The sequence below is a fragment of the Scomber japonicus genome, chromosome 12 (genome assembly GCF_027409825.1).
Source record: "Scomber japonicus isolate fScoJap1 chromosome 12, fScoJap1.pri, whole genome shotgun sequence".
Lineage (NCBI taxonomy): Eukaryota > Metazoa > Chordata > Actinopteri > Scombriformes > Scombridae > Scomber > Scomber japonicus.
This window is the reverse complement of record NC_070589.1, coordinates 34,101,556-34,173,644: the sequence shown is the minus strand read 5'-3', so window position 1 is coordinate 34,173,644 and position 72,089 is coordinate 34,101,556. Positions and strand designations below refer to the sequence as shown.

At 37.4% G+C, this 72,089-nt stretch overlaps 3 protein-coding genes across 3 annotated transcripts; all 3 read right to left on the bottom strand.

Moving 5' to 3' along the window:
- Positions 1 to 13,611: 13,611 nt before the first annotated feature.
- LOC128369822 (verrucotoxin subunit beta-like) lies at positions 13,612 to 20,846 on the bottom strand. The gene is made up of 3 exons (XM_053330899.1): positions 20,747 to 20,846; positions 17,901 to 19,586; positions 13,612 to 14,270 (listed from the first exon to the last, which is right to left on the bottom strand). The coding sequence occupies exons 1-3, from the start codon at positions 20,844 to 20,846 to the stop codon at positions 13,612 to 13,614; spliced, it is 2,445 nt and encodes an 814-aa protein (XP_053186874.1).
- Positions 20,847 to 32,449: 11,603 nt separating this feature from the next.
- LOC128369821 (GTPase IMAP family member 9-like) lies at positions 32,450 to 33,106 on the bottom strand. Its single transcript, XM_053330898.1, has one exon. It carries the CDS (start codon positions 33,104 to 33,106, stop codon positions 32,450 to 32,452), a length of 657 nt encoding a protein of 218 aa, XP_053186873.1.
- A 3,227-nt stretch (positions 33,107 to 36,333) lies between these two features.
- On the bottom strand, positions 36,334 to 39,545 carry LOC128369820 (verrucotoxin subunit beta-like). Its single transcript, XM_053330897.1, has 3 exons — positions 39,446 to 39,545; positions 36,456 to 38,297; positions 36,334 to 36,368 (listed from the first exon to the last, which is right to left on the bottom strand). Exons 1-3 carry the CDS (start codon positions 39,543 to 39,545, stop codon positions 36,334 to 36,336), a joined length of 1,977 nt encoding a protein of 658 aa, XP_053186872.1.
- Positions 39,546 to 72,089: the final 32,544 nt, after the last annotated feature.

Sequence of the window (72,089 nt, the reverse complement as noted above, 5' to 3'; positions counted from 1 at the left end):
TGCATCTGAACATATACTCTGTGTTAGGAGTCAGACCGCTCACTGTGACTTCTTCAGCTTTTGCTGCTGGTGTTTGTTTCCATCCATCCTCTCCACTGACACAGTACTCTACACAGTAGGAGGTGATGTTCTCTGCTCCAAATCTTGGTGGAGAGATCTTCAGTGTCACACTGTTGTGGGTTACATCACCTGCTGTCACTGTTTCAGGCTTTGAAGGAGGCTCAAAGTTCTTCCTGACAGTAAAACCGTCTTTATAAACGTAGATGCTTGAACCTTTCTGTGTCTCACTTGTTAAACCCACTGTCAGGAACTTTATGTTCTCATTCTCTTTGTTGGCTTCTGCAAAATCACTGAACAGCTTTGCTTTGGTCCTCATTGCATGTGATACTTCTTTAGAGGCGTACCATTGTTCCTTCTCTATGTCATGACAACGTGGATTTTGAGGGTCGTCTGCTTTGGGTTTTTCTTCTAAGTAGTTTGATAAAGCTGAGAGGTACGGTTCAGCACTTCCCAGTGAGGTGAAAACAAAACACACAGCATGTTCTGCACTCAGAGTTTCCCTGTACAGTTGACTCTGAGATGGGACAATCTGAGTGTTTTTCATCTTGTTGGTGAAAGACTGTAAAGTGAAGATTTCTCTCTCTTTACAGTCCATCCACTTGTTCAGGCTTGTGTTGTTGAAAGGAGAAGAACGTCTCTTCTTCAGGATCTCTGCCAGCACAGCCTCCTCTTTCCCTCCTCCCCGGATTGATGGAAGTATCTTTGCCAGGTTTTGTTGTAATTCCAGTTTGAACTCAGAGAAATATTCTTTAAAAGTTTTAAGTTTGTCACCAATCTGTGGGAACTGCTGTGCAGTGGCGGTTCTTATTGCATCATTACATCTCATTTCCAGCTCAGTGAAGTCCTCCAGGACACTCTGGCATTCCTGCACTAATCCTAAACTTATCTGACGGACGAGTTTAGCAGCTGATGAATCTAAAAACTCAAGTGGCAGCAGCCAGACTTTCATTGGTACAGCATTTTCTCCATTGGTTCCCAGCAGTTGTGGCAGGCTTTGGTAGACTTGTACAGCATCCTGAAAGGTTGTTGGAGATTTCTTCAGTAAAAAGTCTCCATGGAATTTGCAGGAGAACTTCTTCACCTTTTCAATGTCCTTTTTATCCATTTTGAAGGAACCTTCCCCCTCTACTGCGAGGTTGGGGACGTTCTTGATCATCACCTTCATGTTTCCCTGAATATCTTGATGACTTTCTTCATGAGACACCTCACGGTCAAAGACAAAGAAGGCTTGTGCCCCATAAAGGATTCCTGTGACTACATGTGTTGCTATTCCTTTTTTAAAAACATTTTGATGCTTGACTTTTCCAAGATGATTCATTGACAGTTGCTGCATCTTTGTGGTTGCTTGGTACTTCAGTGTTACTCTGGCCTGATTTTTGGATGTTATACTATCATTCAGGTATTTGGCAGATCCTCCAACCTCTATTAGACCACCTACGAAACTTGCCTTCAGGGACCCTTCAATATTTAATGCTTTAGTTTTATCTGCAATTGATTCAGATGCAACTATGTCAAAATTGTTGTAGTGTTGAAGTTTTTCTCGTATATCGTTTTTCAGATCATTAATATCCCATAATGTGATGCCTGCAAAAGAGGAAACAAAAATCAAGATCAGTTTCCTTCATGAATGAATCAGTGTTCTGCCACTTCTTGTCTGATCCCTTATGTGAATATAAAACACTTTTAACAGATAACTGATCACTGCTGATCACAAATCAGTCCAGGTGATCAACTAACAAAAAATAGTAATTGGTGGAGCAGAAAGTACTCTGGGCAAGCAATCTATCTTTTAAATTAAATTGTACAGTTAATACAGTAATTACCATAGCCCAGTCAAATGTGAACGAGCACCTTTGGGCTACCATAATTACTGTAGTAGCAGCACAACTTAAAAGTCTGATCCTGTTAACTTGTTCAAATTTAGTTGATTTGGTAATTTTTCCAGATTTTTGTGATCTGCTGCTGGGATGCTGCTGAAACGTGCCGTGCTGCTGGTTGGATCACATCATTTATTAGAGACGCAGCGTTCACCTCCGGAGGACACGGTGCAGCTGTACCGCATCCTTACTAATATAACTCTTTACTCCTCTTCTCCTGTGCATTCACTTTTTTTCATCGCAACATCCATCACAGAAAATGTGAGTCTCTCTTATATCCAACAACTTACTTTTATCCTTTGTAACACTGAACAAAAGACAAAATATCTTAATTTTATATTTCCCACAGATCACACACTGAACAAAATCTACCTTTTTCTTCCAAAGCAGTGTACCAACAAATGGCACATTTCTACATGTGAATGTTTACCAGTGATGAGTGAGTCTTTACGGCAGTCATACAGCATCCCAAGGTCAAAAGGTCGGCCGACCGCTGCCACCTCCATCGTCTCCATGGTGTCCGCATCCATTGCTCAGTGTGAACTGGAAAAAATGGATAACAGCGTATGAGTTGGGCAGTCGGTTTCGGCTGATCATCAAGTAATACATTCTGGATTTCTTCAGTAAATATCACCAACACATCATTTATTTTTTTTTATTATATTAATCTTTCTCACTTACTGTCACAGATTACTGTTATAATGGAGCAGTGTAAAGTGTCAACAGTGTTCAGCATGTGTTCATATGGTAGAGTGTTCCTGCTGCTGTCATATTCCTGCTCTGTCTGCACATTTAGATATGAGCAGTCACCCAGGGGGACATCTTACTTCTTATGATATTTAAAGGAGGTCTGGACTAAAACAACATGAGGAATCACAAAGGGGTTTTCACTTTTAGTAACACAAATATCCGTCCAGTAGCGTGGGAAGATATGGGGGTCGTTTCCACTGAACAAAATAGTGCAATGGTGCCGACTGGTGGTCAACCCTCCCAAGCATCTTTTTGAGCTGCTGTAGTGGTGAATTTTCCCCACTATGGGATCAATAAAAGTTTATCCTAACTTACCTTATCTTATATAACAGCTGTAAAACTGCATTACAGCCTACAAAAGGAAATTTAAATCATTTGAAGATTATCAACTCTCCAGTGAAGCAGTTTCTGTTTCTGTTGACACATCTCAGTAAAACACTGCATGTGTTCTACTGAACATGCTGAACTCATTTCCTACCTTTTAAAAATCATATGAACATTTTGCATGACACTGTTTGGCTCTGAAGTGCCAATAATAGCCACAAATGTCAGTTACTCATTAAAACTGGAATTTTGCTATTTGAGTTCTTGAATTTCAATTAGTTGTTAGCAGTAGCTTTACTAAGTGTCACTTAATTTGGTAGCAGTTACATTAGGCTGGGTGATTGACTGAAAGTTAAAGAAGGTTTAAAGTTTTGATTATAGGTATGATATAGTTTAGCAAATATCCAGGAAATTATTCACTGCTCTTTCAATCCTATGAATAGAGATATCTTTTCACTGCTCCATCTATTAATACTCACAATCACACCAATATTTCTATCAAACCAAGGAATATCAGTCAAACATCAAACTGTAGTGCTGTATGTTTTGATTCTACTTAGTTGTCGATTAAACTGTGTATTTTAACAAATACAATATGTTATTTGTTGTTTGGTCCCCACATGTGAGTATCAAAAAGTAGGTCCCCAGCCAACATGGAAACCAGGGTGTGTGTGTGTGTGTGTGTGTGTGTGTGTGCGTGCGCGCGTGCGCGCGTGTGTGTGGGTGGGGGGCGGGGGTTGACCATATACTGTATGGTAAAAGACAATAGAGACTCTCATTCAGTTTAGATGCTGTGAAAAACATTTAGTTGCTGCTCCTGAATCTTATAATCGTACGGAAATTATAACTGCAGCTGTACAGCTACGTCCAACAAAGGAGATTCACATCATCAGTTTGGTTATAACAGCAGCAAGGAACTCTCTTTATCTCTCTGAAAAAATCTGCAGCCACACTGCTCTCACACAGTCATGAATATCTTGATCAGAACTCATCAATAACACGAGTGCTGATCATGTTTAAGCTCTCTCCTCATTTTTCTTTCACTTCACTAAGATCATGTTGACCTGAATGAGTTTAGAGACCCTGCAGCTCTAATCTGGAAAAACAACAATAAAACAGAATCAGTGTACTTACAGCAAAAAGGTTTGTGATGCTCTGAGAGCGCTCTGTGCTTTCTATCTTTATATTCTCTCTGAGGGACAAACTCCACCTTTTAAAAAGAAGAAGTAGCTACTGAAGAGAATTAGTTTGGTGGGGTTTGTACAGCGGGTGTGTGTATGTATATTGTTCGTGTCCGATGGGTTTCTGACAGATTGTGAAAACAAATTTCCCCATGGGACAATAAAGGCTATCTATCTCTTGATTTCCCAGAAATGGTGTGACCATAAACTGTGTATATTGATCACATTTGAAATGTGCAGAAGGGGAAACAGCATTCAGCTTGTGGTCTACTTCTTCAGACAGAGGTCAGAGGTGAGAAAAGAGTTTCAACTGGTTTGTATAGAAATTTCTGAATCCTCCGACTTTACCTTGAGCACAGAGTTTTCAGTTATTCTATGAAATATTTCAACAATACTTTGCTGGGTTGTCAAGAAATTACTTTGACACATTCATGTTTCTCTAAGGATGAATTATAATAACTTTGATCCTCTACCTTTTTATCTCATACCATCATCTGGTCAAAACTTTAATATGCCAGTACTTTGGTTTATGACCTGCAAAACTAGGACAAGATGACATCATCAAAGGTCTTGTTTTGTCCAACAAACTCAAAGATATCCAGCATTAATGCACCAATATAATCCACCTGGTGAGAAGTGTTATTTCTTCTAAAATAAACCTTTTGTACAACAATCAAATAACTTACAACACTCACAAACATGTAAATCATTATCATGGGAAGAAAAGTTTGTATACTGCAGAAACATTTCATAGCGCTCTGTGGTTTCTATCTTTATATTCTCAGTGACAAACATCATGTTCTCTTTGTTCTTTATGAGGAGGAAGTAGCTGCTGAAGAGAATCAGCCTGATTTCTCAGAAATGGTGGAACCATAGAGTGTGTACAATGATCATGTATGAAATGTGCAGAAGGGGAAACATCACTCAGCTTGTCGCTCTGACCACAATCTGTGTGCTGAGACAACTTTTTCTGTCTGAAGGGAAAACAGCATTCTTTCACTTCCTCATTGACTCAATAAATGTACGTGTGGCCCCTGATAAAATGCACAGGAAACCCCAAACAGCCAGCGAGGGGCGTCCTCTTTCAACATGTGCCCAAGAATCTTCTAATATATATTTAGAGTTCACAAAGTCAGAACCAACTTCTACCCTTCCTGTATTCATCAAAATGGTTGTTAAATGAAGTGTTGAACAGGTAAACTACATAAATGTTAAACAGGGCTGTCAAAGTAAAGCTAGTAACAGCACTGTTGTTTTAGCTAAACTATGGATTTATATATGTGCCTTTTTTCTGAGTGTGTGATTTTAAGCACTTTATTATTTTTTGCAAGTAAAGAAATCATACCAAACAAGCTAGTTAGATCACACAAAGTCATACCCTATCTTCTTCTTTCTTTCTTATAGACATAAAAGCCATTTAGTTCATTTGTGTGTGTCAGTGCCTATGTTTCACTGATTTGTGAAATTTTAAGCATGTTATCAATACTTAGTGGGATAACAGATGTTACAATTATAAACTGCTCCATGACGGTCTACAGCAGTTCTGACCTTTGTAGTCTGCTTCTGCCCCTTCATGTACGAGTAAGGATAGTCTGATTTTTCCCAATACTTTGATCACAATCTCTCAACCATCAACAAAATCGATATAGTGTCAGTTGTAGAAACTGCATCAGTCATTGTCAAATCCAACAAAGGAGATTCAGTCATGAATATCTTGATCAGAACTCATCAATAACACGAGTGCTGATCATGTTTAAGCTCTCTCCTCATTTTTCTTTCACTTCACTAAGATCATGTTGACCTGAATGAGTTTAGAGACCCTGCAGCTCTAATCTGGAAAAACAACAATAAAACAGAATCAGTGTACTTACAGCAGAAAGGTTTGTGATGCTCTGAGAGTGCTCTGTGCTTTCTATCTTTATATTCTCTCTGAGGGACAAACTCCACCTTTCAGATGAGGATGTAACTGCTGAACTGAACTGGGGTGGTTTACCATAAATGGTGTGACCATAAACCATAAACGTTTGAAATGTGCAGAAGGGGAAACAGCATTCAGTTTGTGGTTTACTTCTTCAGACAGAGATCAGAGGTGAGAAAAGAGTTTCAACTGGTTTGAACACTTTGCTGGGTTGTCAAGAAATTACTTTGACACATTCATGTTTCTCTCAGGATGAATTATAATAACTTTGATCCTCTGCCTTTTTATGTCATACCATCATCTGGTCAAAACTTTAATATGCCAGTACTTTGGTTTATGACCTGCAAAACTAGGACAAGATGACATCATCAAAGGTCTTGTTTTGTCCTACAAACTCAAAGATATCCAGCATTAATGCACCAATATAATCCACCTGGTGAGAACTGTTATTTCTTCTAAATAAACCTTTTGTACAACAATCAAATAACTTACAACACTCACAAACATGTAAATCATTATCATGGGAGGAAAATGCTGCAGCAGCTTCCTGTTTGTATCCTGCAGAAATGTTTCACAGCGCTCTGTGGTTTTTATCTTTATGTTCTCAGTGACAAACATCCCGTTCTCTTTATTCTACTATAAAACTATACTATAAAAACATTTGATTTCTAACACATAAGAAAAAGCTCTTCTGATCAACCGTAAGTCAAAGATTTTGTAAAATAAACAGTGAAATTCTACTTTTCTCTTTATATAATTATTTATATTATATATTATTATATACTTATCTCTTTCATTTCTTTCCCACTTGCTGATTGGAGAGAGAGAGAGAGAGAGAGAGAGAGAGAGAGAGGGAGAGAGAGAGAGAGAGAGAGAGAGAGAGAGAGAGAGAGAGAGAGAGAAAACCTGTGTGGAAGTCGTACAAAAATAAGAGTGATTCCAGACAGACAAACGGAGCTGATGTTTTTTTTCTTCTGTGGAAACTCTGGTGATTAAATAGTTAATGATGCTAATGATGCTAATAATGTAGCTATCCACTAGCTTCATACAGTCAGATTCACATCATGTATGATTTAGAAACCAGTTGGAGTATTTTAACAGTTTGTGTTTAAAATATCTGTTTATATAACAAGTTTAAATGTGTTTATATGTTATTTCTTTATCACTTAAAAGCATTGTTAAAAATCTTTAAGTGTTCATTTATTATTCAATTGTATACAATTATTTTAATTTCATAATACAGTAGAGATGTGGAAAAAGCTAAAATGGAATAAATCATCTTTACTTAAGACACTGTAAACAAACGCAGAGATCATTTCTATTTATATAAAGGTTAAAATATTGAGAGATTTCATTTATATAGAAAGAACTTTAATGAACTGGTTGTTCTGTACTATATGTGAAGATCCAAGCCTGAAGTCTTCTAACTTGATGGCGAGCCAGACCCAGTGAGAGCTGTCTGAGGGTGTCATGAAGAGGTTTGACTGGCTGCTTCCAACTCTCTCTCAGTGGATTCATCTTTGGGTTCCCAGATAAGGAGTTACACAATCACTTAGCCTATATGCAGGTAGTGAAAGTTAAACAAACAAGAGCACAAGTGACACAAAGAACACTAAAAGAATACAAGAAGAACATTAAAGCTGCAAGCAGCAATGATCAGGCCCTCGCTTCCTTGCTCCGCCCTGAAGCAGCGAGATTTGCCGCAATGCATCTTCAAGATCCTAATGTAGCATTACTCATTCCTGCAGCAGTCTATCGTTATCACAGTCACCAAAGTGGTAGCTCGTACTTGCTAATGGCTAATATACACGGGAGAGAAAGGACAGGCCGCCATCGTCTGTTTGGTCTGGGAACTCACACACTGACCGTTTATTCTGCGCATGCTCACAATAACATCCTTGTGTACGTAGGCACATGACATCACTGCTTAGACTATTCAACATGGCGTTGCTACTCATATAATAAAATATGATTAACACTTAAGATAACACAGAGTGACTATAAAGTTGGTCAGATTAAATCTGTAGGAAACAGCGACAAAATCGCAGATTTGATTAAAAATGGCCGACTCCCTGTTGGAGTGAGGGTATGGGTCCAAGACACTTTTTTGTGTGTCTTTAGATGATACATATGTGTACTGTAATTTGGTTAATCTATGTCAATCTGGAGAGAGGGGCTCAATTTTCTTAATCTTCTACGGGGTGCAGTGGCACCATTTGGCCAGCAGTTACTGTTTAATGGACAAACATAAAATTGTCCACATCGCCACGAAGCAACTAAACCAGTAATCAAAAAGATTTTAATAACTTTTCACCTTTAATATCTGAAGATGTTTCTGAATGAATTTGAAGTCGGTCTCAAGCACGTTTAGGCTGTCAAAATGCATTTGTTTTATATAATAGTGCACTGTAGTGCTCGGGCCCTGAAAAGGAAACTGACATTAAAGACTTTTTTTCCATAAAAGAAGAGCTCCATTTTTTTATTTTGGGGTTTATGTACAGTATGTCATATGTGTTGTTTTTTGATGTTAGACTGTAATAAATCTCTCAACTGTTCACAGCACTCAATCTAGTAATAAATTAGTAATCTGGTCGTAACCACCGCATCAGTGCTACACAGAGAATTTGGTTTTTGCACCAATTATGACAGAGAAGGTTTTACAAATTATGATAATCATAACTCCTCTCTAAAAAGTAAAAGTAAATGTTTTGGTTTTCCATTGAGAATAAATCTGAAGTTATTTAGATTAAATACTGTTCCATCATCCTCTTATAACTGCAGTCCTTATTTACATACAGCAAATCAAAACTGTCATAAAGTGATAACGTGTCGTTCTATCATTGGCTGAGCAGACGGTCACACTGAGCCTGATCGCATCCTGACTAACAACACAAGTGTCACAACCCAGTCTGTTATTTAGTCGCTTTTTGTTTCTCCTAGTGTTTCTTCTCTAATGTTTCCTGTTTTATTTTGATAGTCACTTCTTGTCTCATTTCAGGTCCTTCACTTCCTGCTTCTTTTTCCTGCCTGTGTGATTACCTGCCTCACCCTAACGTGTTGCACCTGTGTCTCAGTATATCATCTTTTAGTTTTTTCCCCTCAGTGTTCCAGCGTTATTTAGTTTATTCCTTGTGAGTCTTTCATGTTTTTTGACCACTTTCTGCCTCGTTAACGCTGTGAACACACCGAAGGGCAGTGAAAAGCAACCTGCGACGAGTTGCCTGCAAACTGTATGTAAACTGGCAGTGGCTGCACTTCACCATCACTGTTGCTGTCTCTGCATTTCTGTGCCAAACAAAAAAGTTGTTGCCAATGTTGTAATGTCACCACCTGCTGCAGAGCACTCTGGTCAGCAACAGTGCAGTTGCCATACCACACTGTTATGCATGATCTTATAATGCTTTCAACAGTGCAGCAATAAAAGTTAGTGAGGTGTTTTTTGTGATAAGCGGGCCCTTTTCAACCTACTGAAAAAGTAAAGACATGGGATGATAAACCAGTATGATAAAGGCATTCCTTCCTGGATCTTGGTTGTTTCATCCTGGACAGTGGCTCTGATGCTCATCAGTCCTCAGCCTCCCTCATTGGACTTGGTGTATAGTCTCAGGGTGTGGACTTAGTGTGCATTCTCAGGGTGCTGGACTTAGTGCGCAGTCTCAGAGTGCTGGGCTTAGTGGGCAGTCTCAGGGTGCTGGACTTAGTGTGCAGTCTCAGAGTGCTGGGCTTAGTGGGCAGTCTCAGAGTGCTGGGCTTAGTGGGCAGTCTCAGGGTGCTGGACTTAATGTACAGTCTCAGGGTGCTGGACTTAATGTACAGTCTCAGGGTGCTGGACTTAATGTACAGTATCAGGGTGCTGGACATAGTGTGCAGTCTCAGGGTGCTGGACTTAGTGTGCAGTCTCAGGGTGCTGGACTTAGTGTGCAGTCTCAGGGTGCTGGATTTGGGATTGAACCCTCCATGCATTGTGAGGCGCTTCCTGGTCTTATATCAGTGGCCTCTATCTCCTCTTTTGGCCAGTTTATTATACCAGCGTGGTATCTGAGGACTGGCAGGGTGCACGTGTTGATGGCCTGGCCCTTGTTCTCCCCATTCAGCCGACTCTTCAGGAGCAGCAGAAAGGTTTGGCTGGATAGATGCAGTCATGTAAATACATTATTTTACTTTCTGTGCTGACTTTTTAAAACAGGAAACAGAAACAACATGAATTAGAGACATGAAACTGTTATCTGAGATGATTAAACACAAGAGTACTGATCAGAGCTCATTAACCACTTAACACACGCCCCTGTTTTTTATGCTGTTAGCCTAAATGACATGCCCAAGTTGTGAGCAGCACAGATCCCACATAGTTTGAGACTCAGAGATGTGTCTGGTATCATTGGAAAGGAAACACTCTCAGGATTCTTGTAAAAGTGTCTGTGTGATTCTGTGACTTACTGACAAAGAGTAGCAGAGGTTACAATGATGGGGTTGTTTACTCGCCCATAGGTTTGTCTTTACAATGACATGTGTACAGACATTCAGGGACCTCTCAGCGAGATATAGACACAATGAGGCCACAGCCACAGGTCTTGGCTTCATGCAGTCCAAATTTGGAGTCAAAAGACCAAAAGATGAATTTTTCAGAGTTATTTTTCAACAGGTATGTCCATGCGTTTTCCTCAGGTCCTTTTTGGAGACTCCAAATGGACACTTGATTACCAAAGCTGTATAACCACAATCAAACACCTATAACTTCACATCCCCTTTGCCTACAATCAAAATCTTGGTCTCTAATGAAAGCTGACGCCATATTATTATTATTATTATTATTGTTATTATTATTATTATTATTACATATAACCATATTTTTTTGTTTGGCCATATCTATCTATCTATCTATCTATTTGTTTATTTTGGTATAAGTCATATGTCAAGTCGAAGAAGAACCAACCGTGTACTAAAATGCAGTGTGCGTAATGATATATGGTTCAACTCTTTTACGCACAGGGCGCACGCCGGTTACGCTTGGAGTTTGTTTATGGACAGCCAAACTAATAGCTTAGTATCATACACCGTTGGAAACCTCTGACTATTGGCTAAACGGTTATCAACTTCATTTCACCGAATATTTCCATAGGCTAGAACAGCAGTCAATCAAAGCCATGTCGTCATTGTTATCGGTCACATGTCCTCATTGGCTTTGGAGACATGTACTGCCTAATCCTAAACACTGATTGGCTGGTGTGTGGTGTCGTCAGAAGCAGAAGAGGCTCACGGTCGTAAACATCTAGTCACGTGTACTCTGAGATGGACGTGCAGGTCAGGAAATTACGTAAACGGACCGTATGTGGTTTGTTATTTGTGTTATTACGTTACGTGTTGGACTAAATACATGGACATATTGAGGAAAGTATTTCGGTTTTATGGAAACGGATTTCATATTTCATATGTGTAAGTGGTGAAAAAATAAAGAATCAGCTGCTAAATATTATTATTAATGTTTCCATTAACTTCTCTTCTCCTTCTCCTCTGTCTATAATAGTGACACTGACATTAACCTGACTATTAAAGCTTTACTGTATTTGTTCATTTTAAAGAGAAAATAGACCCAAAAAAAACCCAATACATTTTTTCATCTACTATTATGGATCATACTTTGAAACTTAACACAGTTCAGTGTAAAATGTTTATATTTCTAGTAAATGTTCAAATAACTCCAAAAACACTGAATCTTTAAAATGAAGACACAGTTTATGTCAAAGGTCAGCAGGTTCAACAATGGTCCAGTTTTTCTCAGCTCTGCTTACTGAGGGAGTCGATGTTGTACAGACAGTGAAAACATCCAAATATGTTGTTAACATGTTTTATTTCTTTATTTGTTTTAATTCATTCAGTAATAAAAAGGAAAGGTTAATAAAACAGTTTCAGGTTGTATTTGAGGGAATTTTTCATAATCACAAAATACAAAGAAAACAAAGATAATGAAATATACAGTAGAAAACAAATATAGAAAGTCTTCTTTAAATTCATATTTACTCTTCAATCTCCTCATTTATAATAAAAATGCACTTCAATTCACAAAATCCAAGTTACAAAATGTTTCAAATAAACAAAAAAATCGTAAAATAATTAGGTTTTAAAAGAGAACAAATAACAAACAACTTGATGGGGAAAAAATAAATTCAATATAAGAAAAAGGCAAGAGCAAACAACACATATTTAAATGAGATAAAATCATTTTTAAGGGAAATTAAAACTCAAATAAAATCAAGAAAAATCTCATCATTTGTTGTGCTGTTTCCAAACTGTCAGGTTAAACTTCAGGAAATAAGTTTAAAATAATGAAGAAGACATTTAAACGTTCTCTATTTAATATAATGGTGCAGCCATAAAAACACAGAGTCAGTGTGAACATTGACATTTTAACAATGTAAAGTCAATGTAAATGTGCTCAATAGTTAATTTGCACCTGCAGTCCTGACACGACTAAAACGAGACAAACAGATAAAACACTTCATACATAATAGAGCTGCAATCAATATAAGAGGAAAAGAACAACTGGAGAAAATGTATCACAACTCTTTGTCCTTAAACAATCTTCAACAATCAATACAATCAAACAGGAATAAAACTGAGAGTCTATCTATAAAAACATCATTCATGAGTACATATCATATATAGCTGCTTATATAACTTCATGCACAATATATATGTGATACTGTCAGATTAAGAACTAGTTTAAATCATCAACTATTTAATGTAACAGAACATGTCAAAGCAACAAGGTGATTTAATATTTCAGATATGAAGCATGAGAAACCAGCAGGTGTAGTTGTGACTGTTCATCTGGTGTTGTGTGTGTATATATGTGAGATGTATCATTGAATCAGAGTACGTCCACACTGCGTCGCTTCATTTGTAAACACATCTTTTTCTCTGTGTTTCAGCCCTCAGTCCAGACTAAAACTGCATTTTATCACCCAAAACTGAGCTTTTCTGAGACGTTCTCCAGACTGTTTGAATCTAAAACAGCAGCTTGGTGTTTCAGTGTGTACGAGGAAAGTACACATTCTTCTTCTATACTATACAAGAGAGTCAATCTATTCATCAACTCCACTGTGAGGAGATTAAATATTAACATTATTAAATGCACAACAATGATGATTAGGGGATCATTACAAGTTACTTAAATACATACTGTATAATATCAAATTACACCAAAAGTGGTTTGCTGACCTCATCTGTTGCTCATACCTTTCCTCTATTTCCTTCATCATACCAAAACAGTGAAATTATCTGAAATACAAATTGTATCATATTTAATTCAAACATTTTCAACATTATGCTCATCTAGAATATAAGTAATGAAATAAAATAAAAATAGAAAAAAATCATATTGTGGTAACTCAGAGGCAGCCATTTTGAATTTGGTAAATAAGGGACCTGTTTCCTGTTATTTTCTTATTTACTTCCTCAGTTTCTCCAGCTGTTTGCGTATTTGTTCTTTCTCTTTCAGGATTCATTGCTTCTCCTCTTTAGCATCTCTTTCTGCCTTTTGGAACGTTTCATTGGTGTAATGATTTCCTCTGTTCTTCTCTGTTATATTTCTGATCTTCTTCAGCAGCTCACTGACCTGAGAACGATCCTTCAGCTTATTATTGAACATGTGGTACTGGTTGTTACATTTGGCCACAAGTTCCTGCAGATCTTCGCTGCACTCCAAGAACTCCTCAATAGATATTCCGTCCAGCAGGTCACCATGAGTAAAGAGAACCATGCAGTATCTGTTGGCTTCCTCACCAAAGATTTCCTGAATCTTCTCCACTGTCTGTATTTCTTCCTCTGTGAATCTGCCCACCATGATGACAATCAGGAAGATATGAGGTCCAGGAGAAGCATAACTAATGCACTGGCGGATATCTTTATCTGTTTTCCCTTCAGTGTTCCAGGTGTCAAACAGGCCTGGAGTGTCGATAACAGCAACCTTTTGTCCTTCCACCTCACCTTTAGCCTTTTCACACTTAGTAGTCAGAGATCTAGCAGAAAATTTACATTCAAAGCACTGCCTTCCCAGAATGGTGTTTCCTGAGGCACTTTTACCAACTCCAGTCTTCCCCATCATCACAATCCTGATCTGCTCATTATTGTAGTGGACTGGAGGAGACGTAGACCCGGAGACTGAAAAAAAGGAAAGTCAATGCTTTGTATATCATAAAATATGTTTAATTAATCCACATCAGGAATGGATAACTACTGTTTCTTAGTCGTCAAAGCTTTCTTTATTTTTATGTTTCTTTAAGCATGATCACAGTATCTTGTCACAATGGCCCAAAGTTATTGTTTAATGAATTGTTTTAGAACCATACTGGATTATTATGAACCTCTCAGGTGGTCTAGGACAGGTCTACTTTCTGTCCTCAGAGTCTAAACTAGACCTGGAGAAGCAGCGTTCAGTTTTTAGTCTCCACATTAGGCATGGGCCGGTTACCGGTTTCAAGGTTTACCACGGTATGAAAAAGTCATGGTTTGAAAACCACTAAAAATTTCTGTCACACCGTTCCTGTAGTATGAGCGGGTTTTTTTTAATGTGACGTCTGTTCAGAGAGAGAGAGGAGGTCGTTCAGGTCGCGTGCAGCTGCAGCGCACCGTAGTCCTCCTCCGGTGCTCCTCCGGCGCTCCTCCGGTTGCTGTTACAAGCAGGTAGCTCTGCAGGCTGTATGACGGCTGAACGAGGCGAGCCCCCCGAACTTTTCCTCCCATCTAAAAAGGACCACGTCAGCTGTATTTATACTTCGGCTACCGTAAAGAGACAGACGGCCACGGCTTGGAGGAAGTAGCGGCGTGAGGAGGAAGAAGGTAACGGACAGTAGCAGCGTGAGGAGGAAGAAGGTAACGGACAGTAGCAGAGGAGGAAGAAGGTAACGGACAGTAGCAGCGTGAGGAGGAAGAAGGTAACGGACAGTAGCAGCGTGAGGAGGAAATACATCCTATATGATAGTGAGCAAGTCTCCAAAACCTGTTGATTCAGTTTTAAGCTCCTGCTGCATTTATTTATTTATATTTATCTTAGAAGTGCTTTTACTTTTTTCAATTATTTATGTTCTGATCTTGAGCCACAGGTTCAGTGATTTTGTGTTCTTTTCACTAAAAATAATTCATTTATGTTGTGACTTGAGTTGCAGGTTTAGCCTCAGTTAAAGGACTGCATTAAGGACTGCACTTATTATTTTAATATTTATTTAGAAATAATTCAGTTATTTTTTATTATTATTTATTTTAAATACATATTTACTAAAAATAAAAGACCGTTCAATGGGGAAAAAAACTTTTTTTGGTTTTAAATACAGACATTTCAAAATATCACATTTTATAGCCGTAATCATAAAACCGTGAAACCGTGATATTTTTACCTCAGGTTATCATACCGTCAGAATCTCATACCGGCCCATGCCTACTCCACATATCTGAAAGATCTCCCAGAAAACTGCAGGTCTGCTTCATCTCAGTTCTTTTAAATCCAAGTTGAAGATTTCTATGTTAGCAACTAAGTTTTATTAAATCACATTTGAGGCTTTTGATTAATAGCTCACACTGCAGTGTAACTTTCATTCTTGTTTTATTTGTCTTATTCCACTTTAGCTTATTTTATATTTAAATATCTCTTTATTTGGCTAATGTTGTTTAATATTGTCTCAATGTCTTTTATGTCCTATATAAAGCACTTTGCTTTGTGGTTGAAATATGCTGTCAAAGTTCGCGACTTATTATTTTAATTATTTTAATATTTTTGAGTTGATCTTTAATGTTGCCTTAATCATTATTGTTATTTTACTAAAAGACTCATCAACACATAATCAACACGTATTCTGTGTGTACAAAGTGTGAGTTTCAGTGTCTGTGATGTTGGAGATAACTGTACACACTGATGCTCCTTCCTCCAGCTGTAAAACACAGTGATTAACTGGATAATATTGAATATTATGTGTGAACTGTTACAAAGTGAGACTAATTATGGCTGAGTTGTGATTCATAACTACAAACTGTTTATTTTAACATAATGATTGTTGGTTTATTACTGTAAGATTTAAAATGTGATTAAATATACTGGTAAAAACCTGTGTTCACCTTTATGTTAAAATAGTCCTTAAAATGAAACACTGATGAAATCTTTAGAATAATTTTATATCATAACTAGGACTGTCAATTGATTAAAATATGTAATCGCATGATTGTCATGAGTTAACTCGCGATTAATCGCAATTTAATCACACATTTTCTGTGTTTTTCTAAACGTAATTCAAATGTATGTGTATTATTATTGAAACTATTCAGAACTATTAAATACTGCACGCTCCAAAAATCTGCTGTCGGGTATGATACATGTTAGGAACCACACAACCGTATGAAAATGCAGCACAGAGTGAGTTGTTGGTGTTTTTGTAGAGAATGGGTCTCAGAACCTCGTCTGCTTCTGGAGGAAAGACGCTCTGCTTCCACTTAGTGATTTTTATCAACAAGAAAATCATGTGAACATCTGTGGTTAAAACATCTGTATGGATCTGTTTATGAATGTGGATGATTCTGACAGTAGAGGCTAGAGTTATACTGTAGGACTGAGATGTTGATAAGTCTGTAGCTTCTGATGCTGCACAGAGCACAGTGCCATTACACACACCTCTACACACTGGTTATAACTACACACACCTCTACACACTGGTTATAACTACACACACCTCTACACACTGGTTATAACTACACACACCTCTACACACTGGTTATAACTACACACACCTCTACACACTGGTTAGAACTACACACACCTCTATACACTGGTTAGAACTACACACACCGGCTATAACTACACACACCTCTACACACACCGGCTATAACTACACACACCTCTACACACTGGTTATAACTACACACACCTCTACACACACCGGCTATAACTACACACACCTCTACACACTGGTTAGAACTACACACACCTCTACACACTGGTTAGAACTACACACACCTCTACACACTGGTTAGAACTACACACACCTCTACACACTGGTTAGAACTACACACACCTCTACACACTGGCTATAACTACACACACCTCTACACACTGGTTAGAACTACACACACCTCTACACACATCACACTGGTTAGAACTACACACACCTCTACACACATCACACTGGTTATAACTACACACACCTCTACACACTGGTTATAACTACACACACCTCTACACACTGGCTATAACTACACACACCTCTACACACTGGTTAGAACTACACACACCTCTACACACTGGCTATAACTACACACACCTCTACACACTGGTTAGAACTACACACACCTCTACACACTGGTTAGAACTACACACACCTCTACACACTGGTTAGAACTACACACACCTCTACACACTGGTTACTACAAACACCTCTACACACTGGTTAGAACTACACACACCTCTACACGCTGGTTAGAACTACACACACCTCTACACACTGGTTAGAACTACACACACCTCTACACACTGGTTAGAACGACACACACCTCTACACACTGGTTATAACTACACACACCTCTACACACTGGTTAGAACTACACACACCTCTACACACTGGTTAGAACTACACACACCTCTACACACTGGTTTATTAGAAAATGTTCCTATTAGTCATTTTATGTGCAATCGAGCTCTGTGGCCATTTAATTATGAGGATGTGTTGGACAGGACAGCTGTTCTATAACGATAAATGTAGAAATCTTGTCAAGTCTCATCATGTTTCTCTCATCTAACTGATATCTCACCTGGGTTTGCTGGTCCAACACCTACTGAGGTCACTGCTCTGCATCTGAACATATACTCTGTGTTAGGAGTCAGACCGCTCACTGTGACTTCTTCAGCTTTTGCTGCTGTTGTTTGTTTCCATCCATCCTCTCCACTGACACAGTACTCTACCCAGTAGGAGGTGATGTTCTCTGCTCCAAATCTTGGTGGAGATATCTTCAGTGTCACACTGTTGTGGGCTACATCACCTGCTGTCACTGTTTCAGGCTTTGAAGGAGGCTCAAAGTTCTCACTGACAGTAAAGCCGTCTTTATGAAGGTAGATGCTTGAACCTTTCTGTGTCTCACTTGTTAAACCCACTGTCAGGAACTTTATGTTCTTATTCTCTTTGTTGGCTTTTGCAAAATCACTGAACAGCTTTGCTTTGATCCTCATTGCATCTGATACTTCTTTAGAGGCGTACCATTGTTCCTTCTCTATGTCATGACAACGTGGATCTTGAGGGTCGTCTGGTTTGGGTTTTTCTTTTAAGTAGTTTGATAAAGCTGAGAGGTACGGTTCCTCACCCAGTGAGGTGAAAACAAAACACACAGCAGGTTCTGCACTCAGAGTTTCCTTGTACAGATGACTCTGAGATGAGACAATCTGGGTGTTTTTCATCTTGTTGGTGAAAGACTGTAAAGTGAAGATTTCTCTCTCTTTACAGCCCATCCACTCGTTCAGGCCTGTGTTGTTGAAAGGAGAAGAATGTCTCTTCTTCAGGATCTCTGCCAGCTCAGCTTCCTTTTCCCCTCCTCCCCGGATTGATGGAAGTTTCTTTGCCAAGTTTTGTTGGAGTTCCCGTTTTAATTTGGTGCAAGATTGTGTAAAAGTTTTAAGTTTGTCACCAATCTGTGGGAACTGCTGTGCAGTGGTGGTTCTTCTTGCATCATTGCATCTCATTTCCAGCTCAGTGAAGTCCTCCAGGACATTCTGGCATTCCTCCACTAATTCTAAACTTATCTGACGTACGAGTTTAGCAGCTGATGAATCTAAAATCACAAGTGGCAGCAGCCAGACTTTCATTGGTACAGCATTTTCTCCATTGGTTCCCAGCAGTTGTGGCAGGCTTTGGTAGACTTGTACAGCATCCTGAAAGGTTGTTGGAGTTTTCTTCAGCAAAAAGTCTCCATGGAATTTACAGGAGAACTTCTCCACCTTTTCAATGTCCTTATCGTTCATTTTGATGGAAAGTTCCCCCTCTGCTATGAGTTTAGGAATTTTCTTGATCATCCCCTTCATGTTGCCCTGAATGTCTTGATGACTTTCTTCATCAGACACCTCACGGTCAAAGACAAAGAAGGCTTGTGCCCCATAAAGGATAGCTGTGACGACATGTGTTGCTATTCCTTGATCAAAGACATACGGATGCTTCACATTACCTCTTCCAAGATGATTCATTGACAGTTCCTTCATCTTTGTGGTTGCTTGGTACTTCAGTGTTACTCTGGCCTGATTTTTGGATGTTTTACTATCATTCAGGTATTTGGCAGATCCTCCAACCTCTACTAGTCCACTTAAGAAACTTGCCTTCAGTGATCCTTCAATATTTAATGCTGAAGATTTATCTGCAATTGATTCAGATGCAACTATCTCACAATTGTTGTAGGGCTGAGGTCTTTCATGTATATTATTTTTCAGGTCATTAAGGTCCCACAATGTCATGCCTGCAAAAGAAGAAGCGAAAATCAAGATCAACTTCCTTTTTAATGTATGAAGGAACTGATGTTCAGCCATTTTATATCGCATCCTTTGAAGGATTATAAAACACCTTTTAACAGAGAGACAACCTGTCCCTCCAAGAAACTGTGATCTTGTCATCACAAGAATTAATGCATATTCTAGCAAAGTCCACAAACATGCGAGACTTTGTAATTATGCAAATTTCCCCCGATTATGCCGCAATAATGTCCAAATCTAGAGCAGTAATGAAGACACTGAACTTAAAAGTAGGAAGGAATGGATGTTATGCATTGTGGTTAAAAGAGAACTTGAGTATATGACAGCTTTTAGTGCAGATAATGGCTCTCCACTGATATGACTGTGTGTGTGTAACATGTTCAGAGCTGACAGTGTGTCGCTTGTCACCGAACATGTTAAATACTGAATGAGTCAGAGAAAACTTGGATTTCAGACTCTGACTCTGGTTTGTGTCTGGCTTGTATTTCTAAGCAGAGCAATTTCTAGTGTTTCAGGTTTTTCTCCATAGTTTAGCTTACAGATTAGTTAATGATGAGAAATGCAGAGAGCACAAACAGCAGCATTAACACTTGATCTGTCAGGATCTGACTGTCATTAATGTTCAGTGTTTTCCTGCACATCTACACAGGTCAGCTGTTACACTCAGATAAATGTTCATATGGGATGTTTACAATAAAACAGCTCTGATGGATGAATCCTGAGGTGCAGTTTTACCACAAAGATCCCAACTCAGATTACATCACAGTTTTGAGAAGAATCAAGCAGTTTTGATCACAACAATCACAACAACAGCGAACTGGTTACTGCTGATCACAAATCAGTCCAGGTGATCTAATAATAAAAAGCAACAGTAATTGTTCATGCCTTACATCTTAGTAATACTAACTTTTATTCTTGGGTTTTACTGAAGGTTTCTTTTTCAACAGTCATCAATGTGAGTCTCTCATATCCAGCAACTCATTTGAATCCTTTATAACACGAAACAAAAGACATAAAAACTCATCGTTTTTTAATTCTAGTAGATCAGATCAGATTTTCCTTTCAGAGCAGTGTACCAATCTATGGTCATATTAAGAATGTTTTGGTTGTTGTGATGGATTAAAAATTTGTGCATGTGAATGTTTACCAGGGATGGGTGAGTCTTTACGGCAGTCATACAGCATCCCGAGGCTGAAAGGTCGGCCGAGCACTGCCACCTCCATCGTCCCCATGGCGTCAGCATCCATTGCTCAGTGTGAACTGGAAAACATGGACAACAGCTTGTTAGTTCTTCTTGTTGTTTGTCACCTTGTAATGTGGCTGCAACGCAGACGTACTGCAGAATCTATCAACAATAAATCAAATATATAGACATACACTTACTGAGGCACGTATTTCCTTCTTACTGACAATGTTTGTAATGACAGTGATAAAAAAGTGCTAAAACTGTTACACATTTTATATTTCTGTTTTCTACCATCCCACTACATTACAGAGGGAAATATTATACTTAAGACTCTGCTACATTTATTTGGCCACTGGACTAAACTAGCTAACTGTATATAAAGTAGTGTAAACTAGCTAACCGTATATAAAGTAGTGTACACTAGCTAACCGTATATAAAGTAGTATAAACTAGCTAACTGTATATAAAGTAGTGTAAACTAGCTAACTGTATATAAAGTAGTATAAACTAGCTAACTGTATATAAAGTAGTATAAACTAGCTAACTGTATATAAAGTAGTATAAACTAGCTAACTGTATATAAAGTAGTGTAAACTAGCTAACTGTATATAAAGTAGTATAAACTAGCTAACTGTATATAAAGTAGTATAAACTAGCTAACTGTATATAAAGTACTGTAATACTGTAATACTGCATACTACATCACTATAATACTGCAGTACTTTTACTGTAATACTGCATACTACATCACTATAATACTGCAGTACTTTTATTGTAATACTGCATCACTATAATACTGCAGTACTTTTATTGTAATACTGCATACTACATCACTATAATACTGCAGTACTTTTACTGTAATACTGCATACTACATCACTCATAATACTGCAGTACTTTTACTGTAATACTGCATACTACATCACTATAATACTGCAGTACTTTTACTGTAATACTGCATACTACATCACTCATAATACTGCAGTACTTTAATGTTTGGTGTGTTTTATTATTTAAGTTATTTAGACGCAGAGGGTTACGAGCACTGAACTGTCTGCAGGACTCTGACCTTTGACCCAGTGATGTGACCCAGTTTTTATTTCTTCTTGTTAATTTGATGTTTTTTATTGATAGTTTGATCTTCAGTGTGGTTGGTGCTCTCTTGAATCTTAATTACAGTGTTTCAATATTTAAGAGTAGCAGTATAATAATAATAATAAAGTGTATTATTTCCTTATGTTAATATTTGCATTTGGTAGCTGCAGTAGAGCTTCTCTCTGTTGTGTTCTTCATACTGTGTGATTAATGTCTCTTCATTTTTCATTTCAGTGTTTCAGACCACAAACAATCCTGTATAATAGTTATTAATAAAGAGTTATTGTATGAAGCCATTAACCAGCTCATATGTACAGTGACCTCATGTTTATATAATTACACTACATCTTTATGTACAGTTCTGATGTGGGAGAGGTGGACGTCACTTTTTCTGTTTATTAGATTTGGAATTAAACTTCATTGTCCACCAGTTTTTAGCTCTCCAAATCATAAAAGTGAGACAAGAACATGCAACATATACAAGCAGTAACATATTAAACTGATGTGGTAACAAGACACCACTGAGACATTAAAACAACATGAAGCAGGAGCTCTGCTTTAGTTTAAAATGTTGAACACACCTGGAATAAAATACTTGTTAAGATACTTGTGGTACCCTGTAGTGCCTCCCAGAGTCTCACACTGACACTATCCTAATCCATTACATTATTTCTCTTTTTTTAATGTGTATATTTTTGTTCCTGACAGTATCAGACATCCTGGTGTTACATCATTTTATTACTAACCAACACAAAGCAGAAGCCTCACTGGTCACATACCTGCCTGTAACCTTATTGAATGGATCTAATCTGTTATAAATTCTACTTCATCATGTATCACTCTCTCATTTCTTAAATCATTTCATCAACTTAGCCACAAAAAGAACTTTTAACAACGAGCAGCAACAAGTGTTTCTAATGATTTTACTGGAGGTCTTACCTGATTGACGTTTGGTTTGAGTTTCCTGCAGGTTGAAGCTGTTCTTTGTGTTTCTGCATCTGTACAGTGACATCCAACAAAGGAGATTCACATCATCAGTTTGGTTATAACAGCAGCAAGAAACTCTCTTTATCTCTCTGAAACATCTGCAGCCACAGTGCTCTCACACACAGTCATGAATATCTTGCACAGAAAGGTTTGTGATGCTCTGAGAGCGCTCTGTGCTTTCTATCTTTATATTCTCTCTGAGGGACAAACTCCACCTTTTAAAAAGAAGAAGTAGCTACTGAAGAGAATTAGTTTGGTGGTGTTTGTACAGCGGGTGTGTGTATGTATATTTTTCGTGTCCGGTGGGTTTCTGACAGATTGTGAAAACGAATTTCCCCATGGGACAATAAAGGCTATCTATCTATTGATTTCCCAGAAATGGTGTGATCATAAACTGTGTATATTGATCACATTTGAAATGTGTAGAAGGGGAAACAGCATTCAGTTTGTGGTCTACTTCTTCAGACAGAGATCAGAGGTGAGAAAATAGTTTCAACTGGTTTGAACATTTTGTTTAGAAATTCCTGAATCCTCTGACTTTACCTTGAGCACAGAGTTTTCACTTTGATGGGTTAACAAGAAATTACTTTGACACATTCATGTTTCTCTCAGGATGAATTATAATAACTTTGATCTTCTACCTTTTTATCTCATACCATCATCTGGTCAAAACTTTAATATTCCAGTACTTTGGTTTATGACCTGCAAAACTAGGACAAGATGACATCGTCAAAGGTCTTGTTTTGTCCAACAAACTCAAAGATATCCAGCATTAATGCACCAATATAATCCACCTGGTGAGAAGTGTTATTTCTTCTAAATAAACCTTTTGTACAACAATCAAATAACTTACAACACTCACAAACATGTAAATCATTATCATGGGAAGAAAAGTTTGTATACTGCAGAAATGTTTCATAGCGCTCTGTGGTTTCTATCTTTATATTCTCAGTGACAAACATCATGTTCTCTTTGTTCTTTATGAGGAGGAAGTAGCTGCTGAAGAGAATCAGCCTGATTTCTCAGAAATGGTGGAACCATAGAGTGTGTACAATGATTATGTATGAAATGTGCAGAAGGGGAAACATCACTCAGCTTGTCGCTCTGACCACAATCTGTGTGCTGAGACAACTTTTTCTGTCTGAAGGGGAAACAGCATTCTTAAACTTCCTCATTGACTCAATAAATGTACGTGTGGCCCCTGATAAAATGCACAGGAAACCCCAAACAGCCAGCGAGGGGCGTCCTCTTTCTACCGCAACATGTGCCCAAGAATCTTCTAATATATATTTAGAGTTCACAAAGTCAGAACCAACTTCTACCCTTCCTGTATTCATCAAAATGGTTGTTAAATGAAGTGTTGAACAGGTAAACTACATAAATGTTAAACAGGGCTGTCAAAGTAAAGCTTGTAACAGCACTGTTGTTTTTTAGCTAAACTATGGATTTATATATGTGCCTTTTTTCTGAGTGTGTGATTTTAAGCACTTTATTATTTTTTGCAAGTAAAGAAATCATACCAAACAAGCTAGTTAGATCACACAAAGTCATACCCTATCTTCTTCTTTCTTTCTTATAGACATAAAACCCATTTAGTTCATTTTTGTGTGTCAGTGCCTATGTTTCACTGATTTGTGACATTTTAAGCATGTTATCAATACTTAGTGGGATAACGGATGTTACAATTATAAACTGCTCCATGACGGTCTACAGCAGTTCTGACCTTTGTAGTCTGCTTCTGCCCCTTCATGTACGAGTAAGGATAGTCTGATTTTTCCCAATACTTTGATCACCATCTCTCAACCATCAACAAAATCAATACAGTGTCAGTTGTAGAAACTGCATCAGTCATTGTCAAATCCAACAAAGGAGATTCAGTCATGAATATCTTGATCAGAACTCATCAATAACACGAGTGCTGATCATGTTTAAGCTCTCTCCTCATTTTTCTTTCACTTCACTGAGATCATGTTGACCTGAATGAGTTTAGAGACCCTGCAGCTCTAATCTGGAAAAACAACAATGAAACAGAATCAGTGTACTTACAGCAGAAAGGTTTGTGATGCTCTGAGAGCGCTCTGTGCTTTCTATCTTTATATTCTCTCTGAGGGACAAACTCCACCTTTCAGATGAGGATGTAACTGCTGAACTGAACTGGGGTGGTTTCCCATAAATGGTGTGACCATAAACCATAAACGTTTGAAATGTGCAGAAGGGGAAACAGCATTCAGCTTGTGGTCTACTTCTTCAGACAGAGGTCAGAGGTGAGAAAAGAGTTTCAACTGGTTTGAACACTTTGCTGGGTTGTCAAGAAATTACTTTGACACATTCATGTTTCTCTCAGGATGAATTATAATAACTTTGATCCTCTGCCTCTCCTCACAAACATGTAAATCATTAATATGGGAAGAAAATGCTGCAGCAGCTTCCTGTTTGTATGCTGCAGAAATGTTTCACAGCGCTCTGTGGTTTCTATCTTTATGAGAGAGAGAGAGAGAGAGAGAGAGAGAGAGAGAGAGAGAGAGACTGTGTGGAAGCCGTAAAAATAAGAATGATTCCAGACAGACAAACGGAGCTGATGTTTTTTTTCTTCTGTGGAAACTCTGGTGATTAAATAGTTAATGATGCTAATGATGCTAATGTTGTAGCTATCCACTAGCTTCATACAATCTGTCAGATTCACATCATGTATGATTTAGAAACCAGTTGGAGTATTTTAACAGTGTGTGTTTAAAATATCTGTTTATATAACAAGTTTAAATGTGTTTATATGTTATTTCTTTATCACTTAAAAGCATTGTTAAAAATCTTTAAGTGTTCATTTATTATTCAATTTTATACAATTATTTTAATTTCATAATACAGTAGAGATGTGGAAAAAGCTAAAATGGAAAAGATCATCTTTACATAAGACACTGTAAACAAACGCAGAGATCATTTCTATTTATATAAAGGTTAAAATATTGAGAGATTTCATTTATATAGAAAGAACTTTAATGAACTGGTTGTTCTGTACTATATGTGAAGATCCAAGCCTGAAGTCTTCTAACTTGATGTCGAGCCAGACCCAGTGAGAGCTGTCTGAGGGTGTCATGAAGAGGTTTGACTGGCTGCTTCCAACTCTCTCTCAGTGGATTCATCTTTGGGTTTCCAGATAAGGAGTTACACAATCACTTAGCCTATATGCAGTTAGTGAAAGTTAAACAAACAAGAGCACAAGTGACACAAAGAACACTAAAAGAATACAAGAAGAACATTAAAGCTGCAAGCAGCAATGATCAGGCCCTCGCTTCCTTGCCTTCCTCCGCCCTGAAGCAGCGAGATTTGCCGCAATGCATCTTCAAGATCCTAATGTAGCATTACTCATTTCTGCAGCAGTCTATCGTTATCACAGTCACCAAAGTGGTAGCTCGTACTTGCTAATGGCTAATATACACGGGAGAGAAAGGACAGGCCGCCATCGTCTGTTTGGTCTGGGAACTCACACACTGATCGTTTATTCTGCGCATGCTCACAATAACATCCTTGTGTACGTAGGCACATGACATCACTGCTTAGACTATTCAACATGGCGTTGCTACTCATATAATAAAATATGCTTAACACTTAAGATAACACAGAGTGACTATAAAGTTGGTCAGATTAAATCTGTAGGAAACAGCGACAAAATCGCAGATTTGATTAAAAATGGCCGACTCCCTGTTGGAGTGAGGGTATGGGTCCAAGACACTTTTTTGTGTGTCTTTAGATGATACATATGTGTACTGTAATTTGGTTAATCTATGTCAATCTGGAGAGAGGGGCTCAATTTTCTTAATCTTCTACGGGGTGCAGTGGCACCATTTGGCCAGCAGTTCCTGTTTAATGGACAAACATAAAATTGTCACATCGCCACGAAGCAACTAAACCAGTAATCAAAAAGATTTTAATAACTTTTCATCTTTAATATCTGAAGATGTTTCTGAATGAATTTGAAGTCGGTCTCAAGCACGTTTAAAATGCATTTGTTTTATATAATAGTGCACTGTAGTGCTCGGGCCCTGAAAAGGAAACTGACATTAAAGACTTTTTTTTCCACAAAAGAAGAGCTCTATTTTTTTATTTTGGGGTTTATGTATGTCATAAGTGTTGTTTTTTGATGTTAGACTGTAATAAATCTGCCAACTGTTCACAGCAGTTTTACAAATTATGATAATCATAACTCCTCTCTAAAAAGTAAAAGTAAATGTTTTGGTTTTCCATTGAGAATAAAAGTTATTTAGATTAAATACTGTTCCATCATCCTCTTATAATTGCAGTCCTTATTTACATACAGCAAATCAAAACTGTCATAAAGTGATAACGTGTCATTCTATCATTGGCTGAGCAGACGGTCACACTGAGCCTGATAGCATCCTGACTAACAACACAAGTGTCACAACACAGTCTGTTATTTAGTCACTTTTTGTTTCTCTCAGTGTTTCTTCTCTAATGTTTCCTGTTTTATTTTGATACTCACCTCTTGTCTCATTTCAGGTCCTTCACTTCCTGCTTCTTTTTCCTGCCTGTGTGATTACCTGCCTCACCCTAATGTGTTGCACCTGTGTCTCATTGTCTTCACTCCCTGTAGAGTATATCATCTTTTAGTTTTCTCCCCTCAGTGTTCCAGTGTTATTTAGTTTATTCCTTGTGAGTCTTTCATGTTTTTTGACCACTTTCTGCCTCGTTAACGCTGTGAACACACCGAAGGGCAGTGAAAAGCAACCTGCGATGAGTTGCCTGCAATCTGTATGTAAACTGACAGCAGCCGCACTTCACCACCACTGTCGCTGTCTCTGCATTTCTGTGCCAAAATAAAAGTTGAGAATAGTTCAACTTTTTTTGGAAAAAGTGCAGCGAGAGAAAAGCTGCAGTCAGTCAATACACAGAGCCGTCTGACATGTAGAATTATGTTTTAATAAATGAAACACATTTAACAATGGAAGATCAACTTCTCTCGGCTCTCTCTCATCCGTCACTTCTGGATCCAGAAATCTAAGATGGTGACAGTCAAAATGCAAACTCAAGACTTCAAAACAGGAGTCCATAAACCAATGAGTGACATCATGGTGGCTATAGTATGTCCAATACTTTGTTAACAGTCTATGATTGTGACAGGTTTAGGCCTAATGACAGTATCTGTGTTGCCTCTGCTTTCCTCTGTACAGATTCCCTCTGATGGTCCGGCCCTTCCCACCTCATTAAGAGATCAGTGTCACCAACTTGGAGCCTTTATGAGCCTGGTTATTCCAAGATGGCTCTCTCTCTTCCTCCTGGAAGAATGATGCCTTTCAGGTATTCAGTTTGGTTTTATTTGGATTTTGATTGTGTTCAATTTAGCCATGATTTATATTTTTACCTTTACACCTAAAAAAGTAAAAGTAAAAGGTAAAAACATTAAATGCACAACAAAATTGATTAAAGAATTTAGAGGAATATTACCTGAAACACATACTCTATCATATTTGATTTATTTTCACCATAATATTATGACAAAATAAAGTACACCATATTTATGTGCTGCTCCAACCCACCAAATGCTTAGATACTGTTTATTGTCATCATACACAGTAGAGCAATGTACAACGAAATTAGCAATTAGTGTTGTAGAGGCAGTACCGTACAAAGAGTGCAAATAAATTTTTTTAATATTAATTAATATTTAACATTTAATAATAATTTAGTGAGTGCACCCAAACCCATTCCAGTTCATTCCTTCTCAGTCCAGTTTATTATTGGTAAAGTGCAGTTTCTTTTCCAGGTTAATATACTGTCTATGACATACTGGTAAGGTGCCAAAGCATAGTGTAATAATACGGTGCTGGTGAGTGAGGTTTAAAGCATTGATTTTGGTGTCAATGTTGTAATGTCACCACCTACTGCAGAGCATTCTGGTCAGCAACAGTGCAGTTTCCATACCACACTGTTATGCAGGATCTTATAATGCTTTCAACAGTGCAGCAATAAAAGTTAGTGAGGTGTTTTTTGTGATAAGCAGACCCTTTTCAACCTACTGAAAAAGTAAAGACATGGGAAGATAAACCAATATGATAAAGGCATTCCCTATGTCCTCCTGGATCTTGGTTGTTTCATCCTGGACAGTGGCTCTGATGCTCATCAGTCCTCGGCCTCCCTCATTGGACTTGGTGTGCAGTCTCAGGGTGTGGACTTAGTGTGCAGTCTCAGGGTGCTGGACTTAGTGCGCAGTCTAAAGGGTGCTGGACTTAGTGTACATGCTCAGGGTGCTGGGCTTAGTGTGCAGTCTCTTCTTATATCAGTGGCCTCTATCTCCTCTTTTGGCCAGTTTATTATACCTGCGCGGTATCTGAGGACTGGCAGGGTGCACGTGTTGATGGCCGGGACCTTGTTCTCCCCATTCAGCCGACTCTTCAGGAGCAGCAGAAAGGTTTGGCTGGATAGATGCAGTCATGTAAATACATTATTTTACTTTCTGTGCTGACTTTTTAAAACAGGAAACAGAAACAACATGAATTAGAGACATGAAACTGTTATCTGAGATGATTAAACACAAGAGTACTGATCAGAGCTCATTAACATTTAATAACTTACAGATCATCAAGTAGCTACTGAACATTATTCTACCAGACTACAAACTACCAGTTACTCTACATTAAATAGAGGCTACACTACATTGAAGCTACAGCAACATGGCAAAAGTGGTTTCCTTACAACTGAAAAGATGCATCATTTAATCCCATGCTCTACTAGGGAATATATATACATTTCATTTTGGTCCTCTGCTGCCACCGTCAGGAATCGTACAGTAACAGCAGGCAGGCTCATTTAACTCAGGTAACAATCATGAAAGAACTATTAAATTTACCTATTAAATGGCTTTAACTACACCCAACATCATAGTTAAACATTTAAAAATTTAAGTAATAACAGAGTAAATAATAAAAATCTCTAAACTACCCAAACAAACATCAGGAGATCAGTGTTTGATTATTATTTTCTGTCCTTATTCTTTTTTACAGTGGTTTGGTTGTGTGGATTTGTTGAGGGTGATTACATTTTGGAAAACATTTTTACATCTCATAAAACAAAATGACATTAGCAAAACACTTCTACCAGTCCAGAAACAAATTAACAAATGACACAAACCGGAAATGGAAAGTACCAAATACGTGACATGGAAGTGATAAAATGAGCGATGACAGTCTGTACCAGCACACCAGTATGTTTACTCAGCTGTTTAATAAACCATACACACACATAAGCATATTTGTGTATGAACTAAGCTAGCTGCTACTGCTAACTGCTAGCTGCTACTGTCATGCTATGTAACGCTGAACGGAGTTTTCTTCTTCTCTCGACACTTTCACAACTAATCTCTTACTGACTCTACAGCACCATCTGGTGGCGGTATTTATACAACGCTTAACTCATGAATGAACCAACTGCAACGCAAAATAAACCATTAATGAACTAAATTACTCACAAAAAAACCAACAACTTTATCTTAGAGAAGCACAGTTTGTGTTCAACATTAACTGTTGTCAGCAGCCCCAGGAGTTTAGGAGAAATACATTTGTTTTGTTATATAATGAATGTTTTCTCTGAAAGGGTTAAATAAAACTTACTGTGATCTCTGTCTTTACTTGTGTTAACCAAAAACCTCTAAGTTTGTTTTTTTTTTGGGGGGGAAAGTTAGGGAAAACATAACCTTTATTTTATTTGCTGTTAGACATCATAAAAAGCCTTAAAACTGTTTAAACCCACTTTCAGATTTTTGAAAACTAAAAAGGACGATTTTGCCATTTCTTTCCCCATCCAGACCACATTAGATTAACTACTCATAAAATCTGAAAGGAGCTGTTCATATGTGTAAATGGTGCAAAAAACAAAGAATCAGCTGCTAAATATTATTATTAATGTTTCCTTTAACTTCTCTTCTCCTTCTCCTCTGTCTATAATAGTGACACTGACATTAACCTGACTATTAAAGCTTTACTGTATTTGTTCAGTTTAAAGATAAAATAGACCCAAAAAAAAAGCAATACATTTTTTCATCTACTATTATGGATCATACTTTGAAACTTAACACAGTTCAGTGTAAAATATCATTTATAATAAAAATGCACTTCAATTCACAAAATCCAAGTTACAAAATGTTTCAAATAGACAAAAAAAAACCTAACCCGTAAAATAATTAGGTTTTAAAAGAGAACAAATAAAAACTATTTGATTAGTAAAAATAAATTCAATATAAGAAAAAGGCAAGAGCAAACAACACATATTTAAATGAGATAAAATCAATTCAATGAAAATTAAAACTCAAATAAAATCAAGAAAAACTGATAAAAGTTTTAAAAAGATTAAAAGAGATCACTGAGTCAGCCAACCTGATCTCATCATTTGTTGTGCTGTTTCCAAACTTTCAGGTTAAATTTCAGGAAATAAGTTTAAAATAATGAAGAAGACATCTAAACTTTCTCTATTTAATATAATGGTGCAGCCATAAAAACCCAGAGTCAGTGTAAACATTGACATTTTAACAATGTAAAGTCAATGTAAATGTGCTCAATAGTTAATTTGCACCTGCAGTCCTGACACAACTAAAACGAGACAAACAGATAAAACACTTCATACATAATAGAGCTGCAATCAATATAAGAGGAAAAGAACAACTGGAGAAAATGTATCACAACTCTTTGTCCTTAAACAATCTTCAACAATCAATACAATCAAACAGGAATAAAACTGAGAGTCAATCTATAAAAACATCATTCATGAGTACATATCATATATAGCTGCTTATATAACTTCATGCACAATATATATGTGATACTGTCAGATTAAGAACTAGTTTAAATCATCAACTATTTAATGTAACAGAACATGTCAAAGCAACAAGGTGATTTAATATTTCAGATATGAAGCATGAGAAACCAGCAGGTGTAGTTGTGACTGTTCATCTGGTGTTGTGTGTGTGTGTGTGTGTGTATATATGTGAGATGTATCATTGAATCGGAGTACGTCCACACTGCGTCGCTTCATTTGTAAACACATCTTTTTCTCTGTGTTTCAGCCCTCAGTCCAGACTAAAACTGCATTTTCTCACCCAAAACTGAGCTTTTCTGAGACGTTCTCCAGACTGTTTGAATCTAAAACAGCAGCTTGGTGTTTCAGTGTGTACGAGGAAAGTACACGTTCTTCTTCTATACTAAACAAGAGAGTCAATCTATTCATCAATAACATAACTCTACTGTAAGGAGATTAAATATTAACATTATTAAATGCACAACAATGATGATTAGGGGATCATTACAAGTTACTTAAATACATACTGTAAAATATCAAATTACACCAAAAGTGGTTTGCTGATCTCATACCTTTCCTCTATTTCCTTCATCATACCAAAACAGTGAAATTATCTGAAATACAAATTGTATCATATTAAATTTAAACATTTTCAACATTATGCTCATCTAGAATATAAGTAAAAATAAAATAAAAATAGAAGAAATTCATATTGTGGTAACTCAGAGGCAGCCATTTTGAATTTGGTAAATAAGGGAACTGTTTCCTGTTATTTTCTTATTTACTTCCTCAGTTTCTCCAGCTGTTTGCGTATTTGTTCGTCTTTCTCTTCCAGGATTCGTTGTTTCTCCTCTTCAACATCTCTTTCTGCCTTTTGGAACGTTTCATTGGTGTAATGATTTCCTCCGTTCTTCTCTGTTATATTTCTGATCTTCTTCAGCAGCTGACTGACCTGAGAACGATCCTTCAGCTTATTATTGAACATGTGGTACTGGTTGTTACATTTGGCCACAAGTTCCTGCAGGTCTTTGTATTCCTCCAAGAACTCCTCGATAGATACTCCGTCTAGCAGGTCACCATTAGTAAAGAGAACCATGCAGTATCTGTTGGCTTCCTCACCAAAGATTTCCTGAATCTTCTCCACTGTCTGCTTTTCTTCCTCTGCGAACCTGTACAGTCTGATGACAATCAGGAAGATATGAGGTCCAGGTGCAGCATAAGTAATGCACTGGCTGATATCTTTAAATGTTCTCTCTTTAGTGTTCCAGGTGTCAAACAGGCCTGGAGTGTCGATAACAGCAACTTTTTGTCCTTCCACCTCACCAACAACCTTTTCACACTCAGTAGTCAGAGAGCTAGCAGAAAATTTAGATTTAAAGCACGGTCTTCCCAGAATCGTGTTTCCTGAGGCACTTTTACCAACTCCAGCCTTCCCCATCATCAAAATCCTGATCAGATCATTATTGTAGTAGACTGGAGGAGATGAAGAAAAAAGGAAAATCAATGCTTTGTATATCATAAAATATGTTTAATTAATCCACATCAGGGATGGATAACTACTGTTTCTTAGTCATCAAAGCTTTCTTTATTTTTATGTTTCTTTAAGCATGATCACAGTGTCTTGTCACAATGGCCCAAAGTTATTGTTTAATGAATTGTTTTAGAAGCATACTGGATTATTATGAACCTCTCAGGTGGTCTAGGACAGGTCTACTTTCTGTCCTCAGAGTCTAAACTAGACCTGGAGAAGCAGCGTTCAGTTTTTTTTCTCCACATATCTGAAAAAACTCCCAGAAAACTGAAGGTCTGCTTCATCTCAGTTCTTTAAACCCAATCTGAAGATTTCTATGTTAGCAACTAAGTTTTATTAAATCACATTTGAGGCTTTTGATTAATAGCTCACACTGCAGTGTAACTTTCATTCTTGTTTTATTTGTCTTATATCTCTTTATTTGGCTAATGTTGTTTAATATTGTCTCAATGTCTTTTATGTTCTATTATTTTAATATTTTTGATTTGATCTTTAATGTTGCCTGAATCATTATTGTTATTTTACTAAAAGACTCATCAACACGTAAAACGTATTCTGTGTACAAAGTGTGAGTTTCAGTGTCTGTGATGTTGGAGATAACTGTACACACTGATGCTCCTTCCTCCAGCTGTAAAACACAGTGATTAACTGGATAATATTGAATATTATGTGTGAACTGTTACAAAGTGAGACTAATTATGGCAGAGTTGTGATTCATAACTATAAACTGTTTATTTTAACATAATGATTGTTGGTTTATTAGTGTAAGATTTTAAATGTGATTAAATATACTGGTAAAAACCTGTGTTCACCTTTTATGTTGAAATAGTCCTTAAAATGAAACACTGATGAAATCTTTAGAATAATTTTATATCATAACTAGGGCTGTCAATTGATTAAAATATGTAATCACATGATTGTCATGAGTTAACTCGCGATTAATCGCAAATTAATCACAAATTAATCACACATTTTCTATTTTTTTCTAAACGTAATTCAAATGTATGTATATTATTATTGAAACTATTCAGAACTATTAAATACTGCATGCTCCAAAAATCTGCTGTCGGGTATGATACATGTTAGGAACCACACACACAGACACACACACACACACGCAGAGAAGAATGTAATAAGAGCAAAATACACACACAGTCTGTCTCTGGCTCACATGTTACTGTTATTTAAGGAGAGCATCATCAAGAGTCCAATATGCTGCTACTGTATATAGGTGTGTGTGCAGCGTGCAGACACTGTGCTTGTTACCACATGGACGCGCAGCAGCACACAAACATCAAAACATCACTAATAAAAGGAAAAATGTGAATTGAAATGATGTATATCAACATTGACATCAATACATGTCATATTAGTTAGTCATAATATTTATCAGATTTAATTAATTGTAATTTTAATTGTAATTGAAAATGCAGCACAGATTGAGTTGTTGGTGTTTTTGTAGAGGATGGGTCTCAGAACCTCGTCTGCTTCTGGAGGAAAGACGCTCTGCTTCCACTTAGTGAGTTTATCAACAAGAAAATCATCAATGATCTGATCTGTGGTTAAAACATCTGTATGGATCAGTTAATGAATGTGGATGATTCTGACAGTAGAGGCTAGAGTTATACTGTAGGACTGAGATGTTGATGAGTCTGTAGCTTCTGATGCTGCACAGAGTGTGGTGCCATTACACACACCTCTACACACTGGTTATAACTACACACACCTCTACACACTGGTTATAACTACACACACCTCTACACACTGGTTATAACTACACACACCTCTACACACATCACACTGGTTATAACTACACACACCTCTACACACACCTCTACACACTGGTTATAACTACACACACCTCTACACACTGGTTATAACTACACACACCTCTACACACTGGTTATAACACACACACACACCTCTACACACTGGTTATAACTACACACACCTCTACACACTGGTTATAACTACACACACCTCTACACACACCTCTACACACTGGTTATAACTACACACACCTCTACACACTGGTAATAACTACACACACCTCTACACACACCTCTACACACTGGTAATAACTACACACACTTCTACACACTGGTTATAACTACACACACCTCTACACACACCTCTACACACACTGGTTATAACTACACACACCTCTACACACTGGCTATAACTACACACACCTCTACACACTGGTTATAACTACACACACCTCTACACACTGGTTATAACTACACACACCTCTACACACACTGGTTATAACTACACACACCTCTACACACTGGCTATAACTACACACACCTCTACACACTGGTTATAACTACACACACCTCTACACACACCTCTACACACTGGTTATAACTACACACACCTCTACACACTGGTTATAACTACACACACCTCTACACACACCTCTACACACACTGGTTATAACTACACACACCCCTACACACTGGCTTTAACTACACACACCTCTACACACTGGTTATAACTACACACACCTCTACACACTGGTTATAACTACACACACCTCTACACACACTGGTTATAACTACACACACCTCTACACACTGGCTATAACTACACACACCTCTACACACTGGTTATAACTACACACACCTCTACACACACCTCTACACACTGGTTATAACTACACACACCTCTACACACTGGTTATAACTACACACACACACACCTCTACACACACCTCTACACACTGGTTATAACTACACACACACACACCTCTACACACACCTCTACACACTGGTTATAACTACACACACACACACCTCTACACACTGGTTATAACTACACACACACACACACCTCTACACACTGGTTATAACTACACACACCTCTACACACAACTCTACACACTGGTTATAACTACACACACCTCTACACACAACTCTACACACTGGTTATAACTACACACACTTCTACACACTGGTTATAACTACACACACCTCTACACACACCTCTACACACTGGTTGTAACTACACACACCTCTACACACTGGTTATAACTACACACACCTCTACACACACCCCTACACACACCTCTACACACTGGTTATAACTACACACGCTGGTTATCACTACACACACCTCTACACACTGGTTATTTAATTATGAGGATGTGTTGGACAGGACAGCTGTTCTATAACGATAAATGTAGAAATCTTGTCAAGTCTCATCAAGTTTCTCTCATCTAACTGATATCTCACCTGGGTTAGTTTTGACTTACCTGCTTTTCCTCTCATGTCCATCAGGGCCTGAACTCGTTTCTTCCATCCTAGTTTGGCCTCAGATTTCTCTCCCTCAATAAGCAAGTCAATGTACTTTGGAGTGGAGAGAGGATTTGGTTTTCCAGGATGGCTGCAGGGTAAAGTTTTAATGTGACCACTGACTGCACCAGCTTGTCCAACACCTACTGAGGTCACTGCTCTGCATCTGAACATATACTCTGTGTTAGGAGTCAGACCGCTCACTGTGACTTCTTCAGCTTTTGCTGCTGGTGTTTGTTTCCATCCATCCTCTCCACTGACACAGTACTCTACACAGTAGGAGGTGATGTTCTCTGCTCCAAATCTTGGTGGAGAGATCTTCAGTGTCACACTGTTGTGGGTTACATCACCTGCTGTCACTGTTTCAGGCTTTGAAGGAGTCTCAAAGTTCTCACTGACAGTAAAGCCGTCTTTATAAACGTAGATGCTTGAACCTTTCTGTGTCTCATTTGTTAAACCCACTGTCAGGAACTTTATGTTCTTATTCTCTTTGTTGGCTTTTGCAAAATCACTGAACAGCTTTGCTTTGATCCTCATTGCATCTGATACTTCTTTAGAGGCGTACCATTGTTCCTTCTCTATGTCATGACAGCATGGATCTTGAAGGTCGTCTGGTTTGGGTTTTTCTTTTAAGTAGTTTGATAAAGCTGAGAGGTACGGTTCCTCACCCAGTGAGGTGAAAACAAAACACACAGCAGGTTCTGCACTCAGAGTTTCCTTGTACAGATGACTCTGAGATGAGACAATCTGGGTGTTTTTCATCTTGTTGGTGAAAGACTGTAAAGTGAAGATTTCTCTCTCTTTACAGTCCATCCACTCGTTCAGGCTTGTGTTGTTGAAAGGAGAAGAATGTCTCTTCTTCAGGATCTCTGCCAGCTCAGCTTCCTCTTCCCCTCCTCCCCGGATTGATGGAAGTTTCTTTGCCAAGTTTTGTTGGAGTTCCCGTTTTAATTTGGTGCAAGATTGTGTAAAAGTTTTAAGTTTGTCACCAATCTGTGGGAACTGCTGTGCAGTGGTGGTTCTTATTGCATCATTGCATCTCATTTCCAGCTCAGTGAAGTCCTCCAGGACACTCTGGCATTCCTCCACTAATTCTAAACTTATCTGACGTACGAGTTTAGCAGCTGATGAATCTAAAATCACAAGTGGCAGCAGCCAGACTTTCACTGGTACAGCATTTTCTCCATTGGTTCCCAGCAGTTGTGGCAGGCTTTGGTAGACTTCTACAGCACCCTGAAAGGTTGTTGGAGTTTTCTTCAGCAAAAAGTCTCCATGGAATTTACAGGAGAACTTCTCCACCTTTTCTTTGTCCTTGTCGTTCATTTTGATGGAAAGTTCCCCCTCTGCTATGAGTTCAGGAATGTTCTTGATCATCCCCTTCATGTTGCCCTGAATGTCTTTATGACTTTCTTTATCAGACACCTCACAGTCAAAGACAAAGAAGGCTTGTGCCCCATAAAGGATTCCTGTGACTACATGTGTTGCTATTCCTTTATCAAAGACATACGGATGCTTGACTTTTCCAAGTTGATTCATTGACAGTTCCTTCATCTTTGTGGTTGCTTGGTAGTTCAGTGTTACTCTGGCCTGATTTTTGGATGTTTTACTATCATTCAGGTATTTGCCAGATCCTCCAACCTCTACTAGTCCACCTAAGAAACTTGCCTTCAGTGATCCTTCAACATTTAATGCTGAAGATTTATCTGCAATTGATTCAGATGCAACTATCTCACAATTGTTGTAGGGCTGAGGTCTTTCTTGTATATTGTTTTTCAGATCATCATGGTCCCAAAATGTGATGCCTGCAAAAGAAGAAGCGAAAATCAAGATCAACTTCCTTTTTAATGTATGAAGGAACTGATGTTCAGCCATTTTATATCGCATCCTTTGAAGGATTATAAAACACCTTTTAACAGAGAGACAACCTGTCCCTCCAAGAAACTGTGATCTTGTCATCACAAGAATTAATGCATATTCTAGCAAAGTCCACAAACATGCGAGACTTTGTAATTATGCAAATTTCCCCCGATTATGCCACAATAATGTCCAAATCTAGAGCAGTAATGAAGACACTGAACTTAAAAGTAGGAAGGAATGGATGTTATGCATTGTGGTTAAAAGAGAACTTGAGTATATGACAGCTTTTAGTGCAGATAATGGCTCTCCACTGATATGACTGTGTGTATGTAACATGTTCAGAGCTGACAGTGTGTCGCTTGTCACCGAACATGTTAAATACTGAATGAGTCAGAGAAAACTTGGATTTCAGACTCTGACTCTGGTTTGTGTCTGGCTTGTATTTCTAAGCAGAGCAATTTCTAGTGTTTCAGGTTTTTCTCCATAGTTTAGCTTACAGATTAGTTAATGATGAGAAATGCAGAGAGCACAAACAGCAGCAGTAACACTTGATCTGTCAGGATCTGACTGTCATTAATGTTCAGTGTTTTCCTGCACATCTACACAGGTCAGCTGTTACACTCAGATAAATGTTCATATGGGATGTTTACAATAAAACAGCTCTGATGGATGAATCCTGAGGTGCAGTTTTACCACAAAGATCCCAACTCAGATTACATCACAGTTTTGAGAAGAATCAAGCAGTTTTGATCACAACAATCACAACAACAGCGAACTGGTTACTGCTGTCCAGGTGATCTAATAATAAAAAGCAACAGTAATTGTTCATGCCTTACATCTTAGTAATACTAACTTTTATTCTTGGGTTTTACTGAAGGTTTCTTTTTCAACAGTCATCAATGTGAGTCTCTCATATCCAGCAACTCATTTGAATCCTTTATAACACGAAACAAAAGACATAAAAACTCATCGTTTTCTATTTCTAGTAGATCAGATCAGATTTTCCTTTCAGAGCAGTGTACCAATCTATGTTCATATTAAGAATGTTTTGGTTGTTGTGATGGATTAAATATTTGTACATGTGAATGTTTACCAGGAATGAGTGAGTCTTTACGGCAGTCATACAGCATCCCGAGGCTGAAAGGTCGGCCGAGTGCTGCCACCTCCATCGTCTGCTTGTCGTCAGCGTCCATTGCTCAGTGTGAACTGGAAAACATGGACAACAGCTTGTTAGTTCTTCTTGTTGTTTGTCACCTTGTCATGTGGCTGCAACGCAGACGTACTGCAGAATCTATCAACAATAAATCAAATATATAGACATACACTTACTGAGGCACGTATTTCCTTCTTACTGACAATGTTTGTAATGACAGTGATAAAAAAGTGCTAAAACTTTTACACATTTTATATTTCTGTTTTCTACCATCCCACTACATTACAATGGGAAATATTATACTTAAGACTCTGCTACATTTATTTGGCCACTGGACTAAACTAGCTAACTGTATATAAAGTAGTGTAAACTAGCTAACCGTATATAAAGTAGTGTACACTAGCTAACCGTATATAAAGTAGTATAAACTAGCTAACCGTATATAAAGTAGTGTAAACTAGCTAACTGTATATAAAGTAGTGTAAACTAGCTAACTGTGTATAAAGTAGTATAAACTAGCTAACTATATATAAAGTAGTGTAAACTAGCTAACTGTATATAAAGTAGTGTAAACTAGCTAACTGTATATAAAGTAGTATAAACTAGCTAACTATATATAAAAAGTAGTATAAACTAGCTAACTGTATATAAAGTAGTGTAAACTAGCTAACTGTATATAAAGTAGTATAAACTAGCTAACTGTATATAAAGTAGTATAAACTAGCTCCACCTCCAGCTTCACTATTAATAATCTAATGATGTCATATATAATAATATATCACTACTTTTACTGCAATACTGCATACTACATCACTATAATACTGCAGTACTTTTACTGTAATACTGCATACTACATCACTATAATACTGCAGTACTGCATACTGCATCACTATAATACTGCAGTACTTTTACTGTAATACTGCATACTACATCACTATAATACTGCAGTACTTTTACTGTAATACTGCATACTACATCACTATAATACTGCAGTACTGCATACTGCATCACTATAATACTGCAGTACTTTTACTGTAATACTACATACTACATCACTATAATACTGCAGTACTTTTATTGTAATACTGCATACTACATCACTATAATACTGCAGTACTTTTACTGTAATACTGCATACTACATCACTATAATACTGCAGTACTTTAATGTTTGGTGTGTTTTATTATTTAAGTTATTTAGACGCAGAGGGTTACGAGCACTGAGCTGTCTGCAGGACTTTGACCTTTGACCCAGTGATGTGACCCAGTTTTTATTTCTTCTTGTTAATTTGATGTTTTTTATTGATAGTTTGATCTTCAGTGTGGTTGATGCTCTCTTGAATCTTAATTACAGTGTTTCAATATTTAAGAGTAGCAGTATAATAATAATAAAGTGTATTATTTCCTTATGTTAATATTTGCATTTGGTAGCTGCAGTAGAGCTTCTGTCTGTTGTGTTCTTCATACTGTGTGATTAATGTCTCTTCTTTTTTCATTTCAGTGTTTCAGACCACAAACAATCCTGTACAATAGTTATTAATAAAGAGTTATTGTATGAAGCCATTAACCAGCTCATATGTACAGTGACCTCATGTTTATATAATTACATTATTAATTTATTATAATTACATCTTTATGTACAGTTCTGATGTGGGAGAGGTGGATGTCACTTTTTCTGTTTATTAGATTTGGAATTAAACTTCATTGTCCACCAGTTTTTAGCTCTCCAAATCCTAAAAGTGAGATAAGAACATGCAACATATACAAGCAGTAACATATTAAACTGATGTGGTAACAAAACACCACTGAGACAAAGCAGGAGCTCTGCTTTAGTTTATAATGTTGAACACACCTGGAATAAAATACTAGATAAGATACTTGCGGTACCCTGTAGTGCCTCCCAGAGTCTCACACTGACACTATCCTAATCCATCACATTATTTCTCTTTTTTTAATGTGTATATTTTTGTTCCTGACAGTATCAGACATCCTGGTGTTACATCATTTTATTACTAACCAACACAAAGCAGAAGCCTCACTGGTCACATACCTGCCTGTAACCTTATTGAATGGATCTAATCTGTTATAAATTCTACTTCATCATGCATCACTCTCTCATTTCTTAAATCATTTCATAAACTTAGCCACAAAAAGAACTTTTAACAACGAGCAGCAACAAGTGTTTCTAATGGTTTTACTGGAGGTCTTACCTGATTTACGTCTGGTTTGAGTTTCCTGCAGGTTGAAGCTGTTCTTTGTGTTTCTGCAGCTGTACAGTGACATCCAACAAAGGAGATTCACATCATCAGTTTGGTTATAACAGCAGCAAGAAACTCTCTTTATCTCTCTGAAACATCTGCAGCCACAGTGCTCTCACACACAGTCATGAATATCTTGCACAGAAAGGTTTGTGATGCTCTGAGAGCGCTCTGTGCTTTCTATCTTTATATTCTCTCTGAGGGACAAACTCCACCTTTTAAAAAGAAGAAGTAGCTACTGAAGAGAATTATTTTGGTGGTGTTTGTACAGCGGGTGTGTGTATGTATATTGTTCGTGTCCAGTGGGTTTCTGACAGATTGTGAAAACGAATTTCCCCATGGGACAATAAAGGCTATCTATCTATCGATTTCCCAGAAATGGTGTGATCATAAACTGTGTATATTGATCACATTTGAAATGTGCAGAAGATGAAACAGCATTCAGTTCGTGGTCTACTTCTTCAGACAGAGGTCAGAGGTGAGAAAATAGTTTCAACTGGTTTGAACATTTTGTACAGAAATTTCTGAATCCTCTGACTTTACCTTGAGCACAGAGTTTTCACTTATGAAATATTTCAACAATACTTTGCTGGGTTGTCAAGGAATTACTTTCACACATTACTTTCTCTCAGGATGAATTATAATAACTTTGATCCTCTACCTTTTTATCTCATACCATCATCTGGTCAAAACTTTAATATGCCAGTACTTTGGTTTATGACCTGCAAAACTAGGACAAGATGACATCGTCAAAGGTCTTGTTTTGTCCAACAAACTCAAAGATATCCAGCATTAATGCACCAATATAATCCACCTGGTGAGAAGTGTTATTTCTTCTAAATAAACCTTTTGTACAACAATCAAATAACTTACAACACTCACAAACATGTAAATCATTATCATGGGAAGAAAAGTTTGTATACTGCAGAAACGTTTCATAGCGCTCTGTGGTTTCTATCTTTATATTCTCAGTGACAAACATCATGTTCTCTTTGTTCTTTATGAGGAGGAAGTAGCTGCTGAAGAGAATCAGCCTGATTTCTCAGAAATGGTGGAACCATAGAGTGTGTACAATGATCATGTATGAAATGTGCAGAAGGGGAAACAGCACTCAGCTTGTCGCTCTGATCACAAGCTGAGTGCTGAGACAACTTTTTCTGTCTGAAGGGGAAACAGCATTCTTATCTTCCTCATTGACTCAATAAATGTACGTGTGGCCCCTGATAAAATGCACAGGAAACCCCAAACAGCCAGCGAGGGGCGTCCCCTTTCTACAGCAACATGTGCCCAAGAATCTTCTAATATATATTTAGAGTTCACAAAGTCAGAACCGACTTCTACCCTCCCTGTATTCATCAAAATGGTTGTTAAATGAAGTGTTGAACAGGTAAACTACATAAATGTTAAACAGGGCTGTCAAAGTAAAGCTAGTAACAGCACTGTTGTTTTTTTAGCTAAACTATGGATTTATATATGTGCCTTTTTTCTGAGTGTGTGATTTTAAGCACTTTATTATTTTTTGCAAGTAAAGAAATCATACCAAACAAGCTAGTTAGATCACACAAAGTCATACCCTATCTTCTTCTTTCTTACTTATAGACATAAAACCCATTTAGTTCATTTTTGTGTGTCAGTGCCTATGTTTCACTGATTTGTGACATTTTAAGCATGTTATCAATACTTAGTGGGATAACAGATGATAACAATTATAAACTGCTCCATGACGGTCTACAGCAGTTCTGACCTTTGTAGTCTGCTTCTGCCCCTTCATGTACGAGTAAGGATTGTCTGATTTTTCCCAATACTTTGATCACCATCTCTCAACCATCAACAAAATCAATACAGTGTCAGTTGTAGAAACTGCATCAGTCATTGTCAAATCCAACAAAGGAGATTCAGTCATGAATATCTTGATCAGAACTCATCAATAACACGAGTGCTGATCATGTTTAAGCTCTCTCCTCATTTTTCTTTCACTTCACTAAGATCATGTTGACCTGAATGAGTTTAGAGACCCTGCAGCTCTAATCTGGAAAAACAACAATAAAACAGAATCAGTGTACTTACAGCAGAAAGGTTTGTGATGCTCTGAGAGCGCTCTGTGCTTTCTACCTTTATATTCTCTCTGATAAACTCCACCTCCTGTTTATTCATGGAGAGGACGGAGTAGCTGCTGGAGAGAACTGGAGTGATTTCCCAGAAATGGTCTGACCACAGACTGCATAGTGACTTGCAGTAGAGGTGAGCATGACTCAGCTGCCTGTGTGAGGGGAGACTGGGGACAGTTGAAACACTTTTTGCATTTCTCCCACTTACTCAGAGACTATTTGGACTAGACCAACCACGTTTTAATATATTAAACTTACATATGTCTACTAAATACCCATTTCATTTAAAGATGATTACTTGTGACATATCATTCATAATATTTATTTAAAATTAAGAAGTCAGACCTGGAAGGAAGAATGGAATGATTTGTAATGCAGTAAACCTTTATTAAACATGTATGCATTGTACAAAACTGCAAATGATGTAAAACAGATTGTTGTTATAGTCCAGTGAATGTGAACTGCAACACTGGGTTTCCTGAACAGTGCACAGACATCCCAGAATGACTCAGGTAGTGAGCAAAACCCCCTTCATGGAACTGAATTGATGTTCCCCTGTCACATTTAGAAAGCAGAGCAGGTGGACCCAAACATGGCTGAGTGATTAGTCTTTATTTAAGGCTCCAAACAAAAACAGGAAGAAGTCAAACAGATAACCAAGGCTTTAATACACAGGTGATTACAAACAGGTCACAGGTGAGTCAAATAAGACTGAATGCAGGAGAACACAGGAAGTAAAAACAGAAAACACACACAAGGAGAAAAACTTTCAAAATAAAACAGGAACTAAAAAATAACAGCTGCTACAGACAGGATGTGACAACCCAAACTTTTTGGCAAGAAGCAGAGCAGGGGCTGTTTGCTTGTGTTCATCAGCTAGGTAAGCCTACTTGGTTTTGATCATTTTCTTCTGCTGATTTGTGACGGACAAATCTTCTCTGTAGTATTGATGATGAAACAGGAAGGTAGGTCACAGACAGATGGAGATTTAGAGTGGGCAGACAGGTGTGACCTGTTGACTCGTGATCAGGACACTTTGAATGTTTGCTTTGTAAAATTAAGGATTTCTTTTATTGGGTGAAATTCCAGCAGTGCAGTTCACAACATGTACATTGCTTGTTTTGGATTGAGAATGCACCGGTTATTAACAAAAACACAGATGAAGAGTTGGTCTTGAGTTTTAGAGAATGAATTGATAAATATGTAATATGTGAGTTACCATCACAAAATCTGACATTATTGGATTACATTTTCTAAAGCAGGCATCCACTCAGACATTATCACTGTAATAATCACTGGTGAGTTTAAAGTTGAGATTTAAATGAATTAACTGATGTGCACTGTTGAATAGTCTGAGCCTAACTTTTCCCAAATTGAGGGAAAAGTTAAGGTAAAACATAAGTAATAATATTTAGTGGATAATTCTGTTTTGTACCACTTACACATATGAACAGCTGTTCCACATCAAAGCAAAACTCTTAACACTGTTTAAACTCACTTTCAGGTTTATGTGGATTGTTGAGGATGATTATATTGTTTTCACTGCTGGCTCTGACAACAAAGCAGTGAAACCTCCTTTTCTATGTTTATTTTACAAAGTTAAAATGTTTACAAAGTAAATGTTCAAAACACTGAATCTTTAAAATGAAGACACAGTTTATGTCAAAGGTCAGCAGGTTCAACAATGGTCCAGTTTTTCTCAGCTCTGCTTACTGAGGGAGTCGATGTTGTACAGACAGTGAAAACATCCAAATATGTTGTTAACATGTTTTATTTCTTTATTTGTTTTAATTCATTCAGTAATAAAAAGGAAAGGTTAATAACACAGTTTCAGGTTGTATTTGAGGGAATTTTTCATAAACATACAAAGAAATCAAAGATAATGAAATATACAGTAAAAAACAAATATAGAAAGTCTGCTTTAAATTCATATTTACTCTTCAATCTCCTCATTTATAATAAAAATGCATTTCAATTCACAAAATCCAAGTTACAAAATGTTTGAAATAAACAAAAAAATCGTGAAATAATTAGGTTTTAAAAGAGAACAAATAAAAAGAATTTGATAAGTAAAATAAATTCAATATAAGAAAAAGGCAAGAACAAACAACACATATTTAAATGAGATAAAATCAATTCAAGGAAAATCAAGAAAAACTGATAAAAGTTTAATTGGTTTAATTTGATATTATATCAGTGAAATTACCTGAAATACAAACTGTATCATATTTGATTCAAACATTTTCAACATTATAAGCAAAATGAATTACACAATGTCTTTATGCTGCTTTAATCCACCAAAAACTCATCTTAGAATATGAATAAGACTAAAAAAATAGTAAAAAGTGTGTTTGGTAAGTCATGTGACACAACTCAGAGGCAGCCATCTTGAAATTAGAGACCACTGTTTCCTGCATTGCTCTGATGATCCACTTGTTTATGATGTAAAGGTCTCTGAAACTCGTTTATCAATCATGATACAAATGGTGTTTCAGGCTTAATTATCTGAGGAGTTTCTCTCCTCTCTCTACTTTAGCCATGTATTCTGCTTTTCCTCTTATGTCCTTCAGGGCCTGAACTCGAAGCTTCCATCCTGGTCTGCACTCAGATTTCTCTCCCTCAATAAGCATGTCAATGTACTCTGGAGTGGAGAGAGGATTTGGCTTCAGTTCTATCTCTTTGAGTCTGTTTAAACACTTTGCAGACCTCTCCATCAATTTCACCACCTCTGCCTGCACAACATCATATTCAGCCTTCAGTTTTTCAATCAAAGCCTGAACAGGTTTCTTATCCTCTGAGGCTTTTTGGTACTTTTCTTGCAGCTCTTTCACTGTTCGCTTTTCTTTAACCTCCTTATACTCCCATCTGTACTTCTGATTAAAATGTGAAGTCCAATGACATTTGCTGGGGCACTCAGTACAGTTTCCATCTGGTCCCATTACAGTGCATTTATATTTATCTGCATCATTTGCATAGGGACAAGGAAAGTGGCAGGTATAGTGACACTGCTGACAGTTGGTGATGTAGTGTCTAGTACGAGAAATATCTACTTGAATAGGCTTTTTGATTGTGACTTCAAACTCAAAATTCTCATTCCTGCGGATCTCTGCCTCATGCTCTTTCAGTTTATCAGAAATCTCTTTTATCTCCTCAAGCTTGGCTAACCCAACTTTAACCTGCTTCTGCAAATTTTCAACTGAAACCTCGAGCTGCTTTCTTTCTCTGAGGACTTCCTTCGTCATTGTCAAGCTTTTGGTTTCTATCTCATTCAGAGCAACGAAAAACTTCTTCATGCTTTTTGTCCCCATTTTCCAAAACATCTGATCAAAGCCTCCATCTTCATCATCATCATCTGAGCTGTTTGCTGCAGATGATTTGTTGTCTGCAAATAACGCTGAGTTATTGAATTTGAAGTGAACTGGCAGCCCGTCTTCTGTTTTAGGACATGGGACACCTGATGCATTGATTGCCTCTAGAACTGGTGGAGGTTGGCCGTCTGCAAATGTCACCAGAACTCTGATGTTTTCTGCCACATCTTTACCAAAGATTGAAAGCACAGAATCAAACACGTACTTCTGTGATGGTGTGAGTCGTGCTAATGAAGCTTGAGCTACGGAACAGACAGCATTAATTTCACTGACACCAGACTGAGCAGAGAAGAGATTACGTATCTGCTCTGTGATCATTCTGTCTCCTTCTATTCCTCTCGTATCTCCAAAGCCTGGAGTGTCCACAATAGTCAGAGAGTGCTCGATTTTAAAGCCTTCCTGGTGGTTGATTTTGTACACAGTGACTTCTGAAGTCTGACTGTGAGCTTGTGATTTTGACTGATCCCCATCAACTAACTTAAACCGAAATGAATCCTTCCATTCAACACCTAAAATGTAATTGATCATTCCATTGATCAGAGTTGACTTCCCAGCCCCAGTTGCTCCGAGAACCATGATGGTACGATTAGGTTTAGTGGATTCTTCCCCAAAACTGAAACATTTGCACCCAGAAACATTAATTTGTTCCTCTTTGAGGGGAATTTTATAAACAGGGAGAGGCCCTGTCTGTGGTTTCAGCAGTGTGCTATTTTCTTTCACAAAATCAATGAGCCCAGTAATAGAGCTCCGTTTCTGCAATTTAGAGAAGTGTTTCAATCCATGTTTTGTTGTGCAGACATTCACAGTGATGCTTTCTTTGCTTCTACCAACGTCACCACAGTCACACTTGACCCTGACAGCATATTCTGTCTCTGATTGAAGACCTGAAATTATCCCCTTTTCAGCTTTTGACACCATTTGGTTCCACTGGCGATCTTCTTTCACCTCTTTCTCTGTTTGGGCGTACTCCACGATGTAACTCACAATGTGGACATCTTGTCCAATCTCTGCAGGTTTCTCCCAGCTAACTGATATCTCACTGGAGTTTGTTTCAACTTGAGGTTTTCCAGGAGGGCTGCAAGGTAAAGTTTTAAAGTGACCACTGACTTCACCAGCTGGTCCAACACCTACTGAGGTCACTGCTCTGCATCTGAACATATACTCTGTGTTAGGAGTCAGACCGCTCACTGTGACCTCTTCAGCTTTTGCTGCTGGTGTTTGTTTCCATCCATCCTCTCCACTGACACAGTACTCTACACAGTAGGAGGTGATGTTCTTTGCTCCAAATCTTGGTGGAGAGATCTTCAGTGTCACACTGTTGTGGGTTACATCACCTGCTGTCACTGTTTCAGGCTTTGAAGGAAGCTCAAAATTCGTACTGTCAGTAAAACCGTCTTTATAAACGTAGATGCTTAAACCTTTCTGTGTCTCACTTGTTAAACCCACTGTCAGGAACTTTATGTTCTTATTCTCTTTGTTGGCCTCTGCAAAATCACTGAACAGCTTTGCTTTGGTCCTCACTGCATCTGATACTTCTTTAGAGGCGTACCATTGTTCCTTCTCTATGTCATAACAACGTGGATCTTGAGGGTCATCTGGTTTGGGTTTTTCTTTTAAGTAGTTTGATAAAGCTGAGAGGTACGGTTCAGCACTTCCCAGTGAGGTGAAAACAAAACACACAGCATGTTCTACATTCAGAGTTTCCTTGCACAGATGACTCTGAGATGGGACAATCTTTGTGTTTTTCATCTTGTTGGTGAAAGACTGTAAAGTGTAGATTTCTCTCTCTTTACACTCCATCCACTTGTTCAGGCTTGTGTTGTTGAAAGGAGAAGAATGTCTCTTCTTCAGGATCTCTGCCAGCACAGCCTCCTCTTCCCTTCCTCCCCGGATTGATGGAAGTATCTTTGCCAAGTTTTGTTGGAATTCCAGTTTGTACTCAGAGCAAAATTCTGCAAAAGTTTGAAGTTTGTCACCAATCTGTGGGAACTGCTGTGCAGTGGTGGTTCTTATTGCATCATTACATCTCATTTCCAGCTCAGTGAAGTCCTCCAGGAGCCTCTGGCATTTCTGCACTAATCCTAAACTTATCTGACGGACGAGTTTAGCAGCAGATGAATCTAAATTCACAAGTGGCATCAGCCAGACTTTCACTGGTACAGCATTTTCTCCATTGGTTTCCAGCAGTTGTGGCAGGCTTTGGTAGACTTCTACAGCATCCTGAAAGGTTGTTGGAGATTTTTGCAGTAAAAAGTCTCCATGGAATTTACAGGAGAACTTCTCCACCTTTTCAATGTCATTGTCGTTTATTTTCAAGGAACCTTCCCCCTCTATTGAGAGGCTGGGGATTTTCTTGATCATCACCTTCATGTTGCCCTGAATTTCTTGATGGCTTTCTTCATCAGACACCTCACGGTCAAACACAAAGAAGGCTTGTGCCCCATAAAGGATAGCTGTGACTACATGTGTTGCTATTCCTTCACCAAAGACATACGGATGATTCACATTACCTCTTCTAAGATGATTCATTGACAGTTGCTGCATCTTTGTGGTTGCTTGGTACTTCAGTGTTACTCTGGACTGATTTTTGGATGTTTTACTATCATTCAGGTATTTAGCTGATCCTCCAACCTCTACTAGTCCACCTAAGAAACTTGCCTTCAGAGATGCTTCAACATTTAACGCTGAAGATTTATCTGCAATTGATTCAGATGCAACTATTTCAAAATTGTTGTAGCGCTGAGGTCTTTCTTGTATATCATTTTTCAGATCATTGAGGTCCGAAAATTGCATTCCTGCAAAAGAAAAACAAAAATATCAGTACCATGCCCATGCTAATATATGTTTTTACTCCTCGTTTCCTGTGTATTCACTAAATAAGTTGATAATTCAAAGGTGTCTTTTTCAAACATCCAACAACTCACTTTTATCCTTTATAACACTGAACAAAAGATAATTTTCTATTCCTCACAGATCACGCACTGTACAAAATCAACCTTTTTCTAAAGCAATGTACCAACAAAATTCATTGTCCAGAATATTTTGGTTGTTGTGATGCATTAAATATTTGTACATGTGAATGTTTACCAGGGATGAGTGAGTCTTTACGGCAGTCATACAGCATCCCGAGGCTGAAAGGTCGGCCGAGCGCTGCCACCTCCATCGTCCCCATGGCGTCAGCATCCATTGCTCAGTGTGAACTGGAAAACATGGACAACAGCTTGTTAGTTCTTCTTGTTGTTTGTCACCTTGTAATGTGGCTGCAACACAGACGTACTGCAGAATCTATGAACAATAAATAAAATAATAACTATAGACATACACTGACAGGATTATATTCTTTGAGATATCACAGATACACAATACACAGAGTTTTAGGACTGGCTAAGATTTACAAAACTCCACAGAGAGACTGAGGAATGGTAGACTTGGTCAGCAGGAACACAGGGAGAGACAATGTTAGTGTAACCCACATAAAATTATATGGAAACTAAAGTTGAGGCAGAAAATGGAGGGGGGGGGGGCAGCACAAGCATAACCTGTTTGGATAACTTGGAGCTGTCACTACTTGAAAGCCTCGAAATAAGAGTTGCAAAAATAAGCTGCAGAGTCTAAATGTCAACAAGTGTTTTCCACATATGCGCACAGAGGTTTTTTTCTTGTCTGGAAATTCTGGTGAGTTAATTAACAATGCTAACTAAGCTAATGTAGCTATCTGCTAGTTTGATGCAATCTATCAGACTCATGTCATGCATAGTGTGGGGGGAAAAAGCTAAAACAAATAGTTACAATAGTTAATTGCAATTAATCACACTTTTTAATCAATTTTTATTTTATCTATATCAATCCGTGTATCATTCGTTCTTTCTATTTCCGATTGGAAATCAAAAATCAAAAAAGGAAAAAGTGACAAATTATTTTGTTTTTAAATCTAACACAAAAAAAGAAAAAATTTCTGGTTTTTCATATTTCAATTTTAGGCTCAAATAAAAAATACGAAATGGAAAAACGGACGATACATCACTATAATACTGCAGTACTTTTAAAATTATAATCCTGCTAAATAATAATCTTTTTTTTCTAGAACTATAGAGGAATACAGTTACCTTTTTTGTATATTAATTACATAACGGTGGTATATCATATGTATTATTTTATTGATATTGATGATGTTCGAAATGTGGAGAAGGGGAAACAGCATTCTTAGACTTCCTCATTGACTCAATAAATGTACGTGTGGCCCCTGATAAAATGCACATAATACTAGACAACTTGCTAGAAAACTGTCATAATGGTTATGAAATAATTCACTAGGCATTTGGACAAGAGTACTAAATATTCAACACACTATATGAGCCAATTGTCCAATCATGTGGATGAATACAATTTCAACAATTCAGTAAGAAAGTTTCCTTACCTGATTTACGTTTGTAAGTTTCCTGCAAGTTGAAGCTGTTCTTTGTGTTTCTGCAGCTGTACAGTGACGTCCAACAAAGGAGATTCACATCATCAGTTTGGTTATAACAGCAGCAAGAAACTCTCTTTATCTCTCTGAAACATCTGCAGCCACAGTGCTCTCACACACAGTCATGAATATCTTGATCAGAACTCATCAATAACACGATTGCTGATCATGTTTAAGCTCTCTCCTCATTTTTCTTTCACTTCACTAAGATCATGTTGACCTGAATGAGTTTAGAGACCCTGCAGCTCTAATCTGGAAAAACAACAATAAAACAGAATCAGTGTACTTACAGCAGAAAGGTTTGTGATGCTCTGAGAGCGCTCTGTGCTTTCTATCTTTATATTCTATATGAGGGACAAACTCCACCTTTCAGATGAGGATGTAACTGCTGAACTGAACGGGGGTGATTTCTCAGAAATGGTGTGACCATAAACTGTGTATATTGATCACATTTGAAATGTGCATAAGGGGAAACAGCAACAAACTCAAAGATATCCAGCATTAATGCACCAATATAATCCACCTGGTGAGAAGTGTTATTTCTTCTAAATAAACCTTTTGTACAACAATCAAATAACTTACAACACTCACAAACATGTAAATCATTATCGTGGGAAGAAAAGTTTGTATGCCGCAGAAATGTTTCATAGCGCTCTTTGGTTTCTATCTTTATATTCTCCGTGACAAACATCACGTTCTCTTTATTCTCTATGAGGAGGAAGTAGCTGCTGAAGAGAATCAGCCTGATTTCTCAGAAATGGTGTGACCATAGAGTGTGTACAATGATCACGTATGAAATGTGCAGAAGGGGAAACAGAACTCAGCTTGTGGTCAGAGGTGAGACAACTTATTCTGTCTGAAGGGGAAACAGCATTCTTAGACTCCCTCATTGACTCAATAAATGTACGTGTGGCCCCTGATAAAATGCACAGGAAACCCCAAACAGCCAGCGAGGGGCGTCCTCTTTCTACCGCAACATGTGCCCAAGAATCTTCTAATATATATTTAGAGTTCACAAAGTCAGAACCAACTTCTACCCCCCCTGTATTCATCAAAATGGTTGTTAAATGAAGTTAATGTTAAACAGGGCTGTCAAAGTAAAGCTTGTAACAGCACTGTTGTTTTTTTAGCTAAACTATGGATATATATTTGTGCCTGTTTTCTGAGTGTGTGATTTTAAGAACTTTATTATTTTTTGCAAGTAAATAAATCATACCAAACAAGCTAGTTAGATCACACAAAGTCATACCCTATCTTCTTCTTTCTTTCTTATAGACATAAAACCCATTTAGTTCATTTGTGTGTGTCAGTGCCTATGTTTCACTGATTTGTGACATTTTAAGCATGTTATCAATAATTAGTGGGATAACGGATGTTACAATTATAAACTGCTGCATGACGGTCTACAGCAGTTCTGACCTTTGTAGTCTGCTTCTGCCCCTTGATGTACGAGTAAGGATAGTCTGATTTTTCCCAATACTTTGATCACAATCTCTCAACCATCAACAAAATCGATATAGTGTCAGTTGTAGAAACTGCATCAGTCATTGTCAAATCCAACAAAGGAGATTCACAGTCATGAATATCTTGATCAGAACTAATCAATAACACGAGTGCTGATCATATACATGTACATCATACATAAACAACAATTAAACAGTATCAGTGTACTTACAGCAGAAAGGTTTGTGATGCTCTGAGAGCGCTCTGTGCTTTCTATCTTTATATTCTCTATGAGGGACAAACTCCACCTTTCAGATGAGGATGTAACTGCTGAACTGAACGGGGGTGGTTTCCCATAAATGGTGTGACCATAAACTGTGTATATTGATCACATTTGAAATGTGTAGAAGGGGAAACAGCATTCAGTTTGTGGTTTACTTCTTCAGACAGAGGTCAGAGGTGAGAAAAGAGTTTCAACTGGATTGAACATTTTGTACAGAAATTTCTGAATCCTCTGACTTTACCTTGAGCACAGAGTTTTCACTTTGCTGGGTTGTCAAGAAATTACTTTGACACATTCATGTTTCTCTCAGGATGAATTATAATAAATTTGATCTTCTGCCTTTTTATCTCATACCATCATCTGGTCAAAACTTTAATATGCCAGTACTTTGGTTTATGACCTGCAAAACTAAGACAAGATGACATCGTCAAAGGTCTTGTTTTGTCCAACAAACTCAAAGATATCCAGCATTAATGCACCAATATAATCCACCTGGTGAGAAGTGTTATTTCTTCTAAAATAAACCTTTTGTACAACAATCAAATAACTTACAACACTCACAAACATGTAAATCATTATCATGGGAAGAAAAGTTTGTATACTGCAGAAACGTTTCATAGCGCTCTGTGGTTTCTATCTTTATATTCTCAGTGACAAACATCACGTATTCTTTATCAGGAGGAAGTAGCTGCTGAAGAGAATCAGATTTCTCAGAAATGGTGTGACCATAGAGTGTGTACAATGATCACGTACGAAATGTGCAGAAGGGGAAACAGCACTCAGCTTGTGGTCAGAGGTGAGACAACTTTTTCTGTCACTATTGCAGCACAATGCAATAACATGTCCCCTTTCCTTTCACTCTGTGACAGAACAACTATAAAAACATTTGATTTCTAACACATAAGAAAAAGCTCTTCAGATCAACCATAAGTCAAAGATTTTGTAAAATAAACAGTGAAATTCTACTTTTCTCTTTATATTATATACTTATCTCTTTCATTGCTTTTCCACTTGCAGGTGTAACCCACATAAAGTTATAGTCGAGAGAGAGAGAGAGAGAGAGAGAGAGAGAGAGAATTCAACCTGTGTGGAAAACGTGGAAAAATAAGAGTGATTCCAGACAGACAAACGGAGCTGGTGTTTTTTTTCTTCTGTGGAAACTCTGGTGATTAAATAGTTAATGATGCTAAGAGTATTTTAACAGTGTGTGTTTAAAATATGTTTATATAATAATATTAAATTATATAAAATTTCTATTTATATAAAGGTTAAAATATTTAAATTGATCAAAAAAATGTATGGGATTTCATTTATATAGAAAGAACTTTAATGAACTGGTTGTTCTGTACTATATGTTAAGATCCAAGCCTGAAGTCTTCTAACTTGATGTCGAGCCAGACCCAGTGAGAGCTGTCTGAGGGTGTCATGAAGAGGTTTGACTGGTTGCTTCCAACTCTGTCTCAGTGGATTCATCTTTGGATTCCCAGATAAGGAGTTACACAATCACTTAGCCTATATGCAGTTAGTGAAAGTTAAACAAACAAGAGCACAAGTGACACAAAGAACACTAAAAGAATACAAGAAGAACATTAAAGCTGCAAGCAGCAATGATCAGGCCCTCGCTTCCTTGCTCCGCCCTGAAGCAGCGAGATTTGCCGTAATGCATCTTCAAGATCCTAATGTAGCATTACTCATTTCTGCAGCAGTCTATCGTTATCACAGTCACCAAAGTGGTAGCTCGTACTTGCTAATGGCTAATATACACGGGAGAGAAAGGACAGGCCGCCATTGTCTGTTTGGTCTGGGAACTCACACACTGACCGTTTATTCTGCGCATGCTCACAATAACATCCTTGTGTACGTAGGCACATGACATCACTGCTTAGACTATTCAACATGGCGTTGCTACTCATATAATAAAATCTGCTTAACACTTAAGATAACACAGAGTGACTATAAAGTTGGTCAGATTAAATCTATAGGAAACAGCGACAAAATCGCAGATTTGATTAAAAATGGCCGACTCCCTGTTGGAGTGAGGGTATGGGTCCAAGAGACTTTTTTGTGCATCTTTAGATGATACATATGTGTACTGTAATTTGGTTAATCTATGTCAATCTGGAGAGAGGGGCTCAATTTTCTTAATCTTCTACGGGGTGCAGTGGCACCATTTGGCCAGCAGTTCCTGTTTAATGGTGAAACATAAAATTGTCCACATCGTCACGAAGCAACTAAACCAGTAATCAAAAAGATTTTAATAACTTTTCATCTTTAATATCTGAAGATGTTTCTGCATGAATTTGAAGTCGGTCTCAAGCACGTTTAGGCTGTCAAAATGCATTTGTTTTATATAATAGTGCACTGTAGTGCTCGGGCCCTGAAAAGGAAACTGACATTAAAGACTTTTTTTTCCACAAAAGAAGAGCTCTATTTTTTTATTTTGGGGTTTATGTACAGTATGTCATAAGTGTTGTTTTTTGATGTTAGACTGTAATAAATCTGCCAACTGTTCACAGCAGTTTTACAAATTATGATAATCATAACCCCTCTCTAAAAAGTAAAAGTAAATGTTTTGGTTTTCCATTGAGAATAAAAGTTATTTTGATGAAACACTGTTCCATCATCCTCTTATAACTGCAGTCCTTATTTACATACAGCAAATCAAAGCTGTCATAAAGTGATAACGTGTCGTTCTATCATTGGCTGAGCAGACGGTCACACTGAGCCTGATAGCATCCTGACTAACAACACAAGTGTCACAACCCAGTCTGTTAATTAGTCACTTTTTGTTTCTCTTAGTGTTTCTTCTCTAATGTTTCCTGTTTTATTTTGATACTCACCTCTTGTCTCATTTCAGGTCCTTCACTTCCTGCCCGCTTCTTTTTCCTGCCTGTGTGATTACCTGCCTCACCCTAACGTGTTGCACCTGTGTCTCATTGTCTTCTCTCCCTGTAGAGTATATCATCTTTTAGTTTTCTCCCCTCAGTGTTCCAGCGTTATTTAGTATATTCCTTGTGAGTCTTTCGTGTTTTTTGACCACTTTCTGCCGTTAACGCTGTGAACACACCAAAGGGCAGTGAAAAGCAACCTGCGACGAGTTGCCTGCAAACTGTATGTAAACTGGCAGTGCCCGCACTTCACCACCACTGTCGCTGTCTCTGCATTTCTGTGCCAAAAAAAGTTGAGAATAGTTAAAATTTTTGTGGCATAGTGGGGTGAGAGAAAAGCTGCAGCCAACACAGAGCCGTCTGACATGTAGAAGTATGTTTTAATAAATGAAACACATTTAACAATGGAAGATCAACTTCTCTCGGCTTTACTCTCTCATCCAAATACGATCACTTCTGGATCCAGAAATCTAAGATGGTGACAGTCAAAATGCAAACTCAAGACTTCAAAACAGGAGTCCACAAACCAATGAGTGACATCATGGTGGCAATAGTATGTCCAATACTTTGTTAACAGTCTATGATTGTGACAGGTTTAGGCCTAATGACAGTATCTGTGTTGCCTCTGCTTTCCTCTGTACAGATTCCCTCTGATGGTCCGGCCCTTCCCACCTCATTAAGAGATCAGTGTCACCAACCTTCATGAGCCTGGTTATTCCAAGATGGCTCTCTCTCTTCCTCCTGGAAGAATGATGCCTTTCAGGTATTCAGTTTGGTTTTATTTGGGTTTTGATTGTGTTCAGTTTAGCCATGATTTATATTTTTACACCTCATAGTTTTCTTACGGTCAGTTATTGTTCATAAATGATTCATTGATTTTGAGCCTCCCTTCTTTATTATGCTCTTAAACAAGTCTTGCATAACAAAGATAAATACCCATCACTCCACTCTAAATATATAACCATTTTTTAAAGGTAAAAACATTAAATGCACAACAACATTGATTAAAGAATTTACAGAAATATTACCTGAAACACATACTCTATCATACCATAATATTATGACAAAATAAAGTACACCATATTTATGTGCTGCTCCAACCCACCAAATGCTTAAATTCAGTTTATTGTCATCATACACAGTAGAGCAATGTACAACAAAATTAGCAATTAAGTGTTGTAGAGGCAGTACCGTACAAAGAGTTCAAAGAAAAAAACATTTAATAATAATTTAGTGAGTGCACCCAAACCCATACTTAGTGTACATGCTCAGGGTGCTGGACTTTGTGTGCAGTCTCAGGGTGCTGGATTTAGTGTGCAGTCTCAGGGTGCTGGATTTAGGATTGAACCCTCCATGCATTGTGAGGAGCTTCCTGGTCTTGTATCAGTGGCCTCTATCTCCTCTTCTGGCAGGTGCACATGTTGATGGCTCGGACCTTGTTCTCCCCATTCAGCCGACTCTTCAGGAGCAGCAGAAAGGTTTGGCTGGATAGATGCAGTCATGTTAATACATTATTTTACTTTCTGTGCTGACTTTTTAAAACAGGGAACAGAAACAACATGAATTAGAGACATGAAACCGTTATCTGAGATGATTAAACACAAGAGTACTGATCAGAGCACATTAACATTTAATAACTTACAGATCATCAAGTACTGAACATTATTCTACCAGACTACAAACTACCAGTTACTCTACAATAAATAAAGCTACACTACATTGAAGCTACAGCAACATAGCAAAAGTGGTTTCCTTACATCATTTAATCCCATGCTCTACTAGGGAATATATATACATTTAATTTTGGTCCTCTGCTGCCACCGACAGGAATCTTACAGTAACAGCAGGCAGGCTCATTTAACTCAGTTAACAATCATGAAAGAACAACTATTAAATTTACCTATTAAATGACTTTAACTACACCCAACATCATAGTTAAACATATATATATATATATATATATATATATATATAAATATATAATACAAATTTACATTTTGGAAAACATTTTTACATCTCATAAAACAAAATGACATTAGCAAAACACTTCTACCAGTCCCGAAACAAATTAACAAATGGAAACACCGGAAATGGAAAGTACCAAATACGTGACATGGAAGTGATAAAATGAGCGATGACAGTCTGTACCAGCACACCAGTATGTTTACTCAGCTGTTTAATAAACCATACACACACATATAAGCATATTTGTGTATGAACTAAGCTAGCTGCTACTGCTAACTGCTAGCTGCTACTGTCATGCTATGTAACGCTGAGTTTTCTTCTTCTCTCGACACTTTCACAACTGATCTCTTACTGACTCTACAGCACCACCTGGTGACGGAATTTATACAACGCTTAACTCATGAATGAACCAACTGCAACGCAAATTAAACCATTAATGAACTAAATTACTCACAGAAAACCCAACAACTTTATCTTAGAGAAGCACAGTTTGTGTTCAACAGTAACTGTTGTCAGCAGCTCCAGGAGTTTATGAGAAATACATTTGTTTTGTTATATAATGAATGTTTTCTTTGAAAGGGTTAAATAAAACCTACTGTGATCTCTGTCTTTACTTGTGTTAACCAAAAACCTCTAAGTTTGTAATTTTTGTGAGTAATTTAGTTCATTTAATGGTTTAATTTGCGTTGCAGTTGGTTTATTCATGAGTTAAGCGTTGTATAAATTCCGTCACCAGGTGGTGCTGTAGAGTCAGATATTAGTTGTGAAAGTGTCGAGAGAAAAAAACTCATTCAGTGTTATACACAGTATTACAGTGCTGGCTCTTAAAGAATTGCTCCTCAGGGAAAGTTAGGTAAAACATGAAACCTTTATTTTATTTGCTGTTAGACATCATAAAAAAGCCTTAAAACTGTTTTTGAAAATTAAAAAGGAAGATTTTGGTATTTCTTTCCCCATCCAGACCACATTAGATTAACTACTCATAAAATCTGAAAGCAACAGCTGTTCATATGTGTAAGTGGTGCAAAAACAAAGAATCAGCTGCTAAATATTATTATTAATGTTTCCTTTAACTTCTCTTCTCCTTCTCCTCTGTCTATAATAGTGACACTGACATTAACCTGACTATTAAAGCTTTACTGTATTTGTTCAGTTTAAAGATGAAATAACCTCCCAAAAAAGCAATACACTTATTTTCATCTACTATTATCGATCATACTTTGAAACTTAACACAGTTCAGTGTAAAATGTTTATGTTTCTAGTAAATGTTCAAATAACTCCAAAAGCACTGAATCTTTAAAATGAAGACACAGTTTATGTCAAAGGTCATCAGGTTCAACAATGGTCCAGTTTTTCTCAGCTCTGCTTACTGAGGGAGTCGATGTTGTACAGACAGTGAAAACATCCAAATATGTTGTTAACATGTTTTATTTCTTTATTTGTTTTAATTCATTCAGTAATAAAAAGGAAAGGTTAATAAAACAGCTTCAGGTTTTATTTGAGGGAATTTTTTATAATCACAAAATACAAAGAAAACAAAGATAATGAAATATACAGTAGAAAACAAATATAGAAAGTCTGCTTTAAATTCATATTAACTCTTCAATCTCCTCATTTATAATAAAAATGCACTTCAATTCACAAAATCCAAGTTACAAAATGTTTGAAATAAACAAAAATATAGTAAAATAATTAGGTTTTAAAAGAGAACAAATGAAAGCTATTTGATAAGTAAAAATAAATTCAATATAAGAAAAAGGCAAGAGCAAACAACACATATTTAAATGAGATAAAATCAATTCAATGAAAATCAAAACTCAAGTAAAATCAAGAAAAACTGATAAAAGTTTTAAGAAGATTAAAAGAGATCACTGAGTCAGCCGACCTGATCTCATCATTTGTTGTGCTGTTTCCAAACTGTCAGGTTAAATTTCAGGAAATAAGTTTAAAATAATGAAGAAGACATCTAAACTTTCTCTATTTAATATAATGGTGCAGCCATAAAAACACAGAGTCAGTGTGAACATTGACATTTTAACAATGTAAAGTCAATGTAAATGTGCTCAATAGTTAATTTGCACCTGCAGTCCTGACACGACTAAAACGAGACAAACAGATAAAACACTTCATACATAATAGAGCTGCAATCAATATAAGAGGAAAAGAACAACTGGAGAAAATGTATCACAACTCTTTGTCCTTAAACAATCTTCAACAATCAATACAATCAAACAGGAATAAAACTGAGAGTCAATCTATAAACACATCATTCATGAGTACATATCATATATAGCTGCTTATATAACTTCATGCACAATATATATGTGATACTATCAGATTAAGAACTAGTTTAAATCATCAACTATTTAATGTAACACAACATGTCAAAGCAACAAGGTGATTTAATATTTCAGATATGAAGCATGAGAAACCAGCAGGTGTAGTTGTGACTGTTCATCTGGTGTTGTGTGTGTGTGTGTGTGTGTGTGTATATGTGAGATGTATCATTGAATCAGAGTACGTCCACACTGCGTCACTTCATTTGTAAACACATCTTTTTCTCTGTGTTTCAGCCCTCAGTCCAGACTAAAACTGCATTTTCTCACCCAAAACTGAGCTTTTCTGAGACGTTCTCCAGACTGTTTGAATCTAAAACAGCAGCTTGGTGTTTCAGTGTGTACGAGGAAAGTACACGTTCTTCTTCTATACTAAACAAGAGAGTCAATCTATTCATCAATAACATAACTCCACTGTAAGGAGATGACATTTTAATCTTTAATTGGTTTAATTTGATACTAAAACAGTGCAATTACCTGAAATACAAACTGTATCATATTTGATTCAAACATTTTCAACATTATAAACAAAATGAATTACACAATGTTTTTATGCTTCTTCAATTCAGCAAATACTTGTCTTACTGAAGTGTGGTTAAGTCATGTGACACAACTCAGAGGCAGCCATCTTGAAATAAGGGACCACTGTTTCCTGCATTGCTCTGATGATCCACTTATTTATGATAATGAACATGATGATTTCCGCCTATTTATGCCTGTCATGTTCCTCATGAAACGAACTCGTTGCTCCCAACCTGGTTTGGCCTCAGATTCCTCCGCCTTAATAAGCATGTCAATACACTGTTTAGTAGAGAGAGGATTTGGCTTCAGTGCTATCTCTTTCAGTCTGTTTGACCAATTTTCAGAGTTCCTTATCAGTTTCTTCAACTCTGTCCCCTCAAGATACTTTTCATTCCTCAGTTTTTCAATCAAAGTCTGGGTGTCCTTTTTCTCTTCAGCTTTTAGGTACTTTTCTTTCAGCTTTTTCACTGTTCGTTTTTCCTTAACCTCCTTATACTTCCATCTGAACTTCTGATTAGCATGTACACTCAAGGAACAATTGCCTGGGCACACAGTACAGTATCCATCTGGTCCCATTACAGCACAGTTTCTTTTATGTGTGTTTTTGAGTACTTGACAGGTACATGGATAATGACAGGTACGATCACACTGCTGACAGTTAGTGGAGTTAAGTCCAATACCAGAAATATCTTCTTGAACAAACTTTGTGACAGTGACTTTAAACTCAAAATTCTCATTTTTCCTGATCTTTGCCTCATGTTCTCTCAATTTGTTGGACGTCTCTTCTATCTCCTCAATCTTACCCACCATATTTGTAACCTGCTTCTGCAAAGTTTTCACTGAATTGTCAAGCTGCTTTATTTCTCTGAGGACTTCCTTTGTCATATTCAAGCTTTTGGTGTCTATGCAATTAAGAGCTGCAAAAAAACTCTTCATGCCTTCTGTCCCCATGTCCCAAAACATCTGATCAAATCTCCCATCTTCATCATCTTCATTTGAGCTGTTTGCTGCAGATGATTTGTTGTCTGCAAATAATGCTGAGTTATTGAATTTGAAGTGAACTGGCAGCCCATCTTTTGTTTTAGGACATGGGACACCTAATGCATTGATTGCCTCTAGAGCTGGTGGAGGTTTACCGTCTGCAAATGTCACCAGAACTCTGATGTTTTCTGCCACATCTTTGCCAAAGATTGAAAGCACAGAATCAAACATATACTTCTGTGATGCTGTGAGTTGTTTTGATGCAGCTGGAACTACGAAGCACATAGCATCAAATTCACTGAGGATCTCAGTAGAGAGGAGATTATGTAGTTTGTTGGTGATTTCTTTGTCTCTTTCATTGTCACTTGCATCTCCAAAGCCTGGAGTGTCCACAATGGTCAGAGAGAAGGGGGTTTGAAACCCGTCTTGATGATTGATTTTGTACACAGTGACTTCAGAGGTCTGACTGTGAGCTTGTGATTTGGACTGATCCTCATCAACCAATTTCAATCTGAAATCGTCCTTCCACTCTACACCAGCAATGTAGTTGATCATTCCGTTGATGAGAGTGGCCTTTCCTGATCCGGTCGCTCCAAAAAGCATTATAGTACGATTTTGCCTCATGCTTTCATTACCAAAGGTATACCTCTGGCAACCATCAATGTTCATATCTTCTTCTTTCAGAGGCAGTTTGTAAAGTGAGTAAAGTAAAGTTTTGCTTTCACATTTGACAATTTCTGCGAGTCGTGTAAATTTTGTTGTGCAGACATTCACAGTGATGCTTTCTTTGCTTCTACCAGCTTCACCACAGTCACACCTGACCCTGACAGCATACTCAGTCCCTGACTGAAGACCTGCAATTATCCCCTTTTCAACTCTTGACACCTTTTGGTTCCACTGGAGATCTTCTTCTTTCTCCTCTTTCTCTGTTTGGGCGTACTCCATGATGTAACTCAAAATGTGGACATCTTGTCCAATCTCTGCAGGTTTCTCCCAGCTAACTGATATCTCACTGGAGTTTGTTTCAACTTGAGGTTTTCCAGGAGGGCTGCAAGGTAAAGTTTTAATGTGACCACTGACTTCACCAGCTGGTCCAACACCTACTGAGGTCACTGCTCTGCATCTGAGCATATACTCTGTGTTAGGAGTTAGACCGCTCACTGTGACTTCTTCAGCTTTTGCTGCTGTTGTTTGTTTCCATCCATCCTCTCCACTGACACAGTTCTCTACACAGCAGGAGGTGATGTTCTCTGCTCCAAATCTTGGTGGAGAGATCTTCAGTGTCACACTGTTGTGGGTTACATCACCTGCTGTCACTGTTTCAGGCTTTGAAGGAGGCTCAAAGTTCTCACTGACAGGAGAGCCGTCTTTATAAACGTAGATGCTTGAACCTTTCTGTGTCTCACTTGTTAAACCCACTGTCAGGAACTTTATGTTCTCATTCTCTTTGTTGGCCTCTGCAAAATCACTGAACAGCTTTGCTTTGCTCATTACATCTGATACTTCTTTAGAGGCGTACCATTGTTCCTTCTCTATGTCATGACAACGTGGATCTTGAGGGTCGTCTGGTTTGGGTTTTTCTTCTAAGTAGTTTGATAAAGCTGAGAGGTACGGTTCAGCACTTCCCAGTGAGGTGAAAACAAAACACACAGCATGTTCTGCACTCAGAGTTTCCTTGCACAATTCATTTTGAGATGGGACAATCTGGGTGTTTTTCATCTTGTTGGTGAAAGAATGTAAAGTGTAGATTTCTCTCTCTTTACAGTCCATCCACTTCTTCAGGCCTGTGTTGTTGAAAGGAGAAGAACGTCTCTTCTTCAGGATCTCTGCCAGCACAGCTTCCTCTTCCCCTCCTCCCCGGATTGATGGAAGTAACTTTGCCAAGTTTTGTTGGAATTCCAGTTTTAATTTGGTGCAAGATTGTGCAAAAGTTTTAAGTTTGTCACCAATCTGTGGGAACTGCTGTGCAGTGGTTTTTCTTATTGCATCATTGCATCTCATTTCCAGCTCAGTGAAGTCCTCCAGGACATTCTGGCATTCCTCCACTAATGCTAAACTTATCTGACGGACAAGTATGGCAGCTGATGAATCTAAAGTCGCAAGTGGCATCAGCCAGACTTTCACTGGTACAGCATTTTCTCCATTGGTTCCCAGCAGTTGTGGCAGGCTTTGGTAGACTTCTACAGCATCCTGAAAGGTTGTTGGAGTTTTCTTCAGTAAAAAGTCTCCATGAAATTTACAGGAGAACTTCTCCACCTTTTCAATGTCCTTATCGTCCATTTTCAAGGAACCTTCCCCCTCTATTGAGAGGCAGGGGATTTTTTTGATCATCACCTTCAAGTTGCCCTGAATATCTTGATGACTTTCTTCATCAGACACCTCACGGTCAAAGACAAAGAAGGCTTGTGCCCCATAAAGGATAGCTGTGACTACATGTGTTGCTATTCCTTTATCAAAGACATTTTGATGCTTGACTTTTCCAAGATGATTCATTGACAGTTCCTTCATCCTTGTGGTTGCTTGGTACTTCAGTGTTACTCTGGCCTGATTTTTGTATGTTTTGCTATCATTCAGGTATTTGGCAGATCCTCCAACCTCTACTAGTCCACCTAAGAAACTTGCCTTCAGTGATGCTTCAACATTTAACGCTGAAGATTTATCTGCAATTGATTCAGATGCAACTATCTCACAATTGTTGCAGTGCTGAGGTCTTTCTTGTATATAATTTTTCAGATCATCATGGTCCCAAAATGTCATGCCTGCAAAAGAAGAAGCGAAAATCAAGATCAACTTCCTTTTAATGTATGAAGGAACTGATGTTCAGCCATTTTATATCGCATCCCTTGAGGGATTTTAAAACGCCTTTTAACAGAAAGACAACCTGTCCCTCCAGTAAACTGTGATCTTGTCATCACAAGAATTAATGGATTTTCTAGCAAAGTCCACAAAATTTGCGAGACTTTGCCATTTTGAACTTAAAAGTAGGCAGGGATGGATGTAATGCACTGTGGCAGTCCCAAAGACTTACAAATAAGTTAAAAGAGAACTTGAGTATACGACAGCTTTTAGTGCAGATAATGGCTCTCCACTGATATGACTGTGTGTGTGTACATGTTCAGAGCTGACAGCATGTGGCTTGTCACCGAACACGTTAAATACTGACTTAGTCACAAAAGCCTCAAATCTTTTTGCACAGCAGCAGTAACACCTGATCTGTCAGGATCTGACTGTCATTAATGTTCAGTGTTTTTCTGCACATCTACACAGGTCAGCTGTTACACTCAGATTAATGTTCATATGGGATTGTTTACAATAAAACAGCTCTGATGGATGAATCCTGAGGTGCAATTTTACCACAAAAACCCCAACTCAGATTATGTCACAGTTTTGAGAAGAATCAAGCAGTTTTGATCGCAAAATCACAACAACAGCGAACTGGTTACTGCTGATCACAAATCAGTCCAGGTGATCTAATAATAAAAAGCAACAGTAATTGTTCATGCCTTACATCTTATTAATACTAAGTTTTATTCTTGGGTTTTACTGAAATGCATTCACTCAATAGGTCGACAATTTAAAGGTCTCTTTTTCAAACAGTCATCAATGTGAGTCTCTCATATCCAGCAACTCATTTGAATCCTTTATAACACGAAACAAAAGACATAAAAACTCCTCATTTTCTATTTCTAGTAGATCAGATCAGATTTGTCTTCCAGAGCAGTGTACCAATCTATGTTAATGTTAAGAATGTTTTTATTATTGTTGTGAAGCATTAAATATTTGTACATGTGAATGTTTACCAGGGATGAGTGAGTCTTTACGGCAGTCATACAGCATCCCGAGGCTGAAAGGTCGGCCGAGCGCTGCCACCTCCATCATCTGCTTGTTGTCAGCGTCCATTGCTCAGTGTGAACTGGAAAACATGGACAACAGCTTGTTAGTTCTTCTTGTTGTTTGTCACCTTGTAATGTGGCTGCAACACAGACGTACTGCAGAATCTATCAACACTAAATAAAATATATAGACATGATTACTGAGGCATGTGTCACATATTTTCTCTTCTTACTTATCTTACTGACAATGTTTGTAATGACATTGATAAAAAAGCAATAAAACTTTTACACATTTTATATAACTTTATTCTTCCATCCCACTACATTATAGACTAAACTAGCTAACTGTATATAAAGTAGTGTGAATTAGCTCTACCTCCAGCAGAATTGGAATTAAACTTCATTGTCCACCAGTTTTTAGCTCTCCAAATCATAAAAGTGAGACAAGGACATACAACATGTACAAGCAGTAACATATTAAACTGATGTGGTAACAAGACACCACTGAGACAAAGGAATTACGGTCACTACAGTGCACATGTAAAAAGAAAATATCAAAAAGCATAAAACATTAAGATAACATGAAGCAGGAGCTCTGCTTTAGATTAAAATGTTGAACACACCTGGAATAAAATACATGATAAGATACTTGTGGTACCCTGTAGTACCTCCCAGAGACTCACACTGACACTATCCTAATCCATCACTTCTCTTTTTTTAATATGTATATTTTTGTTCCTGACAGTATTAGACATCCTGGTGTTACATCATTTTATTACTAACCAACACAAAGCAGAAGCCTCACTGGTCACATACCTGCCTGTAACCTTATTGAATGGATCTAATCTGTTATAAATTCTACTTCATCATGCATCACTCTTTCTAATTTCTTAAATCATTTCATAAACTTAGCCACAAAAATAAGTTTTAACAACGAGCAGCAACAAGTGTTTCTAATGATTTTACTGGAGGTCTTACCTGATTTACGTTTGGTTTGAGTTTCCTGCAGGTTGAAGCTGTTCTTTGTGTTTCTGTAGCTGTACAGTGATGTCCAACAAAGGAGATTCACATCATCAGTTTGGTTATAACAGCAGCAAGAAACTCTCTTTATCTCTCTGAAACATCTGCAGCCACAGTGCTCTCACACACAGTCATGAATATCTTGATCAGAACTCATCAATAACACGAGTGCTGATCATGTTTAAGCTCTCTCCTCTTTTTTCTTTCACTCCACTAAGATCATGTTGACCTGAATGAGTTTAGAGACCCTGCAGCTCTAATCTGGAAAAACAACAATAAAACAGAATCAGTGTACTTACAGCAGAAAGGTTTGTGATGCTCTGAGAGCGCTCTGTGCTTTCTATCTTTATATTCTCTCTGAGGGACAAACTCCATCTGATCTTTAATCATTAACAGAAGAAGGTGTGGAGAAGAATCACTCTGATTTCTCAGAAATGGTGTGACCTGTATGACACTGAAGTAAACGTAATGCTATATTGTATTTGAAGCACCTCTCATTATACTCAGTGACACTTTAAAACAAAGCAACAATAAAATACGTCCTCACCCAGACACGTATGCTAACACAACGCTTATATACTCACACTCACAATAAAAGCACATAATAAAACATCCTGAAAATTAGGAAGTAAAATAATATTCTCACTATGATGGAGAAGGAAAGGCCAGTCTGGACAGGTGAGTTTAAAGTTGAGATAACTAACCCTAACCCTTTTTAAATGAATTAACTGATGTTGAATACTATGAGGAAGAGCTTTGAAAAGACAAGGACCCACCACACTGAAAGCCCTGTCACACACAGTGTGGAGGTCACAGTAAAGGTAGCACAGAGACATTTTGTCTCTCTCTTTGAAACAGTGAAGGCAACCCAAGGTCTGACTTCCTAAACTCTCAGAAGGGTAACTGTGTTTCCTTGTTTGTAGAATAATGAACTTACTGAAGATGCATTGAGTCTGCCCAGGTGACATCATGCATCAGATGGGTGGATTGATGATAGTTTGATTCTCCATGGCCAAACTTCAATAAACATGTTCAGTATAAGACATCCTGGGTGCCCGAGCACTTTCTCCACTGATGAATTAACTATTGATGAACAAATTCTCCATTTCAGGACCGTCCGTTAAAGATGATGAACACAGCAAAGTATATGGAGGCAATAATTGACAATAAATTAACCTTTGAACCAAATCCTGATGTGTGTACCTGAAGGTCCATCAGTGCATGTTCTATAATCAGGAGCTTTAATGATGACACCACCTTTATGAAAATCTTTTATTTTTTTATTAGCATGTTTAGGTCACCTCCCTTGAAAAGCAGACTCCTGTTCTATTTATGCTTTATTTTCTTTATATCTTCACAAACACAATGTAATGTATTCCTTTTACAGTTTCCTATAGACATCTTGAGAAACACATCATATCATAATTTAATAACATATTCTGTTCTGACTGAAATCTCGTCTTTCAATCTCCAACAAGATGTACAATAAAACTCAATGTAAGACATGAGCTTTAACCCCACAGTATACAGTGAGGGCTATTTGTTAGTCTTATCTTACAGTTGTTAGATATTAACAGAACTGGATCCTTCATGGGTAGAGTTCATATGCATGCATGTGGAAAAAAATGATAAATGAACTATAACGTGTGCAGTCATCTACCATCAGTGCTCTCTCATACATTATATAATTTGAACTGCAGGGCAGCTTTAAATCCATAATTCAGAAACAAAATCATTAAATATTTTTGATGAAGAATAAATCAACATTTTCTTGACCATATGTGGCACAGCTGAACAATTATTGATCATCTGGTGTGATTAATAACACATATGGGTTAATATTTCAGAAATACATAAAACAATGGCGACCATCTATGAACCATTATTGTTACAAAATACGCCAAACAACATAAATAATGATTAAAACAGTAGTGAATTAAAGCTTTTGAATCCTTTATTCCAGTTTTGTTTCCAACCCACACTTCATCATTCATGAGACTCATTCAACCACCTGCTGGTATGAAAATGTAATAGCAGTCCAGTGTATCTGCTGATCCAAGATTTGTTTGTGAGTTTTGAATGTCATTTGGTGCCTGTATTTGTGCACATATTAAATTATCTCACTTTTTTGTATTTGTCTGAGTATTAAAATACCTGCAGGACCAAATGACAGGCCAGAGAACACTTTTTCTATCCTGTGAGGCAGATTAGGATCAATAACAGTCCTTTACTTCTTTGCTTTGAATCTTTAAAATACAAGAGGACAAAAAAAAGTTGAATTGTTGAGTAATTCTACAACTCCACAACAGCAGATGTCAATTTCACATTTGGAATGAATTTTCTCTCATTGTGTGGAAGTGGGTGGGTTCTTGTGTTTGGATCATTTTTTATTAGCTGATAATTATAAAAGCAAATCTGTCTCAAGTTTCTTTTCGTTTGTTTGCTCTTTCTGCCATTTGAAAGATGTTGTGGCTCCACCATCATCTTCCAGAGCATTCAATAAAACTCAATGTAAGACATGAGCTTTAACCCCACAGTATACAGTGAGGGCTATTTGTTAGTCTTATCTTACAGTTGTTAGATATTAACAGAACTGGATCCTTCATGGGTAGAGTTCATATGCATGTATGTGGAAAAAATTGATAAATTAACTATAACCTGTGCAGTTATCTACCATCAGTGCTCTCTGATACCTCATAATTTGAACTGCAGGGCAGCTTTAAATCCATAATTCAGAAACAAAATTAAATATTTTTGATGAAGAATAAATCAACATTTTCTTGACCATCTGTGGCACAGCTGAACAATTATTGATCATCTGGTGTGATTAATAACACATATGGGTTAATATTTAAGAAATACATAAAGCAATGGCGACCATCTATGAACCGTTATTGTTACAAAATACGCTAAACAACAAAATAATGATTAACACAGCAGTGAATTAAAGCTCCTAACCCTAACCCATAGTCCAGGATCAGAAAGTCTTTGCTGTTTTGTAATCTTTGAATCCTTTATTCCAGTTTTATTTCCAACCCACACTTCATCACACATGAGACTCATTCAACCACCTGCTGGTGTGAAAGTGTAATAACAGTCCAGTGTATCTGCTGATCCAAGCTTTGTTTGTGAGTTTTGAATGTGGTGCCTGTATTTGTGTACATATTAAATTATCTCACTTTTTTGTATTTGTCTAAGTATTAAAATACCTGTAGGACCAAATGACAGGCCAGAGAACACTTTTTCTATCCTGTGAGGCACATTAGGATCAATAACAGTCCTTTACTTCTTTGCTTTGAATCTTTAAAATACAAGAGGACAAAAAAATGTTGACTTGTTGAGTAATTCTACAACTCCACAACATCAGATGTCAATTTCACATTTGAAATGAATTTGCTCTCATTGTGTGGAAGTGGTTGGGTTCTTGTGTTTGGATCATTTTTTATTAGCTGATAATTATAAAAGCAAATCTGTCTCAAGTTTCTTTTCTTTTGTTTGCTCTTTCTGACGTTAAAAACATTTGGGAGATGTTGTTGCTCCACCATCATCTTCCAGAGCATTCATGCTTAACATGGCCCCATTTACAGCTCTTTATTGGACTGAAGTCGATTCTCAAACATATAAACTACATCTACTGCAACTGTCTGTATTAAAGGTTTCTAACTGGTGCAGCAGAAAGGTTTGGCTGGATAGATGCAGTCATGTAAATACTTCCTTTTACTTTCTGTGCTGACTTTTTAAAACAGGGAACAGAAACAACATGAATTAGAGACAAAACTGTTATCTGAGGTGATTAAACATAAGAGTACTGATCAGAGCACATTAACATTTAATAATTTACAGATCATCAAGTACTGAACATTATTCTACCAGAGTACAAACTACCAGTTACTCTACATTAAATAAAGCTACACTACATTGAAGCTACAGCAACATGGCAAAAGTGGTTTCCTTACAACTGAAAAGATGCATCATTTAATCCCATGCTCTACTAGGGAATATATATACATTTAATTTTGGTCCTCTGCTGTCACCGTCAGGAATCTTACAGTAACAGCAGGCAGGCTCATTTAACTCAGGTAACGATCATGAATGAACAACAAATTAAATTTATCTATTAAATGGCTTTAACTACACCCAATATCAAAGTTAAACAATCATACATATATAAATAAATAAGTAATAACAGAGTACCTACCCAAACAAACATCAGGAGATCAGTGTCTGATTATTGTTTTCTGACCTTATTCTTTTTTACAGTGTTTTGGTTGTGAGAAATCACTGTTCTCTCAGCTCCTGTTCCTTCAGTATGGCATCCTCAGTGAACCACCTCCACACTGGTTTATCTCTCCATAGTTTTAGTTTTATTTAACCATCAGTTTCATACTCATTCTACTCGTACCTCTTGTTTTCTGTGACCTCCTCATTTTCGTACATCTGTGTCACTTCAGTATTTTATACAGAAGGCCCAAAATATGTAAGTTACTACCCTCATATGTTGTGAATTTATCCCCACAACAATTTAAAAGAGCCTTGAAATCACTTTTATTATGAAACCAGTACTGTCCTTTTAGACTAGCTATCTAGTCTGAGTCCAGTGAATGTTTTTTCATATTCATACGGAGGCTAAGTGACAGTAATTGTTTGGTTATTTTACTGTTGCTGTTTGACATTGTTTTCATTGGAGGGTTGTGTTTTTAGTTCATCAATGATGATGTTCTTCATACCTGCATGAATTCTTGTGAAGTAATTGTGTGATTATGATCGTTGTTTGTCAAGTTGAGGGAAAAGTTAAGGTAAAACATAAGTATAGACAATTAGTGGATGATTCACTGTTTTTGAACCACTTACACATATGAACAGCTGTTACACATCAAAGCAAAACTCTCAACACTGTTTAAACTCACTTTCAGATTTGTGAAAACTCAAATCTGGACAACATTAATCACTTTGCTAAAACAGAAAAAAATGCAATGTTTTCTGTTTTCATGAGCAAAATAAATGTTTCAGAAATCTTAAATTGGGTTTAAACAGTGTGGAGAGCTTTTCTACGTTGTCAAACACCTGTTCATGTAAGTTAAAGGTGCAGAAATAGAGAATTAATCAACCACTAA

Bases quoted from the DNA above. Each gene is read 5' to 3' on its own strand.
- LOC128369822 (XM_053330899.1), bottom strand. From the start codon at position 20,846: ATGGATGCTGACGCCATGGGGACGATGGAGGTGGCAGTGCTCGGCCGA. The intron at 19,587-20,746 runs GTAAACATTCAC...CTTCTTTTGCAG, and splicing joins TAAAGACTCACCCATCCCTG to GCATGACATTGTGGGACCTT. The intron at 14,271-17,900 runs GTGAGATATCAG...CCTTTTTTTCAG, and splicing joins TGTTGGACCAGCAAACCCAG to TCTCCGGGTCTACGTCTCCT.
- LOC128369821 (XM_053330898.1), bottom strand. From the start codon at position 33,106: ATGGGGAAGGCTGGAGTTGGTAAAAGTGCCTCAGGAAACACGATTCTG.
- LOC128369820 (XM_053330897.1), bottom strand. From the start codon at position 39,545: ATGGACGCTGACGACAAGCAGACGATGGAGGTGGCAGCACTCGGCCGA. The intron at 38,298-39,445 runs GTAAACATTCAC...CTTCTTTTGCAG, and splicing joins TAAAGACTCACTCATTCCTG to GCATCACATTTTGGGACCAT. The intron at 36,369-36,455 runs GTAAGTCAAAAC...TTATCGTTATAG, and splicing joins GGACATGAGAGGAAAAGCAG to AACAGCTGTCCTGTCCAACA.